Source organism: Staurois parvus, unplaced genomic scaffold, assembly GCF_062004578.1.
Source record: "Staurois parvus isolate SC_StPar_1 unplaced genomic scaffold, SC_StPar_1.0 ptg003267l, whole genome shotgun sequence".
Lineage (NCBI taxonomy): Eukaryota > Metazoa > Chordata > Amphibia > Anura > Ranidae > Staurois > Staurois parvus.
The window spans coordinates 7,119-68,801 of NW_028321063.1; the positions used below are offsets into that span (position 1 = coordinate 7,119).

The 61,683-nt window shown below is 50.9% G+C and overlaps 3 protein-coding genes across 3 annotated transcripts in view; 1 reads left to right on the forward strand and 2 right to left on the reverse strand.

The window, feature by feature from the left end:
• Window positions 1-9,556, forward strand: part of LOC149428392 (uncharacterized) — a gene marked incomplete at its 5' end in the record, with an annotated part of 14,553 nt that extends 4,997 nt beyond the window's left edge. The window contains 5 exons of the mRNA XM_089667468.1: window positions 226-360; window positions 442-576; window positions 825-1,087; window positions 1,186-1,310; window positions 6,796-9,556. Coding sequence (XP_089523594.1) covers window positions 226-360; window positions 442-576; window positions 825-832 — 278 coding nt within the window. The remainder of the gene's footprint in view (window positions 1-225; window positions 361-441; window positions 577-824; window positions 1,088-1,185; window positions 1,311-6,795) is intronic.
• Window positions 9,557-18,903: 9,347 nt separating this feature from the next.
• On the reverse strand, window positions 18,904-51,181 carry LOC149428393 (uncharacterized). Its single transcript, XM_089667469.1, has 3 exons — window positions 51,031-51,181; window positions 40,960-41,061; window positions 18,904-26,231 (listed from the first exon to the last, which is right to left on the reverse strand). The coding sequence occupies exons 1-3, from the start codon at window positions 51,104-51,106 to the stop codon at window positions 22,591-22,593; spliced, it is 3,819 nt and encodes a 1,272-aa protein (XP_089523595.1). The 5' UTR covers window positions 51,107-51,181; the 3' UTR covers window positions 18,904-22,590.
• Window positions 51,182-58,792: 7,611 nt separating this feature from the next.
• Window positions 58,793-60,743, reverse strand: LOC149428394 (uncharacterized; the record flags this gene model as incomplete). Its single annotated transcript, XM_089667470.1, has 1 exon — window positions 58,793-60,743. A coding segment is annotated over one exon (1,139 nt), but the record flags the coding sequence as incomplete, so codon positions are not given.
• Window positions 60,744-61,683: the final 940 nt, after the last annotated feature.

Genomic DNA, 61,683 nt, shown 5'->3' on the forward strand with positions numbered 1-61,683 from the left:
CACCGACCGACACCCACCACCCCACCGGGAACTAATGACATCACTGACACCGACCGACACCCACCACCCCTTCGGGAACTAATCACATGACTGACACCGACCGACACCCACCACCCCACCGGGAACTAATCACATGACTGACACCCACCACCCCACCGGGAACTTTCTTGGTTTTAGGGTTCTGTATTATCTCTCGGAGGCTCTAACATGTCCACCTTTGTCTAGTTTCTCTGCTCTCAGCCAGTCCACATAAAGCTCCTTCAGACAGGAAGCGCAGAGCGCCCATCACCGCAACCAGAACACAGCGAGTCGGCGCAGACAGGCCGCTGGACCCGGGGCCCTCCGGAGCCCGCAGAGGAGGTGAGGCGATATTGGTGCGGATGGTCTGCCGGGGTTGTGGCTGCCGACATCTCACATCCTGTATGATTGTGTCTCCTCCAGGAATCCCCACCATGAATGAACACATCAGTGGTCTGGAGAAGCTCCTGAAAGGAGTACCAACGTTTACCCCACCGAATACCCCCAGCGGGCAGAGGCGAGGCGGGAGCTGGTGGTTCAAAAGCACGTCCCCTCATGGTAATGTATGGGAGGGCAAGGCCGGCTCATCTCATTGGGCCCCATCTTGGGCATTGTGTAGTCCTGCTCTAGGGTGACAACGCTGCGCCTCCATAGGTACACTACACTGACCGTTGTCACCCTGGAACAGGAAATGACTGGGAATTGACAAGTTGGACAGTAACTGAGATTCAGGAACATCGTGTATGAGCAGAACTGGTAGCTCTCCGATCGAAGGTTTCCACTCAACCTGTCCTCTTGTCCTCCAGAGACGTGAATGGCCGCAGTGACCACCATTGCTGGACATGAAGGGCGAGGGAACGGGGCGTGATTGTGACCTCACACAAGCATTTTATTGGAAGAGACAGAACATAAAGGGGGATCTGCAGATCTCACAACACCGGGAGGAAATCACCGACAATCTCAGAGGGTTTACAAAACATTAACAATAGCCTGGAGGGACACCGGCCGGGGGCCACGACAACCAGACCAGCCGCAGATGGGGAGGGCAGTGCTGGTGTCCAAAGTGTTGGTGAGTACCTGCGAGAGGTCACAGGTCACGTAGGCCGAAGCTGAAACTTCTTGGATTGTGTTGCTATTTCCTGAACACTTGTTCCTTTATCTCCACAGGGGGCGCTGCTCCATGAACATGATTCCAATAGAAGGCCATCGGCGTGGCAGAGGAGGCTTCCAATACGCCATCTATACTCTGTGCCACTCAGAGCAGCTAAGACATGGCGGGTGGCCTTCTTATGGTATATACTCACTCAGTGAAGGGTGCGGTAAAAGGAACAGATATTAGTGGACCCCCTCCAAACGATGGAGCTCAGGTGTCTCCAGTGAGGGGTCCTGGTAATACTCCATCATACACAGACATTGGAGACAGTTGTGCTCTTCCAACCTTGTGGTAACAATTTGGTGAAGACCCTTTTCTGTTCCACCATGATGGTGCCCCTGTGCACAAAGCCAAATCCATAAAGACATGGATGACCAGTCTGGTATGGAGGAACTCGAGAGTCCTGTACAGAGCCCCAACCTCAACCCTACTGAACACCTTGGGATGAACTGGAACACCAATGGTGAGCCAGGTCTTCTCATCCAACATCAGTATGTGACCTCACAAATGGGCACAAATTCCCACAGACAACCTCCAAAATCTTGAGGAAAGCCTCCCCAGAAGAGTGGAGGATGTTATAGCCACAAAGTGGGACCAACGCCATATTATTGGCCATGGTTATAGAATAGGATGGCCAACAGCTCAACCTTGTGGTAACAGTTGGGTGAAGACCCTTATCTGTTCCATCATGACTTTGCCCTTGTGTACAAGACCAGCTCCATACAGATATGGATGACCAGTCTGGCATGGAGGAACTCGAGAGTCCTGTACAGAGCCCTGACCTGAACCCTACTGAACATATTTGGGATGAACTGGAACACCAATGGTGAGCCAGGTCTCCTCATCCAACATCAGTATCTGACCTCACAAATGGGCATGAATTCCCACAGACACCCTCCACAATCTTGTGGAAAGCTTCCCCAGACGAGTGGAGGATGTTATAGACGCAAAGTGGGACCAACGCCATATTATTGGCCATGATTGTAGAATAGGATGGCCAACAGCTCAACCTTGTGGTAACAGTTTGGTGAAGACCCTTTTCTTTTCCACCATGACTGTCCCCCATGTACAAAGCCAGCTCCATAAAGACATGGTTTGGCCAGTTTGGTGTGGAAGAACATGAGTGTACTGTACAAAGCCCCGACCCCAACCCTACTGAACACCTTTGGGATGAACTGGAACACCAACGGTGAGCCAGGTCTTCTCATCCAACATCAGTATCTGACCTCACAAATGGGCACAAATTCCCACAGACAACCTCCAAAATCTTGAGGAAAGCCTCCCCAGAAGAGTGGAGGATGTTATAGCCACAAAGTGGGACCAACGCCATATTACTGGCCATGGTTATAGAATAGGATGGCCAACAGCTCAACCTTGTGGTAACAGTTGGGTGAAGACCCTTTTCTGTTCCAGCATGACGGTGCCCCTGTGCACAAAGCCAGCTCCATAAAGACATGGATGACCAGTCTGGTATGGAGGAACTCTTGAGTCCTGTACAGTGCCCTGACCTCAACCCTACTGAATACCTTTGGGATGAACTGGAACGCTGATGGTGAGCCAGGTCTCCTCATCCAACATCAGTATCTGACCTTACAAATGGGCACAAATTCCCACAGACACCCTCCACAATCTTGAGGAAAGCCTCCCCAGAAAGAGCGATGGTTGTTATGGATACAAAGGGTTCATGGTTTTTGAGGTGTGATGGTCAGGTGCAGAAAGCCAGCTCCATAAAGACATGGATGACCAGTCTGGTGTGGAGGAACTTCAGTGTCCTGCACAGAGCCCCGGCCTCAAGCCTACTGAAGACATTTGGGATGAACTGGAACTCCGATGGTGAGCCAGGTCTTCTCATCCAACATCAGCACCCGACCTCACAAATTCCCAGAGACAACCTCCAAAATCTTGAGGAAATCCTTCCCAGAAAGAGTACCTGACCCCACAAATGGGCACAAATTCCAACAGACACTCTCTTGAGGAAAGCCTTCCTAGATGAGTGGTGGATATTCTTGCCACAAAGGGGGGCGACGCTATACTCATGGCCATGGGAGGGATGACTCCCTATTTATGGCCATGGGAGGGATGACTCCCTATTTATGGCCATGGGAGGGATGACTCCCTATTCATGGCCATGGGAGGGATGACTCCGTATTCATGGCCATGGGAGGGATGACTCCGTATTCATGGCCATGGGAAGGATGACTCCCTGTTCATGGCCAAGGGGAGGGATGACTCCCTATTCATGGCCATGGGAGGGATGACTCCATATTCATGGCCATGGGAGGGATGACTCCATATTCATGGCCATGGGAGGGATGACTCCATATTCATGGCCAAGGGGAGGGATGACTCCATATTCATGGCCAAGGGGAGGGATGACTCCATATTCATGGCCAAGGGGAGGGATGACTCCATATTCATGGCCAAGGGGAGGGATGACTCCATATTCATGGCCAAGGGGAGGGATGACTCCCTATTCATGGCCATGGGAGGGATGACTCCCTATTCATGGCCATGGGAGGGATGACTCCCTATTCATGGCCATGGGAGGGATGACTCCCTATTCATGGCCATGGGAGGGATGACTCCATATTCATGGCCAAGGGGAGGGATGACTCCATATTCATGGCCAAGGGGAGGGATGACTCCATATTCATGGCCAAGGGGAGGGATGACTCCATATTCATGGCCATGGGAGGGATGACTCCATATTCATGGCCATGGGAGGGATGACTCCATATTCATGGCCATGGGAGGGATGACTCCATATTCATGGCCATGGGAGGGATGACTCCATATTCATGGCCATGGGAAGGATGACTCAATATTCATGGCCAATGGGAGGGATGACTCCATATTCATGGCCAATGGGAGGGATGACTCCATATTCATGGCCATGGGAGGGATGACTCCATATTCATGGCCATGGGAAGGATGACTCCATAGTAATGGGCATGATTTTGGAATGGGATCTTCAACTAAGTCATATGGGTGTGATGGTCAGGTGTCCACCAGCTTCTAACCATATCACGTGCTAGCGCCTATATACGTTTGGTTCACTGTGATGGTGGTTCTCCACTTCCCGGGACCCCTGGATGATTCCCCGGGACCCCTGGATGAAGTCTTGTGCTGATTGGGACACTCGTTTTACTGACTGCTAGATGTGTCTCCTCTCTGAGCTTTCCCCTAGTGCTCTGCATCCCTTCTGTGCCATTCTGCTGACGTATCCTGCTAGACTTGATACCCCACCAATAAGTGTGCCCCGCTTTTCAGGGGGTATTCAGTATATCAGACTCCTGTGATATCCTCAATAAGTGCGCCCCGCTTTTCGGGGGTATTCAGTATATAAGACTCCTGTTACCCCCCAATAAGTGCGCCCCGCTTTTCGGTTGTATTCAGTATATCAGACTCCTGTGATACCCCCAATAAGTGCGCCCCGCTTTTCGGGAGTATTCTGTATAACAGACTCTTGTGATACCCCAATAAGTATACTGAATACCCCCAAAAAGCGGGGAGCACTTATTGGGGGTATCACAGGAGTCTGATATACTGAATACCCCAGAAAAGCGGGGCGCACTCATCGAAGTTTAGATTCCCGGGTACAATTGGGCGGCGTCCATATGTGTCTATTGAATTGGCATTAACCCTTTTTTGTTTTTTTGAGGATTGAAAATGTGCAAAAACAGTTTTTCTTTTTTTAATACTGTAATTGTTTCTGACATTATTGGTAATGAACAAATGCACACTGCCCCCTTCAGGCCGCAGAGGTATCTGAAGGCCCTTTTGATCGCTAGCTGAACAGCTGATATAGGGATCATATTATTTGGAACCACTCTGATTCCCAACCATTGGTGGTACCTGAGCTGTCAGTGACACCTGGGGTTGAGAGCAGTCAGTGACAGCCAGGATTGAGACCTCCTTCCCCCAAGATGTGCATACCTGAGCAGTCAGTGACAGCCAGGATTGAGACCTCCCTCCCCCAAGACGTGCATACCTGAGCAGTCAGTGACAGCCAGGATTGAGACCTCCCTCCCCCAGCCGTGCATACCTGAACTGTCATTGACAGCCAGGATTGAGAGCCCCCAGCCTTGTGTGATGAACGCAGCGTCAGACCCCTGACCTCACCAAACTCATGACCGCAGGACTGGCCAATCTAAAACCGCAATGTCACTTTGCGTAACAATGCTACGCCCAGCTGCACCCTGCACAACGATTTTCCAGCTAATTGGACCACAATCGATGCACCGGCAGCCTGAGCGATTGTTACTGGGTCAGGTTAATTACGCAATTAACCCTCCACACTGCCACCACCTCCTTTTTGTACAGAGAAAGAGGAAACTCGGCAATATCAGCAATAACACTATGATGGTTGAGGTAATCGCCTGTATAACACGGTCACCACAGGCCGGTTATACAGAGGGTTAAACAAACACAGTAGCATTTTTTTTAGAGGCAGAAATTCATAAATTGCAATACAGAGCTATAGAAACAGTTCAACACTTTCAGAAGGAAAGATTTATTACTAAAAGGTCAAACGGGTGCAATAAAAATATTTACAGAAAAAGATGTAACTAAGATATATATATAAATATACAGAGACCAACAGCACAGCAAAGAGATAACAGAAAGAAGTTAGAGGGTTAAAGTACTTGCCAAAGTCCTGGGTTAGCAGATCCAAGTTTCAGAGCGAAAGGGCACGGGTCTTCCAAGTTGGTTCTGATGTTAAACAAGAGAATTCTTCAACTTACTCTTTTAGGCCTGACATCTCATTTTGTAGTTCCCCAGCAGGGGGTGTCTCTGACGTCAAGGACCAATACCCAGTTTAGGGCGGGAAGGTCTGGGCGTAGGCCTAAACTAGAGCCAAAATCTCTTCTAGTTCATATTTTGGCCCATAACTTTCCCTCTGCACAAGTGACATTCCACCCGCGGGTAGATTATTATGCAGACACGTCTGAGGATTGATTAGACATGAAATATGAAATTCTACACTGAATGGTTCACAAGATCTACTTTTCTGCTTTCCTATGTCTTCCGGCCAAGGAGAGTGACCTATCAAACTGTTCGTCTCCTCTTGGCCAATCAGATGATATGCCTGGTTTTTACGTAAGTCTCTCATATTCCAAGATATGAGACATAGGGAAAAAATGGATTTTAAAAGTGTTATCGGGGCTGTGCTTAGCTGGAATCTCTTTGAACTACTGGGAAGGCTTGCGTTAGCTTTTACGAGGTGCTGTATTTCACAGCTTCCTCAGACAACCAGGCGCTCGGCTCAAAAATGTTTTATAGCTCTGGGCTCCCTGCTGTGCCCCGCCCGGCCTTTGACCCTCCTAACACACAGGCCGTATATCAATGTGTATGAACAGAGAGGGAAGGGGGGAGAATGAGGGACAACATGGAGATTTCTTAACAAAATGGAGGACTGCGTCAGTCTCTGGGTGTATGCTTGCGACACCTTGTATGCCTGAACTGTCAGTGACAGCTGGGATTGAGGGCCCCCTGCCGTGGGGGGTGAGGGGTTCAATACTAACGGGTGTCTGACACCCTTCATACCGATATTAATGCACAGATAGGATGATATCACCTCTGAACATTTGACTCTTCAAAATTCTCTTTTTTTTTGGTCACAGGGCCCGCCTTTCTCTCCGCCCCCATCACATGATCCTTGTGCGTCCAGCATGATTGGACTCTCCTGATGTCACCTCCCTCCCTGCTGTTCCTCGAACTGGTCTGAGCTGTGCGGTACGAAGACTCATCCTGCAGAAAGGCACGGGATTCGCCAGCCTCGCTCCTGTGCCTGGCGCCGGATCCTCCGCAGCTCACCCACCCCCCCCCCCCCCCCCTGCCATAAACCGGACACATGGCGGCCAGGCGGCTTCAGAACTGTTACAGAAATGTCTATTTTTCTACAAGTCACTTTATGTACATAGAACGGACGTGTGATTGTGACAATCTGTACAGGTGTATAGGACTTCACCGGACGGGATAACAGGGTCTACCGATACAGAGACTCCATCTGACCGTGTATAGGACGTTCTGTGTTCCCGGATTTTGTCTTTTATAGTCCCGGATAAAACGTTTCTTATATTTGACACCCAACAGATTTGGTCATATCTGGGTACTGAAGGGCCAGTAAGTGCAGATCATAGGGCAGCCTATGCGGAGGAGGTATATGTGACGTTTCTCCTGCCGGGTTCCTCTCTCGTACTCCATGGAGGAACATCACCATCGTCATTTGTCTTCTTCTAGCTGATTGGAGAAGGTGGACTGGGCGGCGGTACTCCGGAGATGTTTATTAATCTGTATTTCTCTTTCAGTTCCTTGAAGGACACAGCCAGTCTTCATGACCAAGGTGTCAGTGTCCTGGTGGCTTCACTGTCCCGTTCTCCTGTCCAGGAAGTCCTTTCTTCCATTGAATTGGTTCAACGCGGCCAATCCGGGGCAAGCCGAATCATTGAAATGCCCTCCCACTCCATTCCCTACAAGGAGCTTCATAGGAGGGAAAGTTTGGATTAGGGAGAACCTGTCCCATGGAGCCACCAGAGCATCCAACGCATTGTCCAAGGAATCCCTAGTCCTGGCCAGAAACCTGGGAGCTTCATAGGAAGAAAAATGTAGACTAGGGAGAACCTGTCCTATGGAGCCACCAGAGCATCCAACGTATTGTCCAAGGGATCCCTAGTCCTGGCCAGAAACCTGGGAGCTTCATAGGAGGGCAAGTGTAGATTAGGGAGTACCTGTCCTATGGAGCCACCAGAGCATCCAACGTATTGTCCAAGGGATCCCTAGTCCTGGCCAGAAACTTGGGAGCTTCATAGGAGGGCAAGTGTAGATTAGGGAGTACCTGTCCTATGGAGCCACCAGAGCATCCAACGCATTGTCCAAGGGATCCCTAGTCCTGGCCAGAAACCTGGGAGCTTCATAGGAGGGCAAGTGTAGATTAGGGAGTACATGTCTTATGGAGCCACCAGAGCATCCAACGCATTGTCCAAGGGATCCCTAGTCCTGGTCAAAAACATAGGAGCTTCATAGGAGGGAAAATGTAGACTAGGGAGAACCTGTCCTATGGAGCCACCAGAGCATCCAACGCATTGTCCAAGGGATTCCTAGTCCTGGCCAGAAACCTGGGAGCTTCATAGGAAGAAAAATGTAGACTAGGGAGAACCTGTCCTATGGAGCCACCAGAGCATCCAACGCATTGTCCAAGGGATCCCTAGTCCTGGCCAGAAACCTGGGAGCTTCATAGGAGGGCAAGTGTAGATTAGGGAGTACCTGTCCTATGGAGCCACCAGAGCATCCAACGTATTGTCCAAGGGATCCCTAGTCCTGGCCAAAAACCTGGGAGCTTCATAGGAAGAAAAATGTAGACTAGGGAGAACCTGTCCCTTGGAGCCACCAGAGCATCCAACGTATTGTCCAAGGGATCCCTACTCCTGGCCAGAAACCTGGAAGCTTCATAGGAGGGAAAGTGTAGACTAGGGAGAACCTGTCCTATGGAGCCACCAGAGCATCCAACGCATTGTCCAAGAGATCCCTAGTCCTGACCAGAAACCTGGGAGCTTCATAGGAGGGAAAGTGTAGATTAAAGGAGTAACTGTCCCATGGAGCCACCAGCGCATCCAACGCATTGTCCAAGAGATCCCTAGTCCTGGCCAGAAACCTGGGAGCTTCATAGGAGGGAAAATGTAGACTGGGGAGAGCCTGTCCTATGGAGCCACCAGAGCATCCAGCACATTGTCCAAGGGATCCCTAGTCCTGACCAGAAACCTGGGAACATTCCAGGTGGATGTGAGAAGATCCATGTTCAGTGTTCCCCAGGCAGACAAATTTGTTGGAATATCTCCTGATGTAGAGATCGTTCCCACCGATCCACACTGACGCCTCAAATAGTCTGCATGCCAGTTGTCTACTCTTGGAATGTGGGCTACTGATATGGCTGTGACATGAAGTTCCACCCAACTGAGAACCTGAGATGCCTCCAAGGCCTCAGCCGAGCTTCTGGTGTCACCTTGGTGATTGATGTAAGACCGCCGTGGCGTTGTCCAGCTGTACCCTGAAGGGACAACCCTCCAGAAACACGAGGCATCCGTAGTGACGATCCACCAATTCCACGGGACAAAGGACTTTGTAGGGGAGAGTGAAGCCATGGGGACATTGAGGCCTTCATCGTGAAGATTGGCCGTGTCCTTCAATGAACTCAGAGAAAGGGATTTTTACCATTTTTTTGGTTTACTGGTCTTTTGATCGAGGGACCGCCAATTCTACCCCTCAGGATCTGAGGGCCGGGGAGGCACTGATTGGCCCCGCAGGGGGTCGGTTCACCTTACAGGGTCATTCTAGAAGCTGATTGTATCTGGAGAAATCTTTCACAAATAAACGCTTTCTACCTCAGAGACGGCTCCGGGCGTGTGAGGGTGTCAGAGTGTGGGGGTCTCCAGTGTCAGGTGGTCATTTTACCACCTGGAGTTCATCACAGGCACTGACCACATTGTGGTTCCAGGCTTTGGGGTCGTCCTTCTCATCCGTTGCCGACCACTTGGCCAGTCACTGATCCTCAATCTGGCATGAGTGAAGCATGAGCAGCACAAGCAACGGTCACTGAAGGGGGCTCTCCGTGGCCCCAAAACGTTGAACATTGCATCTACCGGGGCCAAACAAACACAAAACTCATATATTGCACCTTACCGGTGCTTGGATGTGGTGGCTGCATTACTTTTCCTTTTTCAGCAAGTACAGAAAAAGCCTGTTGATCCTGCCACAAATGCAGCGTCCTTGTCAGCTCCTGTGAGATGAGGAACCGCAAAGAACCTTTCATTGTGTAAACTACTCACCCCATCGATCCACCGTGCAATGGAGACAAAGGCAGATGGAGGTCCAGGCTGAGTGACACCCATGACTCCTTCCATACAATGGAGAAATGAGTGCAGACAGGAAGTGTTACTGGCAGGATCAGCAGCTGAAAAAAAGGAAACGCATACAGCCACCACATCCGAGGACTGCTAAACTATACTGTAGAATGTGAAAGGGGGCCCCAAACATCCCAAAGGTCCACTTTACTGTCTTTCAGACTTTGAGGGGGCTGGACTGTGGCCAGTGGGAGTATATAATGCACCATAATGGGTGTCAGTGGAAGGAATAGTCCCCCATCATTGGTGTCAGTGGGAGGAATAGTGCCCCATCACTGGTGTCAGTGGGGGGAATAGTGCCCCATCACTGGTGTCAGTGGGAGGAATAGTGCCCCATCACTGGTGTCAGTGGGAGGAATAGTGCCCCATCATTGGTGTCAGTGGGAGGAATAGTGCCCCATCACTGGTGTCAGTGGGAGGAATAGTGCCCCATCACTGGTGTCAGTGGGAGGAATAGTGCCCCATCACTGGTGTCAGTGGGAGGAATAGTGCCCCATCACTGGTGTCAGTGGGAGGAATAGTGCCCCATCACTGGTGTCAGTGGGAGGAATAGTGCCCCATCACTGGTGTCAGTGGGAGGAATAGTGCCCCATCACTGGTGTCAGTGGGAGGAATAGTGCCCCATCATTGGTGTCAGTGGGAGGAATAGTGCCCCATCACTGGTGTCAGTGGGAGGAATAGTGCCCCATCACTGGTGTCAGTGGGAGGAATAGTGCCCCATCACTGGTGTCAGTGGGAGGAATAGTGCCCCATCACTGGTGTCAGTGGGAGGAATAGTGCCCCATCACTGGTGTCAGTGGGAGGAATAGTGCCCCATCATTGGTGTCAGTGGGAGGAATAGTGCCCCATCACTGGTGTCAGTGGGAGGAATAGTGCCCCATCATTGGTATCAGTGGGAGGAATAGTGCCCCATCACTGGTGTCAGTGGGAGGAATAGTGCCCCGTCATTGGTGTCAGTGGGAGGAATAGTGTGCCATCATTGGTGTCAGTGGGAGGGATAGCTCCCCGTCATTGGTGTCAGTGGGAGGAATAGCGCCCCGTCATTGGTTTCAGTGGGAGGAATAGCGCCCCATCATTGGTATCAGTGGGAGGAAGGGGGCTGGACTGTGGCCAGTGGGAGTAAATAATGCACCATAATGGGTGTCAGTGGGAGGAATAGAACCCCATCATTGGTGTCAGTGGGAGGAATAGTGCCCCGTCATTGGTGTCAGTGGGAGGAATAGTGCCCCGTCATTGGTGTCAGTGGGAGGAATAGTGCCCCGTCATTGGTGTCAGTGGGAGGAATAGTGCCCCGTCAATGGTGTCAGTGGGAGGAATAGCGTGCCATCATTGGTGTCAGTGGGAGGAATAGTGCCCCGTCATTGGTTTCAGTGGGAGGAATAGCGCCCCGTCATTGGTGTCAGTGGGAGGAATAGTGCCCCATCATTGGTATCAGTGGGAGGAATGGTGCCCCGTCATTGGTATCAGTGGGAGGAATGGTGCCCCATCATTGGTGTCAGTGGGAGGAATAGTGCCTCTTCATTGGTGTCAGTGGTAGGAATAGTGCCCCATCATTGGTGTCAGTGGGAGGAATAGAGCCCCATGCAGGGGCGGACTGACCATTTAGAAACTTGGGCACTGGGTCAGTAGGGGGCCCCATGAGATGCCCCTGGTACCTTTTTCATAGACTTTTTTTGAGTTTGGGCAAGGACACCGGCCCCATGATTCCGGGGGCCCCATGAGTTGTCAGTCCGCCCTGGCCCCATCAGTGGTATCAGTGGGAGGAATAGTGCCTCTTCATTGGTGTCAGTGGTAAGAATAGTGCCCCGTCAGTGGGAGGAATAGTGCCCCATCATTGGTGTCAGTGGGAGGAATAGTGCCCCATCATTGGTGTCAGTGGGAGGAATAGTGCCCCATCATTGGTGTCAGTAATGGGGCACTATTCATCTCACTGTTGGAGTGTCCTACCCTACTGAACACCTTTGGAATGTCGATTGTGAGCCAGGTCTTCTCATCCATCATCAGGACCTGACCTCACAAATGGACACAAATTCCCACAGACACCCTCCCAAATCTTGCAGAAAGTCTTCCCAGAGAGTGAAGGATGTTACAGAACCAAAGGGGTGGGGTAACTCCATCATAATGACCATGGTTTTGGAATGGATGTCCAACACCTCAACCTTGTGGTAGCAGTTTGGTGAAGATCCTTTTCTGTTCCACCATGACGGTGCCCTGTGCACAAAGCCAGCTACATCAAGACATGGTTTGACCAGTTTGGGGTGGAGGAACTTGAGGGTCCTGTACAGAGCCCCAACCTCAAACCTACAGCACACCTTTGGGATGGATTGGAACGCCGATAGTGAGCCAGATTTTCTCATCCATCAGTACCTGACCTCAGATTCAGACACCCTCCAAAATCTTGCAGTCTTCCCAGAAGTGTGGAGGTTGTTAGAAGCCGGGGGGTGGAGTAACTACATATTAACGTCAATGGTTTTGAAATGGGGGGGGTTCCATATTGATGACCATGGTTTTGGAATAGGATGGCCAACAGATCAACCTTGTGGTAGCAGTTTGGTGGAGACCCTTTTCTGGTCCACCATGATGGTGCCCCTGTTTACAAGGCCAGCTTCATAAAGACATGGATGACCAGTTTGGGTTGGGGGAACTTGAGTGTCCTGTACAAAGCCCTGACCTCAACCCTACTGAACACCTTTGGAATGAATTGGAATGTCGATTGTAAGCCAGGTCTTCTCATTCAATATCAGTACCTGACCTCACAAATGGACAAAAATTCCCAGACACCCTCCAAAATCTTACATAAAGTCTTCCCAGAGAGTGAAGGATGTTCTAGAACCAAAGGGGTGGGGGCAACTCCATCATAATGATCATGGTTTTGGAATGTGAGCAACTCCATGTGAATAGTTTTGGAATGGTGTGGGAAATCCATATTAACGGCCATGGTTTTGGAACAGGATGTCCAATACCTCAACCTTGTGGTAACAGTTTGGTGAAGACCCTTTTCTGTTCCATGACGATGCCCGTGTGCAAAGCCAGCTACATCAAGACATGGTTTGACTTGTTAAGTGTAGAGGAACTTGAGTGTCCTGACCTCAAACCTACTGAACACCTTTGGGATGTCGATTGTGAGCCAGGTCTTATCCAACATCAGTACCTGACCTCACAAATGGACACACATTCCCACAGACACCCTCCAAAATCTTGTAGTCTTCCCAGAAGTGTGGAGGATGTTAGAAGCCAGGGGGTGGAGTAACTCCATATTAACATCAATGGTTTTGAAATGCGGGGTTCCATATTTATGGCCATGGTTTTGGAACAGGGTGTCCAACCGCTCAACCTTGTGGTAAGTTTGGTGAAGACCCTTTTCTGTTCCACCATGACTGTGCCCCTGTGTACAAAGCCAGCTACATCAAGACATGGTTTGACCAGTTTGGGGTGGAGGAACTTAAGGGTCCTGTACAAAGCCCTGACCTCAACCCTACTGAACATCTTTGGAATTAATTGGAATGTCGATTATGAGCCAGGTCTTCTCATTCAACATCAGTACCTGACCTCACAAATGGACACAAATTCCCAGACACCCTCCAAAATCTTGCAGAAAGTCTTCCCCGAGAGTGAAGGATGTTATAGAACCAAAGGGGTGGGGCAACTCCATCATGATGATCATGGTTTTGGAATGTGAGCAACTCCATATTAACATCAATGGCTTTGGAATGGTGCAGGAAAATCCATATTAATGGCCATGGTTTTGGAACAGGGTCTCCAACATCTCAACCGTGTGGTGACAGTTTGGTGAAGACCCTTTTCTGTTCCACCATGACAATGCCCGTGTACAAAGCCAGCTACATCAGGACATGATTTGACCTGTTAAGTGTGCAGGAACTTGAGGGTCCTGTACAGAGCCCTGACCTCAACCCTTCTGAACACCTTTGGGATGGATTGGAACTCCGATAGTGAGCCAGATTTTCTCATCCATCAGTACCTGACCTCAGATTCAGACACCCTCCATAATCTTGCAGTCTTCCCAGAAGTGTGGAGAATGTTAGAAGCCGGGGGGTGGAGTAACTCCATATTAACGTTAATGGTTTTGAAATGGGGGGGTTCCATATTAATGACCATGGTTTTGGAATAGGATGGCCAACCGCTCAACCTTGTGGTAAGTTTGGTGAAGACCCTTTTCTGTTCCACCATGACGGTGCCCTGTGTACAAAGCCGGCTACATAAAGACATGGTTTGACCAGTTTGAGGCAGAGGAACTTGAGTGTCCTGCACAGAGCCCTGACCTCAACCCTACTGAACACCTTGGTGGTTTAGAACGTCAAATGCAATCTATGTCCTTTTTTTGGTGACCAACATGAATGGAAATCTTGATTGTGAACTAACCGTACAAACTCCCAGAGACACTCTGAAAGCCTTTCCAGACGGGTGAAGGATGGTATAGCCCCAAAGGGGGGACAAACGCTACATCAATGGCCACGGTGTTGGAATTGGATGTTCAACAAGAACATATACAGTCATGGCCGAAATTGTTGGCACCCTTGATATTTCTCCAGGAAATCATGTATTTCTCACGAAACGTATTGCATTAACACATGTTTTGCTATACACATGTTTATTCCCTTTGTGTGTATTGGGACAAAACAAAAAAAGGGAGGAAAGAAAGCAAATTCGACATAATGTCACACAAACCTCCAAAAATGGGCTGGACAAAAGTATTGGCACCCTTTCACAACTGCGGATAAATAAGAATGTTACAAGCATGTGATGCTCCTGTAAACTCACCTGGGGCAAGTAACAGGTGTGGGCAATATAGAAATCACACCTGAAAGCAGATAAAAAGGAGAGACGTTCACTTAACCTTTGCATTGTGTGTCTGTCTGTGCCACACTAAGCATGGACAACAGAAAGAGGAGACGAGAACTGTCTGAGGACCTGAGAACCAAAATTGTGGCAAAATATCAACAATCTCAAGGTTACAAGTCCATCTCCAGAGAACTAGATTTGCCTTTGTCCACAGTGCGCAACATTATCAAGAAGTTTGCAACCCATGGCACTGTAGCTAATCTCCCTGGTCGTGGACGGATGAGGAAAATTGATGAAAGATTGCAACGCAGAATAGTCCGGATGGTGGATAAGCAGCCCCAAACATGTTCCAAAGACATTCAAGCTGTCCTGCAGGCTCAGGGAGCATCAGTGTCAGCGCGAACTATCCGTCGACATTTAAATGAAATGAAACGCTATGGCAGGAGACCCAGGAGGACCCCACTGCTGACACAGAGACATAAAAAAGCAAGACTACAGTTTGCCAAAATGTACTTGAGTAAGCCAAAAGCCTTCTGGGAAAACGTCTTGTGGACAGATGAGACCAAGATAGAGCTTTTCGGTAAAGCACATCATTCTACTGTTTACCGAAAACGGAATGAGGCCTACAAAGAACAAAACACAGTACCTACGGTAAAATATGGTGGAGGTTCAATGATGTTTTGGGGTTGTTTTGCTGCCTCTGGCACTGGGTGCCTTGACTGTGTGCAAGGCATCATGAAATCTGAGGATTACCAAAGGATTTTGGGTCGCACTGTAGGGCCCAGTGTCAGAAAGCTGGGTTTGCGTCCAAGATCCTGGGTCTTCCAGCAGGACAATGACCCCAAACATACGTCAAAAAGCACTCAGAAATGGATGGCAAAGAAGCGCTGGAGAGTTCTGAAGTGGCCAGCAATGAGCCCAGATCTAAATCCCATTGAACACCTGTGGAGAGATCTTAAAATTGCTGTTGGGAAAAGGTGTCCTTCCAATAAGAGAGACCTGGAGCTGTTTGCAAAGGAAGAGTGGTCCAAAATTCCGGGTGAGAGGTGTCAGAAGCTTATTGATGGTTATAGGAAGCGACTGATTTCAGTTATGTTTTCCAAAGGGTGTGCAACCAAATATTAAGTTAAGGGTGCCAATACTTTTGTCCAGCCCATTTTTGGGGTTTTGTGTGACATTATGTCATATTTGCTTTTCTGCCTCTGTTTTATATTTGTTCCAATACATACAAAGGGAATAAACATGTGTATAGCAAAACATGTGTTAATGCAATACCTTTTTTGTGTGAAATACTTGATTTTCAGGAAAAATATCAAGGGTGCCAACAATTTCGGCCATGACTGTAGATGATGGTCAGGTTGCCGTAGACTTTTGGCCTTATAGTGTGCCAACAAAAGTTCTCAAGATCTCATTGTTGGAGGTTCGTTGCCTTCATTATGATGGAAACTGAATAATACGGCCGTTTGTTCGGCCAGAAAAAGAAACTGAAGTCTTCAACTATATCATTCCCTTACGGCCTGAAGATCACCACCCAACACAATCTGGTTGCATCATCCAAGCAGGGGCGGACTGACAACTCATGGGGCCCCCGGGCAATAGGGAATCATGGGGCCCCTGTGTCCTTGCCCAAACTCAAAAAAGCCTATGAAAAAGGTACCAGGGGCATCTCATGGGGCCCCCTACTGACCCCAGGGCCTTGGGCAGTGCCCGAGTTTCCAAATGGTCAGTCTGCCCCTGCATCCAAGCCTCCTCCCACCATATACGCGTACAAGAGATCGTAATAAAAAAACTTCATTTTCCAGACAAATCTTTATCGAACGTTTTAATCTGGGTGTATTCGCACCAATATATCCGATCAGTAGTGGACAAACAAGTTACAAATGCCAAAGTCGCCTCTTCGGTTTTCAAGCAATCTCGAATTTGTTACTAAAGAGTTTCTAACATTTTCCTTCACAGAATTCACATTTCCACCCCCGTGGATTCTATGACATACGTGTCTCCACCCCCCCTCCCCTCCAGATCACGCCATTCATTTCCCCACAGTTACTCTACGAGGTCAAATAATAAAGATGAACGTCGCCCCGACGTGGTCTTCAGCAGGAACAAGATTCTGCCCGTCCGAGAATCTGCTGCCTCCATGTCTCGGCTTATTGTCTCCACATTATGACTGAAGAAGGAATCGGTTTGGTGGACGACCTTCCCGGTTTAGTCTTTTGTTGACACCAGATTGGCGCCGGCCGGGACCGAGGGGGATGTTCTGAAATACGACTTTGACTTCTACTCTCTTTCTACCGATATCTCTACTCGTCTCTATTTACTTTGTTGTCACGGGTTCAATTCTGGACAATTATAAACCGAAGGATCAAAAAGCAGCAAAATCAGACGTTCGTCTTTATAAAGAGCCCTGAAACCTCGAATTCTACATGAAGGAACGCGGCAGAGGGAGGAGCGTGGCACAGGGAGGAGCGGTCACATCCAAGATGGCTTCTTCTATGAAGACGTCTCACCGCTCAGCCAAGTGTCCTCAGTTCTGGTGACTAGAAGGAACGTATCCCACTGTTTACACCGCACTATACCAGGAACGTACCCCTTTACACCCCACTATACCAGGAGCGTACCCTTTTACACCCCACTATACCAGTAACATACCCCTTTACACCCCACTATACCAGGAGCGTACCCTTTTACGCCCCGCCGTACCGGGAACGTACCCCTTTACGTCCCACCATACCGGGAACATTTCCCTTTACACCCCCGCTATACCGGGAATGTACCCCTTTACAGCCCCGCCATACCAGGAACATTTCCCTTTATGCCCCACCATATCGGGAGCATACCCCTTTACGCCCCACCATACGGAAATGTTTCCTTTTACACCCCGCCATCTCGGGAAACGTTTCCCTTTACACCTAACTAAACCAGGAACTTACCCAATTGTTTAATACCCCACTATGTTAGGATCACACCCTAATATTCCCCACTGTACCAGGAACACACCCCATTATTTACAACCTACTCTACCAGGAACATATCTCTTTACACCCCACTGTACGAGGCACTTCATTTTTTTTTTATACCCTATACCAGGAACGTACCCCATTTTTTAATACCCTATACCAGGAACATACCCCATTTTTTTTTAATACCCTATACCAGGAACATGCCCCACTATTTACAACCCTACCGAAGAGAGTGGTGGGATGTGCGGATTCATGAGACCGTCCTGTCCCGACTTCTACAATCCAATCCCATGGGAGCAGGAAATCTGGTCACATGGCCAAAGATGTGAAATGCCAACAAAATGGAAACATCATCAAATGAGGAAGACAGATGGAGTTGAAGCGTACGTATCTACCCCCCCCCCCCCCCCGTTTAGGGATGGGTGTTCCAGTCTGACGTAGCAGATCACGCCGTTTACCTCTCCATCCAAAATGGGCAAAGACATCAGCAAAGGATCATCTTCTGCCCCGTCCCGAGACAAGGTCCTCCAGCACCGAGACAAAGGTCCCCCATCACCCATGGCAAAGGAGCTAAACATCCCCCCCATTATGTTGGATTTTACGGGATGCTACCACTTGAATCAGAATGAGCTCACTGGCGCCCCCCATCCATACAGTAAGCAGCCGCCCCTCCTGCCCACCCCTTGGCCCGACACTTGGATGAGCAGCGATAGGTCTTTAAAAAAAAAATCCAACTGCATATGACTGCTAAGGGAAATATAAATCATGGTGGAGCTTCCAATAAATGTCGAAGATTCAGTCCCTGAGAGGTCCCAAAAGTGGGCAAAATTCCAGAAAGAAATAACGGGGCTTTCAAGAGATCACCGGGAAAGAAGACAGAAAAAGGGGGACAACCAAAGTCTTATTGTGTACAAACGGGGCGACTCCAGGTCAGCCGGGGGTAGAGCTGTGTGGATGTACGCTGTGACGGGAGTGACTTTTGGGGGTGGGGAGACCCCTGTCTCAGCTCCCCATGTTCCTCTTATGTGTAAGTCACCCTGTGCCTGTTAAGGGTACATGGTGAAATGTCACCCTGAAATGTCACCCTGTACCCCTAACAGGCACAGGGTGACTTACACATAATGGGAACATGGGGAGCCGAGACAGAGGTCCCCCCACCCCCAAAAGTCACTCCCGTCACATACGCCATTGGGTATACATTTCGTTTTTCCCCTTCTGGTGGATGAATTGGATGGACTTGCGTCTTATCAACCAGATGTAACAGCCGTCTCTCTAAAACAACAAAAATATAACAAATGGCTAAAACCCCGTACTGATACAGGCGTATACGAACGAGGAACGTCAGAAAATCGGTACGCTCTACGCGTTTCGCCTTGTATGAAGACATGACACTTGTGCCGAAACATGAATCAAATAGCTGCAGGATGGAACCGAGATGATATAAATCATATCCAACCAATAATGCTGAAATATCAAATCGATACACGGGATGGAACCGAGATAAATTAATATCCAACCAAAGAAGCGTACAATCAGGAAACCGTCCAAGAGAGAGAATTTTTTTTTTTGGGGGGGGGGGGGGAATCAAATCCCTCCATACATAGTGATGTGGATGGACCTCCAATCCTTCCCTATTATCTCGGTTCCATCCCGTGTATCTATTTAATATTTCAGCACAAGTGTTACTTCTTCATTCAGTCACGGTATTGAAGCGAAACGCGTCGACTATCAATTTCTAACGTCCTCTTTTGTATACGCCTGTATACCTGATTGATATTCTTGTGCTGAAATAGGAATCAAAAAGATACATGATGGAACCAAGATAATAAAGGGGTAGGGGGTCCATATGCTGTCCACCATACTGCCCCGAACTACATCACTGACCTAATATCCAAGTACCGCCCAACACGCACACTCCGCTCCTCACAAGACCTCCTTCTCTCTAGTTCCCTGGTCTCCTCCTCCCATGCCCGCCTCCAGGACTTCTCCAGGGTGTCACCCATCCTCTGGAACTCCCTGCCCTAACCCATCAGATTATCACCTACTCTCCTCTCCTTTAGGCACACCCTGAAAACCCATCTCTTCAGGGAAGCCTACCCCACCCCCTGCTAACTTGCCGACCTCCTCCACTCTTCCTACCACTCCATCCCCCACAGCTATCTCCTCCTGTGCCACCCATCCCCCCCTCCTAGATTGTAAGCTCCAAGGAGCAGGGCCCTCAATCCCCTCATGTTTTGCATTGTATTGTTCTGTCACATGTTCTGTCCCCCTCTGTAATGTACAGCGCTGAGCGAACTATCGGCGCTTTATAAATACTGTATAATAATTATAAATAATATGCGGAGCTCCCGCCCAATTTTTTTTTTTCGTATCTCTGCTCTCTTGGACGGTTTCTTGATTGTGTGCTTCTTTGGCGGTTATTGGTTGTATATTATTTATGTTATCTCGGTTCCATCCTATGTATCGATACGTGTGATAATTCAGCACAAGTGTAATTTCTTCATTCAAGGTATACAGGGTCCTGAGGAAGCCGAGTTCTCCACGAAACGCGTAGCCCGTATAGGTTTCTAACACCCTTCTTTGTATATTTATGGTGTTTTAGCCATTATATATTTGTAATTTTTGGGTCAGCTGATGTCTACTTGTAGACAATACAAAGATTTTGGTTTTGATATTTCAGCACAAGTGTAATTTCTTCCTTCAGGGAGTACAGGGTATTGAAGAGTCGAAACGCGTAGACTATTTCTAACATCCTTTTGGTATACGCCTGTATAACTGATTGATATTCTTGTGCTGAAATATAAATCAAAAAGATACATGATAGAACCAATAGGGAGGGGTAGGGGGTCCATATGCAGAGTTCCCGCCCAATTTTTTCCCCCCCATCTATCTGCTCTCTTGGACGGTTTCTTGATTGTGTGCTTCTTTGGCTGTTATTGGTTGTATATTTGTTATCTCGGTTCCATCCCGTGTATCAATTTGTTTGATATTTCAGCACAAGGCATACAGGGTCCTGAGGAAGCCGAGTTCTCCACGAAACGCGTAGCCCGTAGAGATTTCTAACACCCTTCTTGGTATATTTATGGTGTTTTAGCCATTTTTATATATTTGTCATTTTAGGGGCAGCTGATGTCCACTTGTAGACAATACAAAGACATTGGTTTTGATATTTCAGCACAAATGTAATTTCTTCATTCAAGGAGTACTGGGTATTGAAGAATCGAAACGCGTAGACTATTCAAACATCCTTTTTGGTATACGCCTGTATAACCATGATGGATATTATTGTGCTGAAATATAAATCAAAATGAGACATGATGGAACCAAGATAATAGGGAGGGGTTGGGGGTCCATATGCTGAGTTTTGAGCGCTCCACCCAATTTTTTCCCCATTTCTCTGCCCTCTTGTATGCTTTTTTGGTTGGATATTATTATATTATCTCGGTTCCATCCTGTGTATCGATTTGATATTTCAGCACAAGTGTAATTTCTTTCTTCAAGGAGTACAGGGTATTGAAGTAGCGAAACGCGTAGACTATCAATTTCGAACATCTTTTCTTGTATAGGTCTGCATAACTGATTGATATTCTTGTGCTGAAATATAAATCAAAAAGATACATGATGGAACCAAGATAATAGGGAGGGGTAGGGGGTCCATATGTTGAGCTCCCGCCCAATTTTCTTTTTTGTATCTCTGCTCTCTTGGACAGTTTCTTGATTGTGTGCTTCTTTGGCTGTTATTGGTTGTATATTATTTGTTATCTCGGTTCTATCCTGTGTATGAATTTGTGTGATCTTTCCACACAAGGCATACAGGGTCCTGAGGAAGCCGAGTTCTCCACGAAACGCGTAGCCCGTATTGATTTCTAACACCCTTCTTTGTATATTTATGGTGTTTTAGCCATTATTATATATTTGTAATTTTAGGGGCAGCTGATGTCCACTTGTAGACAATACAAAGACATTGGTTTTGATATTTCAGCACAAATGTAATTTCTTCATTCAAGGAGTACAGGGTATTGAATAATCGAAACGCGTAGACTATTTCTAACATCCTTTTTTGTATAGGTCTGTATAACTATGATTGATATTCTTGTGCTGAAATAGGAATCAAAGAGATACATGATGGAGCCAAGATAATAGGGAGGGGTTAGGGGGTCCATATGCCGAGTTCCCGCCCAATTTTGTTTCGTCTTTCCGTTCTCTTGGACGGTTTCTTGATTGTGTGCTTCTTTGGTTGGATCTTGTTATCTCGGTGCCATCCTGTGTATCTATTTGATATTTCAGCACAAGTGTAATTTGTTCATTCAAGGAGTACAGGGTATTGAAGAATCGAAACGCGTAGCCCGTATTGATTTCTAACACCCTTCTTTGTATCCCCCTGTATATATTTATGGTGTTTTAGCCGTTTTTATATATTTGTAATTTCAGGGGCAGCGGATGTCCACTTGTAGACAATACAAAGACTTTGGGTATAACCTATGGCTATGTATCCATTGTGGGGGATAGAATGAAAGTCCTCTCATCTCTTTCTGGAATTTTTTCTTCCCTACTGTGACCGGGATAAATGGAAACCATCATGAATGAAGTGGAACTACCCTACGCTTGCTCTTGCCGCAGTGCGGAACTATCTGGTGCCCTCAGGATGGTGTCAAAAGTGCTATGAAACGAGATTTTCTGCCCCGATTGTGCAATTCACAGCCTTGAAGACCATAAATATGAGTAGAAGTCCATTAGGTGGGCACAAGGCCGAAGGTTATCAAAGCTGATAATTCTCTAAATGGTACAAAGTGTCTGGAGGGGCATGGTCAGCGTAGGACACCCCAGAAGTATAGAGCAGTGGGCTGTCCTCCTTGACGGCCATATTGCACACACGTTGGTGCTTCAGAGAAGCAGAATGGGACCTAAAGGTCTTCCCGCATAACCGGCAGAAATACGGGCATTCTCCCGTGTGTGTCCTCAAGTGCTTCACCAAGTCTGACTTCTGTACAAACCCTCTCGCACACTCTTCACACTTGTACGGCCGCTCCCCGCTGTGCGTCCTCGAGTGTTTGACGACCGCCGAGCGGTCGATGAACCGTTTGTCGCAGAAGTCACATTTGTAGGGTTTTTCGCCCGTGTGGGTTCTGATGTGCTTCGCCAGGTCGGAGTTCTGGATGAACCCCTTCTGACAGATGGGGCAGCGGTAAGGCTTGTCGCCGGTGTGCGATCGCATGTGTTTGACCAGAGCTGACCGCTGACTGACCACCTTCCCGCATACGGTACAAGTATGCGGCTGCTGTGCTCTGTGAGTGGCTCTGTGGACCCGGAAAGCAGAGTTGTCGGTGAACGTTTGGTCGCAGTGCGGGCAAGCGTACACCTTCGTCTTTGCGACTGATGCCTTGCGTTCTGCCGAAGATGGGAGGATGCTCTTCAAACTGCTAAGAGGCCTGGCCACCGCAGAACCCACGTGGAGCTTTGGTACCAAACTTCTGGGGTCGTCCTCAGATTCTCCCCAATACGTGATTGGCTGGTGCAGATTTGAGGGAACAGGAAGAGAGCTTCCCTCCATTTCAGTCCCGGGAGCTGTAAGGTGCTTCTGCTGGTGTTTAGCCAAGCTGGACTTCTCAATGAAGCTTCTACCGCAGACACTGCAGCTATACGGGCGTTCGCCCGTGTGCGTGCGATAATGTTTTACGAGATCCGACTTCTGGATGAAGCCTTTTTCGCACACGTTACAGACGTAAGGGCGTTCCCCTGTATGAATACGTAAATGTTTAACGAGCACCGACCGGTGGCCAAAGGTCTTCCCACACTCGCTGCATGGAAACAACCTCTCTCTGCTAATGTCTGCTTTCTCCTTGGGCAACGGTAGACCGACCTTCTCATCGTGGCCAACTGTAATGATGGAAATCTCTTCTAAAAAATCGGAGGTCTGCTGTTTTTGGACATTGTGCCCCTTCAGGTGTCTATGAAGGTTTGAGCTGCAGCTAAAGCCCTTTCCGCACTCGCTGCACGAAAAGGGCTGAACTCTGTTGTGGATCCTCCGGTGTTTGGCCAACGAGGACGCCTCGGTAAAGCTCTTGTAACATTCAGGACAATGGAAAGGCTTTTCACCGGAGTGAATCCTTTGGTGCTTCACCAGGTCCGACCTCTGGATGAAACCCTTGTTACACTCCGTACATTGGTATGGCCGAACCCCCGTGTGGGTTCGAAGATGTTTCACCAAATCGGAAGTCTGAAAGAAGCTCTTGGGGCACCTGTCACACAAGTACTGTTTCTCGGCGTTGTGAGTTCGGAGATGTTTTCTAAGGCTGGTTTTGTGGGGGAAGGTTTTGGCGCATTCTGGGCACTGGTGCGGGAGACCCTTCTGCTCAGCGTTGTTCGGGTTAACAGGGTCTACGAGGACAATCTCATGGAAGGCGGTAGCAGCAGGTGGGGTCTCTGTAGAGTGGACCTCGAGGTGCTTGACCAAATCCAAACTTTGCTTGAAGGTTCTTTTACAATGCGGACAGTGGTACGGCCTCTGCACTGCATGAGTTCTGCGATGTTTTGCCAGCGACGAGCCTTCCGTGAACCTTTTATTACATTCCGGGCAGTGATAAGGTTTCTCTCCGCTGTGAATTCTTTGGTGTTTGACCAAGTCGGAGTTTTGGATGAAGCTTTTACTGCACTGGTCACAGGAATAAGGTTTTTGCACCAAGTGAGTCCTCATGTGCTTGTTTAAGGAAGACCGATGGATGAAGGCTTTGTCGCAGATGTTGCACTGGAACGCCCTTTCCCCCGTGTGGCATCTGATGTGTTTAATTATAGCTGACCTCTCTGTGAAGGTCTTATCACAGTGCTGGCACGAGTAAGGGCTCTGTCCATCGTGAGTTCTCCAGTGTTTCTGGAGGTCGCTTTTCTGTTCGAAACTCTTTTGGCACAAGACGCAACAATGGCGTCTCGCTGAATGGTGGCTCTGGCAATGTCTCAAATATGTGGCCTTCTGAATAAAGGTAATGTTGCAGTCTTGGCACCGAAAGAGCTGGTCATTGCAGTGCAACTTTTTATGCTTCAAAAACCTCGACAACTGCATGAAGGACTGACCACACTCGACACATTCGTAAGAGAGGGAAACCCCATCCGCTGAGCTCTGTTGTCTAAAGTGGACCCTCTGGTGTTTCAGAAGGTCCGACTTCTGTATGAAGCGCTGATTGCACTGAAGACACATAAATGGCCGCTCTCCGTTGTGGCTCCTCTGATGTAATATTAGAGTCGACCTTTGAGTGAAACCTTTCCCGCACTCCGTACACTTGTAGGGTTTATCTTTGCTATGGACCTTCTGGTGTTTGGATAAAGCCGACCTTTCGGTGAAGGTCTTCTGGCAAAGCGCGCACCGATAGGGACGTTCCCCCGTGTGCGTCCGAAGATGTTTCACCAGGTCTGACCTCTGAATGAAGCCTTTGTGGCACTCCTGGCACCGGAAAGGCCGCTCTCCAGAGTGGGTCCACATATGCTTCTTCAGGTCAGAGTTCTGGATAAAGGCCTTCTCACACTGCGGACACTGGAAGGATCTCTGCCTCGAGTGCACCTGTTGGTGCCGAACAAATGACGTCCGATGCCTGAAAGACTTTCCGCAACGAGCGCAACTGAAAGGAGAATCTTTTGGGTGAATTTCTTCTTGCTTGCACTTGGTAGGTTCTGCTCTGCTCCGCGCATTGTTGGAGACCTTTTTATGAACTTCCATATGTCTAAGGAGGACGGTTTTGGAGGTGAAGCTTTTCGGACACTCAGCGCAGCGGTAAGGGCGGTCGCCGCTGTGCGTCCTCTTGTGTTTCATCAAAGAGGAACTTTCCGCAAACCGTTTATCGCAAATGGAGCAGCTGTAAGGTTTTTCCCCTGTGTGGGTACGATGGTGTTTCACCAGGTCCGAGTTCTGAATGAAGGACTTGCCGCAGACGGTACATGGATAAGGCCTGTGCCCGGTGTGTGTCCTGAGATGCTTCGTTAAGGTGGACCTCTGAGTGTACGTTTTATGGCACAGTGGGCACTTGTAAGGCCTATTCATATTAGGAGCCCGCTGGTGGCTGAGCAGAGAGGACTGCCCCTGAGGAGGCTGGGTATTCTTGTGTTTCAGCAGGTCGGTGTTCTGTGTAGAGTTACATAGAGAGCTCCATTGGGGTCTCTTCATCTTGCAGCAACTTTGATGCCTCTCAACTGTTTGGTAGCAGCTGAAGTTTTTCCCGCAGTGACAACAGATATGAGGTTTTTCTTCGGGGGTCACATCATATGAGATGTTAAGAAGAGGGAATTCCGGCATCTCCTCTTCCACCTTTATTCCCGACGGCAGGAGGTCACCGGCCAGATCTTCACCATGAAGCATTTCCCCAAGACCCAGATGATCACATCCATCTCCGGCTTCTCTCTTAAGAGGTCCATCTGTCAGGAGAGATATGGAAAGGAGAATTGTTATCCACGAACATGAAGGCCACAAAATAAAGATCTAAAAACAAAAATTTTAGTTTTTTTCCCCATTTTGAAAACAGAAGCGAATAGTTACCCGTCAGATGTTTTTTTGCCATCTAAGTTCTAATGAGGGAATTTGACTTCGCTTCCCGTCCTATATGCACAACAGGAAGTGAGAGGAAACATCTCCATAGTGAAGGAGTTGTCCTCTAAGATAACTGCCACCAGAACAGGTGTCCTCTAAGATAACTGCCACCAGCAAAGGTGACCTCTAAGATAACTGCCACCAGAACAGGTGTCCTCTAAGATAACTGCCACCAGAACAGGTGTCCTCTAAGATAACTGCCACCAGCAAAGGTGTCCTCTAAGATAACTGCCACCAGCAAAGGTGTCCTCTAAGATAACTGCCACCAGAACAGGTGTCCTCTAAGATAACTGCCACCAGAACAGGTGTCCTCTAAGATAACTGCCACCAGAACAGGTGTCCTCTAAGATAACTGCCACCAGAACAGGTGTCCTCTAAGATAACTGCCACCAGCAAAGGTGTCCTCTAAGATAACTGCCACCAGCAAAGGTGTCCTCTAAGATAACTGCCACCAGCAAAGGTGTCCTCTAAGATAACTGCCACCAGAACAGGTGTCCTCTAAGATAACTGCCACCAGCAAAGGTGTCCTCTAAGATAACTGCCACCAGCAAAGGTGTCCTCTAAGATAACTGCCACCAGCAAAGGTGTCCTCTAAGATAACTGCCACCAGAACAGGTGTCCTCTAAGATAACTGCCACCAGAACAAGTGTCCTCTAAGATAACTGCCACCAGAACAGGTGTCCTCTAAGATAACTGCCACCAGAACAGGTGTCCTCTAAGATAACTGCCACCAGAACAGGTGTCCTCTAAGATAACTGCCACCAGAACAGGTGTCCCTAAGATAACTGCCACCAGCAAAGGTGTCCTCTAAGATAACTGCCACCAGCAAAGGTGTCCTCTAAGATAACTGCCACCAGAACAAGTGTCCTCTAAGATAACTGCCACCAGAACAGGTGTCCTCTAAGATAACTGCCACCAGAACAGGTGTCCTCTAAGATAACTGCCACCAGAACAGGTGTCCTCTAAGATAACTGCCACCAGAACAAGTGTCCTCTAAGATAACTGCCACCAGAACAGGTGTCCTCTAAGATAACTGCCACCAGAACAAGTGTCCTCTAAGATAACTGCCACCAGAACAAGTGTCCTCTAAGATAACTGCCACCAGAACAGGTGTCCTCTAAGATAACTGCCACCAGAACAGGTGTCCTCTAAGATAACTGCCACCAGAACAGGTGTCCCTAAGATAACTGCCACCAGAACAGGTGTCCTCTAAGATAACTGCCACCAGAACAGGTGTCCTCTAAGATAACTGCCACCAGAACAGGTGTCCTCTAAGATAACTGCCACCAGAACAGGTGTCCTCTAAGATAACTGCCACCAGAACAGGTGTCCTCTAAGATAACTGCCACCAGAACAGGTGTCCTCTAAGATAACTGCCACCAGAACAGGTGTCCTCTAAGATAACTGCCACCAGAACAAGTGTCCTCTAAGATAACTGCCACCAGAACAGGTGTCCTCTAAGATAACTGCCACCAGAACAGGTGTCCTCTAAGATAACTGCCACCAGAACAGGTGTCCTCTACGATAACTGCCACCAGAAAAGGTGTCCTCTAAGATAACTGCCACCAGAACAAGTGTCCTCTAAGATAACTGCCACCAGAACAAGTGTCCTCTAAGATAACTGCCACCAGAACAAGTGTTTTCTACGATAACTGCCACCAGAAAAGGTGTCCTCTAAGATAACTGCCACCAGAAAAGGTGTCCCCATAGGAAGAGTTCCACTTTTTATCCTGGTGACAAATCAAAATTTTGTATTTCCCACCACTTTCTGTTTCAGGTCACCAGGAAAAAGAGGGTGAAATCTCCCCCAGCCGAGACAGACGGCAAAATAAACCCGCCAGAGGTTCTAACCCTACCAACACTACAAATGAGGGATTTTTGTACTCATCCTGAAAACCGTTTATTTGGAGTCCATTGAAGGAGACAGGAATTCAGATACTGTTGGGTTACACTGCTACCTACAGGAGCATCGGACACTAGCAAACAAAAAAAAATTGTAGGCCGGCCCAGGATAATCTCTCCTCTGCTAAGCAGGCCTCGGTTTGCAGCAAGCAGCACCAAGAGTATGAATCCAACATAGAGGGGTGGGACATGTGTGGACCTCAATGGACTCCAATAAACAAATTTTAGGGTTAATACAAAAATCTCATTTTCTTCCTCATATCTTGAGGGACACAGAAGTCCAGATGTTGTCATGTTGTCTAAAAGCAGCTCAATGGAAGGGTAAGTCAGCAACAACCACTAACAGGTGAAGAAGAATGAAGAAGGAGGAGGAAAGGAGGAAGAGGAAGGAGGAAAGAAGGAGGAAGGAGGGAGGGAGGGAGGAAGGAGGAAAGAAGGAGGAAAGAAGGAGTGAGGGAGGGAGGAAGGAGGAAAGAAGGAGGGAGGGAGGGAGGAAGGAGGAAAGAAGGAGGGAGGGAGGGAGGAAGGAGGAAAGAAGGAGGAAGGGAGGAAGGAGAAAGGGAGGAAGGAGGAAGGGAGGAAGGAGGAAGGGAGGAAGGAGGAAGGGAGGAAGGGAGGAAGGAGGAAGGGAGGAAGGAGGAAGGGAGGAAGGAGGAAGGGAGGAAGGAGGAAGGGAGGAAGGGAGGGAGGAAGGAAGGAAGGAAGGAAGGAAGGAGGGAGAAGGAAGAAAGGAGAAGGAAGAAAGGAGAAGGAAGAAAGGAGAAGGAAGGAAGGAAGGAAGGAAGGAAGGAGAAGGAAGGAAGGAAGGAGAAGGAAGGAAGGAAGGAAGGAAGGAGAAGGAAGGAAGGAAGGGGAAGGAAGGAAGGAGAAGGAAGGAAGGAAGGAGAAGGAAGGAAGGAAGGAAGGAAGGGGAAGGAAGGAAGGAGAAGGAAGGAAGGAGAAGGAAGGAAGGAGAAGGAAGGAAGGAGAAGGAAGGAAGGAGAAGGAAGGAAGGAGAAGGAAGGAAGGAGAAGGAAGGAAGGAGAAGGAAGGAAGAAAGGAGAAGGAAGAAAGGAGAAGGAAGGAAGGAAGGAGAAGGAAGGAAGGAAGGAAGGAAGGAGAAGGAAGGAAGGAAGGGGAAGGAAGGAAGGAGAAGGAAGGAAGGAGAAGGAAGGAAGGAGAAGGAAGGAAGGAGAAGGAAGGAAGGAGAAGGAAGGAAGGAGAAGGAAGGAAGGAGAAGGAAGGAAGGAGAAGGAAGGAGAGAGGAAGGAAGGAAGGAAGGAAAGGAGGGAAGGAGGGAAGGAGGGAAGGGAAGGAGAAGGAAGAAACGAAGGAGAAGGAAGAAACGAAGGAGAAGGAAGAAACGAAGGAGAAGGAAGAAACGAAGGAGAAGGAAGAAACGAAGGAGAAGGAAGAAACGAAGGAGAAGGAAGAAACGAAGGAGAAGGAAGAAACGAAGGAGAAGGAAGAAACGAAGGAGAAGGAAGAAACGAAGGAGAAGGAAGAAACGAAGGAGAAGGAAGAAACGAAGGAAAAGGAAGAAACGAAGGAGAAGGAAGAAACGAAGGAGAAGGAAGAAACGAAGGAGAAGGAAAAAGGGAAAATAGGAGGAGGAAAAAAGCAGTGGCTTAATGGTTAGCACATCTGCCTTGTAGTAAGTGGGTTATGGGTTCGATTCCCGACCATGGTATCTCCTGCATGGAGTTTGCATGTTCTCCCTGTGCTTGCGTGGGTTTCCTCCGGGTACTCCGGTTTCCTCCCACCCTCCAAAGACATGCTGGGAGGTGAATGGATTCCTGTCCAAAATTGGCCCTAATATGTGTATGTATGAATGAACGTTAGGGACTTTAGACTGTATGCCCCTCGGGGGCGGGGACTGATGTGAATGTACAATATATATATATAATGTAAAGCGCTGTGTAAATTGACAGCGCTATATAAGTACCTGAAATAAATGAGGAAAGAAGGAAGGAAGGAAGAAGTTACCAAAGGAGGCCGAGCCCCCTTTCAGACAGGGTAACCTGCCAACATGGCCAGAGGGATGACATAGAAATAAATTAGAAGCTCATGACTGACATGGAGAAAGCCACCTCCAGAATGGCTCCACGTGGAAGAGAACACTAAAAACCGTGAGTAAGCAAGAAGCTCATCGACCAGAACACACCAAAAACAGGTGGAACAACTAATTGAACTAATTGCTATATAGAGAAAAAAGACCTACAACCTGATGTGGTCAACAAGGAACAGACCTAGCAAGTAAAAACAGGTTCTGCTGAGAAGACCGGCCAATCTATGGGGAAAGGCCCTTCCTTAAGCCTTTCCACCCTTGACCTACTAGGATCAAAGGAGGAGAACTCTGTCTCTAAAGAGAAAGTCTGGTCAACTTAGACCTACCAGGGAATCCCCGAAATCACAGCAACCTACAACAGTGTGGTGACTCCTAGAAGTGCCAGAGAACTTAGCAGTTTCAATCCCATGAAGTCATCATAGCTAAAGGAGTAGAGCACATGGAAGCACCCCCAGCAGGAGTAGGCAGTGGAATAGAGGTAGACCTCAGTCTCAGACTGGCAAGATGGGAACAACCAGATGAATCTAACTTCTTCCTCTAGTTCAGCGGTTCTCAACCTGGGGGTCGCGACCCCTTTGGGGGTCGAACGACCATTTCCCAGGGGTCGCCTAAGACCATCGGAAAACACATATTTCCGATGGTCTTAGGAACCCAGACACCGCTCCTGTCTCCGGCGATGTGTGGGCGGGATGATATGCTGCCCCTGTCACCGCCTCCTCGCCGCTGATTGGCCACCGGAACTGTAGCTCAGGAGAGGCACACAGGCGGCCAATCACCGGCGAGGAGGTGGAGCTTGGAGAGGAGGAGCCGAGCGGCAGCGCGCGGAGATCGAAGAAGATCGAGGGAGCTGCAGGAGCGAGTGAAGAGAGAGGCCAGAGAAGGAAGACAGCTGACAGGGAAGTGCAAATTTTGCTGCTGCAGCCAGGTATGCAGGATGTAGATGGGGGAGGGAGAGAGCGAGCCCAGGCTGGAGCAGGAGTCAGCAAGGTAAGTATCATTGGTGTCAGTGGGAGGGATAGTGCCCCATGATTGGTGTCACTAATACCAACGATGGGGCACTATTCCTCCCCTCACTGACACCAACGATGGGGCACTATTCCTCCCCTCACTGACACCAACGATGGGGCACTATTCCTCCCCCCACTGACACCAACGATGGGGCACTATTCCTCCCCCCACTGACACCAACGATGGGGCACTATTCCTCCCCTCACTGACACCAACGATGGGGCACTATTCCTCCCCCCACTGACACCAACGATGGGGCACTATTCCTCCCCCCACTGACACCAACGATGGGGCACTATTCCTCCCCCCACTGACACCAACGATGGGGCACTATTCCTCCCCCCACTGACACCAACGATGAGACACTATTCCTCCCCTCACTGACACCAACGATGAGGCACTATTCCTCCCCCCACTGACACCAACGATGGGGCACTATTCATCCCACTGATACCAATGATGGGGCACTATTCATCCCACTGACATCAGTGATGGGGCGCTATTCCTCCCACAGACACCAATGATGGGGCACTATTCCTCCCACTGACACCAATGATGGGGCACTATTCCTCCCACTGACACCAATGATGGGGCACTATTCCTCCACTGATACCAATGATGGGGCACTATTCCTCCCACTGACACCAATGATGGGGCACTATTCCTCCCACTGATACCAATGATGGGGCACTATTCCTCCCACTGATACCAATGATGGGGCACTATTCCTCCCACTGACATCAAAGATGGGGCACTATTCCTCCCACAGACACCAATGATGGGACACTATTCCTCCCACTGACACCAATGATGGGACACTATTCCTCCCACTGATACCAATGATGGGACACTATTCCTCCCACTGATACCAACGATGGGGCACTATTCCTCCCACTGACACCAACGATGGGGCACTATTCCTCCCACTGACACCAATGATGGGGCACTATTCCTCCCACTGACACCAATGATGGGGCACTATTCCTCCCACTGACACCAATGATGGGGCACTATTCCTCCCACTGACACCAATGATGGGGCACTATTCCTCCCACTGATACCAACGATGGGGCACTATTCCTCCCACTGACACCAATGATGGGGCACTATTCCCCCCACTGATATCAACGATGGGACACTATTCCTCCCACTGACACCAATGATGGGGCACTATTCCTCCCACTGCAAAATTACAGTTATGAAGTAGCAACGAAAATAATTTTATGGTTGGGGGTCACCACAACATGAGGAACTGTATTAAGGGGTCGCGGCATTAGAGAGGTTGAGAACCACTGCTCTAGGTGTCTCTGGGCAACCCCAGAGAGATCCTGCTAAAGCAGAACCTAACTTTCTCTAATCTCAATCCATAGGTCTACAATATTTCTGATCCCCCCAGATCCAGCAAAGAGACTCAATGTTCATGGGGCGAGGGAGAGGAATCAGGGAAGAACATTTGCCTTGTTGAAGGAAAACCCAGGGATAGGGTTTAAAGGATCTTCTTTTTGAGGCTGTAAATCAGCCAAGGAAGAAGAACCTAAACCCAGGTGGACTGATCCCCCAAATCATAAGGCATTCCCTGTTCCTGTCAGCAGACTAGTGTGTTCTGCCTACGGACAATCTGGGGAGGCACTGGGTCCTCCAACAGAGAACTTCACCTGCCACACAGAGTCTGAGACCCACCTAGGTGCATGAATCCCTCCCCCATAATCCGAGGCTACCTGATGAGAGGAACCAATTTCCAAAAGACTGTGCTTAAAGTGGTCAATGCGAGTGAATCTGAAACTCCTAGAAACATCCAGTGCAGAATCCAGAGTACTTTTCCAGCCACAGGAAGGACTCACATTCCTTCTTGGTGGTAAAGACACAGCCAACACCTAGAAGGCATCCAAAACATGAAACCTGCCTGAGTGGTGGGATCCAATGACGCAGAAGGAACCACCAGTTCTGGAAGCTGAAAAAGAATCCACAAAGATAATTCTCCAGTGAGAGACACCCGATGGACATGGGCAGAAGAATCATTACCAGCCACGCAATAAAGAGGCTGAATGACCACACCAGTGACCATCTGGTCCATACAAGCAGACTCAGACTGCTCAGAAACGTGGTATGCAACAGCAAAGAAGGCAGTCAAAGTAGACTGAGAACAGTTGGGAGAAAAGGAGACATCTCTGAGATGAGGGTCCTCCAAAGCTTCTGCAAAGGTGGAGAGAGGGGGAACTCTGTCTGATGACAAGAGGCCTGAAGGTAAACACGCTGTGGACCTTTACAGCAAGGATCAATGTTGGGTACCCTTGCCTACAGGTGACAGTTTCCAACTCTGAAACCTGATCTGGCTGGATCTTGCAGGCATTAAGCCCTTCTGGGAGGTGTTGTCCACTAAGACTCATAACACCTAGTCACATCGCCAGAAGCCATCTGATGATCCTACAGTGGGCTGCCAGGAAAAGGCACTTGGCTGAACACAAGGGTCAAAGTTCTTAGAAGCATTAGGTGTGCCTGGCTGACAAGGAGGACTCAGATTCGTATTCGGGTGAGGAAACGTCAAAGCTATGCCCTAGTGACCTAGTAAGTCAGAGGGTCCCTTTGGAGAAGGTGAACACTGAGGGGTACTAGGTACCACAGAGAGCCTTTCGTGCCCAAAGGCCAGGGGGTCTGGAAGAGAGTAGTAACCCAGATGAGAGAACTTCTACAAAGATGGAGCTGATACAAGAACAGGGTCCGGGGGTAAAATAAACCCAAGGTGACCAGAAAAGGTGCATCAATCTAGACAAGCTAGGAGAGAGCAGCCGAAGAGAGTGCCAGAAGAGGCAAAGGATTACCTGTGAATCCTCTCTACCTGAGTGCATGAAGAGCAAAATTACTCAAGAACCCACCAAGATTCAAAAATCAGTCCCCTTGTAGACCTAGGGGTCCATCATGCAGAAGGTTCTCCATGGGGTTCAGTAGGTTTTTGACTTGTAGCCTTGTGAGCCGAGAGCCAGGTCCTAGGAGTCCACAAGCACCTACTGCAGGAGTAGATGAAGGATAAGGGTGGGACTGAGCCAACCTCTCCTTGGACCTCTTACTTCAAAGCAGGTGCATGCTCTGGCCTCCCGTGAAATCCTTGATCATGGTATCAGCTGTAAGTCTGAAGACACGATGGGGGAGATTTACTAAAACTGGAGCACTCAGAATCTGGTGCAGCCGTGAATGGGAGCCAATCAGCTTCGAACGTCAGCTTGTTCAATTAGGTTTTGGCAATAAAACCTGGAAGCTGATTGGTTTCTATTGCCCCTCCCCTGCCCCTCTCCACCAGAACTGGGGGGGGGGTCACATGAGTTGAGTGAGGGAGAGAAACGATGGAATACAGTGAGTGTGCTTGCTTTGGAAGAACAAACCACCGACATTTCAGAATGGCACGCCTCCCTAAACCACCATTTACTATATTCCCTCCCAAAACCGAACAGTTCCAACTCGCTCTTAGGTGGGGCCCGGGGCCCCTTCTGGGTGCTGCCATTCCACATTAGAAAAGAGGTGTAGTGGAAAGGTCTTTGGAGCTCTGAAAGACCCAAATGCTGAAGACAACAGACTGCTCCTCCAAATGCAAAGTAGCGCTTACTGCATCAAGGAGAGCCGCCATCACCTCTCTGAGGGGACAGCAGGAGAAGGTGGTGCCTCCGGAGTCAGGGAGGGTCCCTGGTTTAAGGTCCCGGAAAGATCCAAGATTGGGAGCGCCCTTAGAGCCTCTGCGATTGGTATCCACCAGGAATTGGGGGATTTTGGCCGCCACGTCTTGTGTGAATGGAGTAAGGGACTCTGCCTCTCCTGATGGAGCCAAGAGACTCTCCGACGGGCAGACCCGACAGCCAGAGGGTGGCCGGACCCTCCGACGGGGAAGGCCCCGACAACCAGAGGGTCGCCGGACCTTCCGATGGGGAAGACCCAACAACCAGAGGGTCGCTGGACTCTCCGATGGAGAAACCCAACAACCAGAGGGTCGCTGGACCCTCTGATGGGGAAGACCCAACAACCAGAGGGTCGCCGGACCACCCGATGGGGAAGACCCGACAACCAGAGGGTCACTGGATTCCAGATGTGTGTTCCCGAAGGCTGGATTCACACTGGAGCGTAGCACTTTTCGCACGTTTTGACGCATAATTTTTGCGCGTTTTCATACAGCGTCAATTAGCCAATAGAGAAAAATTTTATATGTCGCATCATTTGTTGTTAGGTGGTTTTTTTTCTGTAAAGCTTCCATCAAGATTTTATTTCTTTTTCTATTTATTTCAGGTCCTTCTATAGCGCCATTAATTTACTCAGCACTTTACATATATATTGTACATTCGCATCAGTCCCCGCCCCCAAGGAGCGCACAATCTAAGGTCCCTAACTCCCATCATACATACACATATTAGGGACAATTTAGACAGGAGCCACCTACCAGCATGTCTTTGGAGCGTGGGAGGAAACCGGAGTACCTGGAGGAAACCCACACAGGCCCAAGAAGAACATGCAAACTCCAGGCAGGTGTTGCTGTGGTTGGGATTCGAACCAACGACCCGAGTACTGCCAGGCGGCACTGCTAACCATTTAGCCACTTTTTTTTTTTGTTAGGGTATTAATAATAATAATACTAATAAATGAAAAAATAAAAATGTAAAATAAACACAAATAAGAAAAATAAAATTCTTAAATAAATATGTAATAATAAATAACCCCCAACCTTAACTCCCGAACCCTGAAAATAAAAAAAAAATACAAATGTATTTATAAATAAATGACCCGAGTACTGCTAACCATTTAGCCACTTTTTTTTTGTTAGGGTATTAATAATAATAATACTAATAAATGAAAAAAAAATGTACAATAAATACATAAATAAGTAAAAAAAACAAATAAATATGTAATAATAAATAATTAACCCTTAACCTTAATATATATATATATATATATATATATATATATATATATATATATATATATTTTTTTTTTTTTAAATTATTAACAATGATAATAAAATAATAAACACCCAAACATTTTTATAATTATTATAATAGAATAATTATAAAATGTATTATAAATAAATGACCCAAGTACTGCCAGGTGGCAGCGCTAACCATTTAGCCACTTTTTTTTGTTAGGGTATTATTAATAATAATATTAATTATAATAATAATACTAATAAATGAAAAACAAAATGTAATAATAAATAATTAACCCCTAACCTTAACTCCCTAACCCTGAAAAAAATATTTTTTTTAATATATATATATATATATATATTTATTTATTTTTATTTTTTTTTTTAATTATTAACAATAATAAAATAATAAACACCCAAACATTTTATAACTATTATAATAGAATAAATGTAAAATAAACAAATAAAAATAACCATTAATAAAATTAATATATATTAATTAAACCTAACTTAAAAAAAAAAATATTATTACAGTATTATTAATAATAAAGTATTTTTTAAGGGTTAGGGAGTTCATTATTATATATTTATGATTATTTATAATTATTTGTGTATTTTATTTTACACTTATTAATAATTTTATTGGGGTTTTAATAATTTTATATTTGTTTTTAGAGTGTGAGAGTTCGGGGTTATTACATATTAATTTTATTTATTATAAATCATTTTTATTTGGGTGTTTATTTTTATTTGGGTGTTAAAAAATGTACAATACATAAATAAGTAAAAAAAACAAATAGACATGTAATAATAAATAATTAACCCTTAACCTTAATATATATATATATATATATATATATATATATATATATATATATATATATATATATTTTTTTTTTTTTTTTTTTTAATTATTAACAATGATAATAAAATAATAAACACCCAAACATTTTTATAATTATTATAATAGAATAATTATAAAATGTATTATAAATAAATGACCCAAGTACTGCCAGGTGGCAGCGCTAACCATTTAGCCACTTTTTTTTGTTAGGGTATTATTAATAATAATATTAATAATAATAATACTAATAAATGAAAAACAAAATGTAATAATAAATAATTAACCCCTAACCTTAACTCCCTAACCCTGAAAAATTTTTTTTTTTTAATATATTGATATATATATATATATATATATATATATATATATATATATATATATATATATTTATTTATTTATTTTTATTATTTTTTTTAATTATTAACAATAATAAAATAATAAACACCCAAACATTTTATAACTATTATAATAGAATAAATGTAAAATAAACAAATAAAAAGAACCATTAATAAAATTAATATATATTAATTAAACCTAACTTAAAAAAAAAAATATTATTACAGTATTATTATTAATAATAAAGTATTTTTTAAGGGTTAGGGAGTTCATTATTATATATTTATGATTATTTATAATTATTTGTGTATTTTATTTTACACTTATTAATAATTTTATTGGGGTTTTAATAATTTTATATTTGTTTTTAGAGTGTGAGAGTTCGGGGTTATTACATATTAATTTTATTTATTATAAATCATTTTTATTTGGGTGTTAAAAAATGTACAATAAATACATAAATAAGTAAAAAAAACAAATAGATATGTAATAATAAATAATTAACCCTTAACCTTAATATATATATATATATATATATATATATATATATATATATATATATATATATTTTTTTTTTTTTTTTAATTATTAACAATGATAATAAAATAATAAACACCCAAACATTTTTATAATTATTATAATAGAATAATTATAAAATGTATTATAAATAAATGACCCAAGTACTGCCAGGTGGCAGCGCTAACCATTTAGCCACTTTTTTTTGTTAGGGTATTATTAATAATAATATTAATAATAATAATACTAATAAATGAAAAACAAAATGTAATAATAAATAATTAACCCCTAACCTTAACTCCCTAACCCTGAAAAAAATTTTTTTTTAATATATTGATATATATATATATATATATTTATTTATTTTTATTATTTTTTTTAATTATTAACAATAATAAAATAATAAACACCCAAACATTTTATAACTATTATAATAGAATAAATGTAAAATAAACAAATAAAAATAACCATTAATAAAATTAATATATATTAATTAAACCTAACTTAAAAAAAATATTATTACAGTATTATTAATAATAAAGTATTTTTTAAGGGTTAGGGAGTTCATTATTATATATTTATGATTATTTATAATTATTTGTGTATTTTATTTTACACTTATTATTAATTTTATTGGGGTTTTAATAATTTTATATTTGTTTTTAGAGTGTGAGAGTTCGGGGTTATTACATATTAATTTTATTTATTATAAATCATTTTTATTTGGGTGTTTATTTTTATTTGGGTGTTAAAAAATGTACAATAAATACATAAATAAGTAAAAAAAACAAATAGATATGTAATAATAATTAATTAACCCTTAACCTTAATATATATATATATATATATATTTTTTTTTTTTTTAATTATTAACAATGATAATAAAATAATAAACACCCAAACATTTTTATAATTATTATAATAGAATAATTATAAAATGTATTATAAATAAATGACCCAAGTACTGCCAGGTGGCAGCGCTAACCATTTAGCCACTTTTTTTTGTTAGGGTATTATTAATAATAATATTGATAATAATAATACTAATAAATGAAAAACAAAATGTAATAATAAATAATTAACCCCTAACCTTAACTCCCTAACCCTGAAAAAAATATTTTTTTAATATATATATATATATATATATATATATATATATATATATATATATATATATATATATATATATATTTTTATTTTTTTTTTTTTTTTTTTTTTTTTTAATTATTAACAATAATAATAATAAAATAATAAACACCCAAACATTTTATAACTATTATAATAGAATAAATGTAAAATAAACAAATAAAAATAACCATTAATAAAATTAATATATATTAATTACACCTAACTTAAAAAAAAAAATATTATTACAGTATTATTATTAATAATAAAGTATTTTTTAAGGGTTAGGGAGTTCATTATTATATATTTATGATTTTTTATAATTATTTGTGTATTTTATTTTACACTTATTATTAATTTTATTGGGGTTTTAATAATTTTATATTTGTTTTTAGAGTGTGAGAGTTCGGGGTTATTACATATTAATTTTATTTATTATAAATCATTTTTATTTGGGTGTTTATTATTTTATCATCAATCGCGGGGAGGACGGCGGGCCAGCGCCAGGTGACAACCGAGGCCGCGAATGGCAGCGCGGGTAGGGAACGCGTACGCCCTCTACCCAGAACTGCAAAATCATGTGTGTGTATATATATAGAGGTGATTTTGCGCAGCCCTGTCGCAGTATTTCTGCTATGTCGCGGCGTGGAAGCGGTTAATTTTATTATATTTAATTTTAATTTTTTTTTTTTTTTTACTTATTTGCTATCAGAAGGGGTAGCGCTGGACAGGTGACAGGTACTCTTCAGACCCCAATGTCTCCCCCCTGCCCTTCGCACCGTCTAACCCGGCACAGGTCGGCTTGGCTGGAGGTGTCCCCTGGATGTAATGGGCAGGAAAGGGTGCACCTGGAACAGGAAGTGACATCACTTCCAGGTTGACTGCATGCCAGATCGTGGTATGGGTTTGCCTCCCCTAGCTGGTGGTTGCGTTCCCGGGCTCCGGTTAAGAGCGGGGAATCCCGGGAACCACGGGAGGAGGGGCCGCCGGCAGGACGGGGGGACTGTGCTGCCGGCTCTGTGAAAGCGATCAGCTTGTGATTAAAGGTTCACTCCTCGGACGATCGTATTACGTCCAAAGAGCAGAACTGGTTAGTAACATTCAGTACAAATATAGAAAGAACAAGAAGACCCCCCCACCCCACCCCCGTTGGGAAGAGACCCTTCTGCTTCTTCCATCCCTCAGAAATGGGGGAATACACCAGGAAAAGATCGTTTTAAAAACTGCCCCACGCAGAGTTAGAAAAAAAAAAAAATGCCGAATCATCGATCTCCCTCATACGTTTCTCTACTGCAATGGTGGGCAGAAGAACCGCGAGGAGCATTGCAGGTTGTCCACGCAGTGCCGGTCAGTGGGGTCTACTGTGACCGCGTCAGTCAGTGGGGTCTACGGAGACCGCGCCGGTGGTGTCTCAGCACCAACCCACTCTGCTCCTAGTGGAGAAGAGCGGAGTTCCTCCACCCACCAGAGTAGGATTGCTCCTAGTGGAGAAGAGCGGAGTTCCTCCACCCCCCAGAGTAGGATTGCTCCTATTGGAGAAGAGCGGAGTTCCTCCACCAGCCAGAGTAGGATTGCTCCTAGTGGAGAAGAGCGGAGTTCTTCCACCCACCAGAGTAGGATTGCTCCTAGTGGAGAAGAGCGGAGTTCCTCCACCCACCAGAGTAGGATTGCTCCTAGTGGAGAAGAGCGGAGTTCCTCCACCCCCCAGAGTAGGATTGCTCCTAGTGGAGAAGAGCGGAGTTCCTCCACCCACCAGAGTAGGATTGCTCCTAGTGGAGAAGAGCGGAGTTCCTCCACCCCCCAGAGTAGGATTGCTCCTAGTGGAGAAGAGCGGAGTTCCTCCACCCCCCAGAGTAGGACATTCGAGTGAAGACTCACCTAGACCAGCGTCTTCATCTCCGTCCTCCAGACCTTCCATGGACCACGGCTCTCCGCCACCTTCTAGTCGAGAGAGAATTTCCGGCTTCTGTATGTAGCACCCTGCGAGAGAAGGGCAGGAGAGGCTCAGGACGGGTCTGCCATTCGGCGAAAAAAACACGGGTTCACAGCAGCCGAACGTGGTGAGGAACATGTCCATCAAATGATCCCAAGATGGCCACCAAGTCCTCAGAGAAGAAACTACACAAATCTGAAATCCAGCAGAAGAAAACAAGAGGGCGCCTCTAAAGTGCAGAGACCTCGTTTCCCACTCAGCAGCGCCCTCTAGTATCCCTCCCAGGACTGGAGGTTAGATTTATGGAACCCATTCCTGCACCTTCACACCTCAGATCACCCCCCCCCCCCCGATTCCTGCACCTTCACACCTCAGATCCCCGATTCCTGCACCTTCACACCTCAGATCCCCCCCCGATTCCTGCACTTTCACACCTCAGATCCCACCCCCCCCGATTCCTGCACCTTCACGCCTCAGATCCCACCCCCCCGATTCCTGCACCTTCGCGCCTCAGATTCCCCCCCCCCCCAATTCCTGCACCTTCACACCTCAGATCCCACCCCCCCCATTCCTGCACTTTCACACCTCAGATCTCCCCCCCCCCCCCCCCCCGCCCCCCCCCGATTCCTGCACCTTCACACCTCAGATCCCACCCCCCCAATTCCTGCACCTTCACACCTCAGATCCCACCCACCCCCCCCCCCCCCCGATTCCTGCACCTACACACCTCAGACCCCCCCCAATTCCTGCACCTTCACACCTCAGATTCCCCCCCCCCCCCCCCCGATTCCTGCACCTTCACACCTCAGATCCCCCCCCGCCCCCCCCCCCCCCGATTCCTGCACCTTCACACCTCAGATCCCACCCCCCCCAATTCCTGCACCTTCACACCTCAGATCCCACCCCCCCCCCCCCCCGATTCCTGCACCTACACACCTCAGACCCCCCCCCCCCCCCCCAATTCCTGCACCTTCACACCTCAGATTCCCCCCCCCCCCCGATTCCTGGACCTTCACACCTCAGATCCCCCCCCGCCCCCCCCCCGATTCCTGCACCTTCACACCTCAGATCCCACCCCCCCGATTCCTGCACCTTCACACCTCAGATCCCACCCCCCCGATTCCTGCACCTTCACACCTCGGATCCCACCCCCCCCCCCGATTCCTGCACCTTCACACCTCAGATCCCACCCCCTCGATTCCTGCACCTTCACACCTCAGATTCCCCCCCCCCCCCGATTCCTGCACCTTCACACCTCAGATCCCCCCCCCCCCCGATTCCTGGACCTTCACACCTCAGATCCCCCCCCCCCCCCCCCCCAATTCCTGCACCTTCACGCCTCAGATCCCACCCCCCCGATTCCTGCACCTTCACGCCTCAGATCCCCCCCCCCCCCCCGATTCCTGCGCCTTCACACCTCAGATCCCCCACAGATTCCTGCACCTTCACACCTCAGATCCCACCCCCCCCCCCCCCCCCGATTCCTGCACCTACACACCTCAGACCCCCCCACCCCCCCGATTCCTGCACCTTCACGCCTCAGATCCCCCCCCCCAATTCCTGCACCTTCACACCTCAGATCCCCCCCCCATTCCTGCACCTTCACACCTCAGATCCCCCCCCGATTCCTGCACTTTCACACCTCAGATCCCACCCCCCCCGATTCCTGCACCTTCACGCCTCAGATCCCACCCCCCCGATTCCTGCACCTTCACGCCTCAGATCCCCCCCCCCCCAATTCCTGCACCTTCACACCTCAGATCCCACCCCCCCGATTCCTGCGCCTTCACACCTCAGATTCCCCCCCCCCCCCCCGATTCCTGCACCTTCACACCTCAGATCCCCCCCCCGATTCCTGCACTTTCACACCTCAGATCTCCCCCCCCCCCGCCCCCCCCGATTCCTGCACTTTCACACCTCAGACCTCCCCCCCCCCCCGATTCCTGCACCTTCACACCTCAGATCCCACCCCCCCAATTCCTGCACCTTCACACCTCAGATCCCACCCCCCCCCCCCCGATTCCTGCACCTACACACCTCAGACCCCCCCCAATTCCTGCACCTTCACACCTCAGATTCCCCCCCCCCCCCCGATTCCTGCACCTTCACACCTCAGATCCCCCCCCCGCCCCCCCCCCCCCCCCGATTCCTGCACCTTCACACCTCAGATTCCCCCCCCCATTCCTGCACCTTCACACCTCAGATCTCCCCCCCCCCCCCGCCCCCCCCGATTCCTGCACCTTCACACCTCAGATCCCACCCCCCCAATTCCTGCACCTTCACACCTCAGATCCCACCCCCCCCCCCCCCCCCCGATTCCTGCACCTACACACCTCAGACCCCCCCCCCCAATTCCTGCACCTTCACACCTCAGATTCCCCCCCCCCCCGATTCCTGCACCTTCACACCTCAGATCCCACCCCGCCCCCCCCCGATTCCTGCACCTTCACACCTCAGATCCCACCCCCCCCGATTCCTGCACCTTCACACCTCAGATCCCCCCCCCCCCCCCGATTCCTGCACCTTCACGCCTCAGATCCCACCCCCCCCGATTCCTGCACCTTCACACCTCAGATCCCCCCCCCCCCCCCCGATTCCTGCACCTTCACGCCTCAGATCCCCCCCCCCCCCCCCCAATTCCTGCACCTTCACACCTCAGATCCCACCCCCCCGATTCCTGCACCTTCACACCTCAGATCCCACCCCCCCGATTCCTGCGCCTTCACACCTCAGATCCCCCCCCCCCCCCCCCCGATTCCTGCACCTTCACACCTCAGATCCCCCCCCCCCCCCCCACAGATTCCTGCACTTTCACACCTCAGATCTCCCCCCCCCCCCCCGCCCCCCCCCGATTCCTGCACCTTCACACCTCAGATCCCACCCCCCCAATTCCTGCACCTTCACACCTCAGATCCCACCCCCCCCCCCCGATTCCTGCACCTACACACCTCAGACCCCCCCAATTCCTGCACCTTCACACCTCAGATTCCCCCCCCCCGATTCCTGCACCTTCACACCTCAGATCCCCCCCCGCCCCCCCCCCCCCCCGATTCCTGCACCTTCACACCTCAGATCCCACCCCCCTGATTCCTGCACCTTCACACCTCAGATCCCACCCCCCCGATTCCTGCACCTTCCCACCTCAGATCCCACCCCCCCGATTCCTGCACCTTCACACCTCAGATCCCACCCCCCTGATTCCTGCACCTACACACCTCAGACCCCCCCCCCCCCCCAATTCCTGCACCTTCACACCTCAGATTCCCCCCCCCCCCGATTCCTGCACCTTCACACCTCAGATCCCCCCCCCCCCCCCCCCGATTCCTGCACCTTCACACCTCAGATCCCCCCCCCCCCCCCCCAATTCCTGCACCTTCACACCTCAGATCCCACCCCCCCCCCCCCCCGATTCCTGCACCTTCACACCTCAGATTTCCCCCCCCCCCCCCCAATTCCTGCACCTTCACACCTCAGATCCCACCCCCCCGATTCCTGCACCTACACACCTCAGACCCCCCCCCCCCAATTCCTGCACCTTCACACCTCAGATTCCCCCCCCCCCCCCCGATTCCTGCACCTTCACACCTCAGATCCCCCCCCCCCCCCCGATTCCTGCACCTTCACACCTCAGATTCCCCCCCCCCCCCATTCCTGCACCTTCACACCTCAGATCCCACCCCCCCGATTCCTGCACCTTCACACCTCGGATCCCACCCCCCCCCCCCGATTCCTGCACCTTCACACCTCGGATCCCACCCCCCCCCCCCGATTCCTGCACCTTCACACCTCAGATCCCACCCCCCCCGATTCCTGCACCTACACACCTCAGACCCCCCCCCCCCCCCCCCAATTCCTGCACCTTCACACCTCAGATCCCCCCCCCCCCCGATTCCTGCACCTTCACACCTCAGATCCCACCCCCCGATTCCTGCACCTTCACACCTCAGATCCCCCCCCCCCGATTCCTGCACCTTCACACCTCGGATCCCAACCCCCCCCCCCCGATTCCTGCACCTTCACACCTCAGATCCCACCCCCCCGATTCCTGCACCTACACACCTCAGACCCCGCCCCCCCCAATTCCTGCACCTTCACACCTCAGATCCCCCCCCCCCCGATTCCTGCACCTTCACACCTCAGATCCCACCCCCCGATTCCTGCACCTTCACACCTCAGATCCCCCCCCCCCCCCGATTCCTGCACTTTCACACCTCAGATCTCCCCCCCCCCGCCGATTCCGGCACCTTCACACCTCAGATCCCACCCCCCCCGATTCCTGCACCTTCACACCTCAGATTCCCCCCCCCCCCCCGATTCCTGCACCTTCACACCTCAGATCCCACCCCCCCGATTCCTGCACCTACACACCTCAGACCCCCCCCAATTCCTGCACCTTCACACCTCAGATCCCACCCCCCCGATTCCTGCACCTACACACCTCAGACCCCCCCCCCCCAATTCCTGCACCTTCACACCTCGGATTCCCACCCCCCCCCCCCCCGATTCCTGCACCTTCACACCTCAGATCCCACCTTCCCCCCCGATTCCTGCACCTTCACACCTCGGATCCCACCCCCCCCCCCGATTCCTGCACCTTCACACCTCGGATCCCACCCCCCCCCCGATTCCTGCACCTTCACACCTCAGATCCCACCCCCCCCGATTCCTGCACCTACACACCTCAGACCCCCCCCCCCCCCCCCAATTCCTGCACCTTCACACCTCAGATCCCCCCCCCCCCCCGATTCCTGCACCTTCACACCTCAGATCCCACCCCCCGATTCCTGCACCTTCACACCTCAGATCCCCCCCCCCCCCCCCCGATTCCTGCACCTTCACACCTCGGATCCCAACCCCCCCCCCCCCGATTCCTGCACCTTCACACCTCAGATCCCACCCCCCCGATTCCTGCACCTACACACCTCAGACCCCGCCCCCCCCAATTCCTGCACCTTCACACCTCAGATCCCCCCCCCCCCCGATTCCTGCACCTTCACACCTCAGATCCCACCCCCCGATTCCTGCACCTTCACACCTCAGATCCCCCCCCCCCCCCCCGATTCCTGCACTTTCACACCTCAGATCTCCCCCCCCCCGCCGATTCCGGCACCTTCACACCTCAGATCCCACCCCCCCCGATTCCTGCACCTTCACACCTCAGATTCCCCCCCCCCCCCCGATTCCTGCACCTTCACACCTCAGATCCCACCCCCCCGATTCCTGCACCTACACACCTCAGACCCCCCCCAATTCCTGCACCTTCACACCTCAGATCCCACCCCCCCGATTCCTGCACCTACACACCTCAGACCCCCCCCCCCAATTCCTGCACCTTCACACCTCGGATTCCCACCCCCCCCCCCCCGATTCCTGCACCTTCACACCTCAGATCCCACCTTCCCCCCCGATTCCTGCACCTACACACCTCAGACCCCCCCCCCCCCCAATTCCTGCACCTTCACACCTCAGATTCCCCCCCCCCCCCCGATTCCTGCACCTTCACACCTCAGATCCCCCCCCCCCCCCCCCGATTCCTGCACCTTCACACCTCAGATCCCCCCCCCCCCCCCGATTCCTGCACCTTCACACCTCAGATCCCCCCCCCCCCCCCGATTCCTGCACCTTCACACCTCAGATCCCACCCCCCCCGATTCCTGCACCTTCACACCTCGGATTCCCACCCCACCCCCCCCCCCCCCCCCGATTCCTGCACCTTCACACCTCAGATCCCACCCCCCTGATTCCTGCACCTTCACACATCAGATCCCACCCCCCCGATTCCTGCACCTTCACACCTCGGATTCCCACCCCACCCCCCCCCCCCCCGATTCCTGCACCTTCACACCTCAGATCCCCCCCCGCCCCCCCCCCGATTCCTGCACCTTCACACCTCAGATCCCACCCCCCTGATTCCTGCACCTTCACACATCAGATCCCACCCCCCCGATTCCTGCACCTTCACACCTCGGATCCCTCCCCCCCCGATTCCTGCACCTTCACACCTCAGATCCCACCCCCCCGATTCCTGCACCTACACACCTCAGACCCCCCCCCCCCCCAATTCCTGCACCTTCACACCTCAGATTCCCCCCCCCCCCCCCCCGATTCCTGCACCTTCACACCTCAGACCCCCCCCCCCCCCAATTCCTGCACCTTCACACCTCAGATTCCCCCCCCCCAGATTCCTGCACCTTCACGCCTCAGATCCCACCCCCCCCGATTCCTGCACCTACACGCCTCAGATCCCACCCCCCCGATTCCTGCACCTTCACGCCTCAGATCCCCCCCCCCCCCCCCAATTCCTGCACCTTCACACCTCAGATCCCACCCCCCCGATTCCTGCACCTTCACACCTCAGATCCCACCCCCCCGATTCCTGCACCTTCACACCTCAGATCCCACCCCCCTGATTCCTGCACCTACACACCTCAGATCCCACCCCCCCCGATTCCTGCACCTTCACACCTCAGATCCCACCCCCCCGATTCCTGCACCTTCACACCTCAGATCCCACCCCCCCAATTCCTGCACCTTCACACCTCAGATCCCACCCCCCCCCCCCGATTCCTGCACCTTCACACCTCAGATCCCCCCCCCCCCCCCGATTCCTGCACCTTCACACCTCAGATCCCCCCCCCCCCCACAGATTCCTGCACCTTCACACCTCAGATCCCCCCCCCCCCCCCGATTCCTGCACTTTCACACCTCAGATCTCCCCCCCCCCCCCCGATTTCTGCACTTTCACACCTCAGATCTCCCCCCCCCCGCCCCCCCCCCGATTCCTGCACCTTCACACCTCAGATCCCACCCCCCCAATTCCTGCACCTTCACACCTCAGATCCCACCCCCCCCCCCCGATTCCTGCACCTACACACCTCAGACCCCCCCCCCAATTCCTGCACCTTCACACCTCAGATTCCCCCCCCGATTCCTGCACCTTCACACCTCAGATCCCCCCCCCGCCCCCCCCCCCCCGATTCCTGCACCTTCACACCTCAGATTCCCCCCCCCATTCCTGCACCTTCACACCTCAGATCCCACCCCCCTGATTCCTGCACCTTCACACCTCAGATCCCACCCCCCCGATTCCTGCACCTTCACACCTCGGATCCCACCCCCCCCCCCCCCCGATTCCTGCACCTTCACACCTCAGATTCCCCCCCCCATTCCTGCACCTTCACACCTCAGATCCCACCCCCCTGATTCCTGCACCTTCCCACCTCAGATCCCACCCCCCTGATTCCTGCACCTACACACCTCAGATCCCACCCCCCCGATTCCTGCACCTTCACACCTCAGATCCCACCCCCCCGATTCCTGCACCTTCACACCTCAGATCCCACCCCCCCAATTCCTGCACCTTCACACCTCAGATCCCACCCCCCCCCCCCCCCCCGATTCCTGCACCTTCACACCTCAGATTCCTCCCCCAATTCCTGCACCTTCACACCTCAGATCCCACCCCCCCCGATTCCTGCACCTACACACCTCAGACCCCCCCCCCCCCCCCCAATTCCTGCACCTTCACACCTCAGATTCCCCCCCCCCCCCGATTCCTGCACCTTCACACCTCAGATCCCCCCCCCCCCCCCGATTCCTGCACCTTCACACCTCAGATTCCCCCCCCCCCCCCCCGATTCCTGCACCTTCACACCTCAGATCCCACCCCCCCGATTCCTGCACCTTCACACCTCAGATCCCACCCCCCCGATTCCTGCGCCTTCACACCTCAGATCCCCCCCCGATTCCTGCACTTTCACACCTCAGACCCCCCCCCCCCCCAATTCCTGCACCTTCACACCTCAGATCCCACCCCCCCCCCATTCCTGCACCTACACACCTCAGACCCCCCCCCCCCCCCCCCCAATTCCTGCACCTTCACACCTCAGATTCCCCCCCCCGATTCCTGCACCTTCACACCTCAGATCCCACCCCCCCGATTCCTGCGCCTTCACACCTCAGATCCCACCCCCCCGATTCCTGCGCCTTCACACCTCAGATCCCCCCCCCCCCGATTCCTGCACCTTCACACCTCAGATTCCCCCCCCCCCCGATTCCTGCACCTTCACACCTCAGATCCCACCCCCCCCATTCCTGCACCTTCACACCTCAGATCCCACCCCCCGATTCCTGCACCTTCACACCTCAGATCCCACCCCCCCGATTCCTGCACCTTCACACCTCAGATCCCACCCCCCCGATTCCTGCACCTTCACACCTCAGATCTCCCCCCCCCCCCCCGCCCCCCCCGATTCCTGCACCTTCACACCTCAGATCCCACCCCCCCGATTCCTGCACCTTCACACCTCAGATCCCACCCCCCCCGATTCCTGCACCTTCACACCTCAGATCCCACCCCCCCGATTCCTGCACCTTCACACCTCAGATCTCCCCCCCCCCCCCCCGCCCCCCCCGATTCCTGCACCTTCACACCTCAGATCCCACCCCCCCGATTCCTGCACCTACACACCTCAGATCCCCCCCCCCCCATTCCTGCACCTTCACACCTCAGATCCCACCCCCCGATTCCTGCACCTTCACACCTCAGATCCCACCCCCCCCGATTCCTGCACCTTCACACCTCAGATCTCCCCCCCCCCCCGCCCCCACCGATTCCTGCACCTTCACACCTCAGATTCCCCCCCCCCCCCCCGATTCCTGCACCTTCACACCTCAGATTCCCCCCCCCCCCCCCCCCCGATTCCTGCATCTTCACACCTCAGACCCCCCCCAATTCCTGCACCTTCACACCTCAGATCCCCCCCCCTCCCGATTCCTGCACCTTCACACCTCAGATCCCCCCCCCTCCCGATTCCTGCACCTTCACACCTCAGATCCCCCCCCCCCCCCATTCCTGCACCTTCACACCTCAGATCCCACCCCCCGATTCCTGCACCTTCACACCTCAGATCCCACCCCCCGATTCCTGCACCTTCACACCTCAAGATCTCCCCCCCCCCCGCCCCGATTCCTGCACCTTCACACCTCAGATCCCACCCCCCTGATTCCTGCACCTACACACCTCAGACCCCCCCCCCCCCCCCCAATTCCTGCACCTTCACACCTCAGATCCCCCCCCCCCCATACCTGCACCTTCATACCTCAGATCCCACCCCCCGATTCCTGCACCTTCACACCTCGGATCCCACCCCCCCGAATCCTGCACCTACACACCTCAGACCCCCCCCCCCCCAATTCCTGCACCTTCACACCTCAGATTCCCCCCCCCCCCCCCATTCCTGCACCTTCACACCTCAGATCCCACCCCCCCCCCCCCGATTCCTGCACCTTCACACCTCAGATCCCACCCCCCCGATTCCTGCACCTTCACACCTCAGATCCCACCCCCCCCGATTCCTGCACCTTCACACCTCAGATCCCACCCCCCCCCCCCCCGATTCCTGCACCTTCACACCTCAGATTCCCCCCCCCCCCCGATTCCTGCACCTTCACACCTCAGATCCCACCCACCCCCCCCCCCGATTCCTGCACCTTCACACCTCAGATCCCCCCCCCCCATTCCTGCACCTTCACACCTCAGATCCCCCCCCCCCCGATTCCTGCACCTTCACACTTCAGATCCCCCCCATTCCTGAACCATCACACCCCCGATTCTGGCACCTTCACACCTCAGATCCCCCCCCCCCCCCGATTCCTGCACCTTCACACCTCAGATTCCCCCCCCCCCGATTCCTGCACCTTCACACCTCAGATCCCACCCCCCCGATTCCTGCACCTTCACACCCCAGATCCCCCCCCCCCCCGATTCCTGCACCTTCACACCTCAGATCCCACCCCCCCGATTCCTGCACCTTCACATAGCAGCTGCCAATTGGAAAAATACGTCTCGGGACTCCTCCCCGCCAACTGCCACTTCCTGGCCTGTTGTTCTCATTGGACAAGGGAAGGACAGCCGGCAGTTCTAAAGTCAACCAGCTTCATAGGAAGTACACTGGGGGAGGGGGGTCTTCCTAGAGGCAGACCACTCCCACAGCGCTGTGGGCGGAGCTCCTTACCTGTGGACAGTATACATTGGTAGTTGTCCCTCATGACGCTGCAATACAGATCCCGCTGGGAGGAGCTAAGAGTCATCCATTCACTGCGCGAGAAATACACCGCCACCTCATCAAATGTCGGGGTACCCTGCAGGGGGGAGAAAGAGGACCCGTCACCACAGAGCCGCAAAGGGGACCCCTCCCCCCACCAGGGACGCAAAGGGGACCCCTCCCCCCACCAGGGACGCAAAGGGGACCCCTCCCCCCACCAGGGACGCAAAGGGGACCCCTCACAGAGCCGCAAAGGGGACCCCTCCCCCCACCAGGGACGCAAAGGGAACCCCTCCCCCCACCAGGGCCGCAAAGGGGACCCCTCACAGAGCCGCAAAGGGGACCCCTCACCCACCAGGGCCGCAAAGGGGACCCCTCCCCCCACCAGGGACGCAAAGGGGACCCCTCACAGAGCCGCAAAGGGGACCCCTCCCCCCACCAGGGACGCAAAGGGAACCCCTCCCCCCACCAGGGCCGCAAAGGGGACCCCTCACAGAGCCGCAAAGGGGACCCCTCACCCACCAGGGCCGCAAAGGGGACCCCTCCCCCCACCAGGGATGCAAAGGGGACCCCTCACAGAGCCGCAAAGGGGACCCCTCCCCCCACCAGGGACGCAAAGGGAACCCCTCCCCCCACCAGGGCCGCAAAGGGGACCCCTCACAGAGCCGCAAAGGGGACCCCTCACCCACCAGGGCCGCAAAGGGGACCCCTCCCCCACCAGGGCCGCAAAAGGGACCCCTCCCCCACAAGGGATGCAAAGGGGACCCCTCACAGATTATTGTAGGATGTCTCACCTCCGACACCCCGATAGTCTCCCCTCCCCCCGGGTCTCTCACCCCCCCGTTCCTCTCCCCTCCGCCGGCCATTCTGCAGTCTGAGAAACCCCGCCCCCTCCCGGCATGCACCTCACCGCCATCCAATCAACGTCTTCCGACATGGGCGGAGCGCTGACGAGATCCGCCCCCTACGCTGGAATAGTCACGTGTCACAAGAGTCCGACAGAAGCTGCGGAGGAGGCGGCCGGGGAGAGACACCGGAAACCCCGCCCATACCGGGCCCGACCGAGGAGACGGGTCACCATGGAGACGGGGGGCGGGACCCACTACTGACTGACCACTCCCACCATGTCATCTCCATCCTCACCCTGACCCATCCTCCATGTCATCTCCATCCTCACCCCAACCCATCCTCCGTGTCATCTCCCATCCTCACCCCAACCCATCCTCCGTGTCATCTCCATCCTCACCCCGACACATCCTCCGTGTCATCTCCATCCTCACCCTGACACATCCTCCGTGTCATCTCCATCCTCACCCCGACACATCCTCCAGCCACCAATGGCAGCTTTTGGCAGATAGGTCTGTGCTCCTCAGGGGCGGGGTTTCAACATCTCTATCACCCAATAGCAGCATGACGTGTGAGTTCAAACTCTGGGGCGGGGCTACTGCGCCTGTGACGGAGGAGTGATCTGATTGGTGGAGAATCTTCCATGAACGTCGGGATCTGTACACGGGAAGGACGCACAGCGCGGGGGACAACCAATGAGCCGCCATGTTGGAAACCTCCCCCCCCCCCCCCCGACACACTGGAATGGGGTGCACAGACCTCCCCCCCCGACACACTGGAATGGGGTGCACAGACCTCCCCCCCCGACACACTGGAATGGGGTGCACAGACCTCCCCGACACACTGGAATGGGGTGCACAGACCTCCCCGACACACTGGAATGGGGTGCACAGACCTCCCCGACACACTGGAATGGGGTGCACAGACCTCCCCGACACACTGGAATGGGGTGCACAGACCTCCCCCCCCCCCCCCCCGACACACTGGAATGGGGTGCACAGACCTCCCCCCCCCGACACACTGGAATGGGGTGCACAGACCTCCCCCCCCCCCGACACACTGGAATGGGGTGCACAGACCTCCCCCCCCGACACACTGGAATGGGGTGCACAGACCACCCCCCCCGACACACTGGAATGGGGTGCACAGACCTCCCCCCCCCCCCCCGACACACTGGAATGGGGTGCACAGACCTCCCCGACACACTGGAATGGGGTGCACAGACCTCCCCCCCCGACACACTGGAATGGGGTGCACAGACCTCCCCCCCCCCGACACACTGGAATGGGGTGCACAGACCTCCCCCCCCCGACACACTGGAATGGGGTGCACAGACCTCCCCCCCCCCGACACACTGGAATGGGGTGCACAGACCTCCCCCCCCAATGGGCACAGCTCCGACCTCGGTGTTGAGGCCTCAGACCCTCCAGCTGGGCCACACCCCGGTCCTGGAGGCTACAACGAGCCACAAGTTGGCCACCCAAGAACAATGCTCAGGATTGGCTGCGGTGGGGAACCCGAACAGTCCACACTGACCGCGCCCCAGATATAGGACCAGGCATTACCCAGAAGCCCTTTCTCTACAGATTCCTCCCCATTGGGGTCTGATGGGTTCTCAGAGTCTTCCTTTCATGACTGGAGCCGTGTAATCACCTCAGACTGTCTACTTCCCAAAATGGGGTCATTTGGGGGGATTTGTACCGTCCCGACATTTGGGGGGGGATTCGTACATCCTGACATTTGGGGGGGATTCGTACCGTCCTGACATTTGGGGGGATTCGTACATCCTGACATTTGGGGGGGATTCGTACCGTCCCGACATTTGGGGGGATTCGTACCCTCCTGACATTTGGGGGGATTTGTACCATCCTGACATTTGGGGGATATCTGTACCATCCTGACATTTGGGGGGATTTGTACCATCCTGACATTTGGGGGATATCTGTACCGTCCTGACATTTGGGGGGGATATCTGTACTGTCCTGACATTTGGGGGGGTTCGCACCTTCCTGACCGGAGGTCGGCTGTCAGTACATCTCTGTCCATGGACATGGAACAGAATACATTTTGGCCTAAATTTTGATGGAATTTGATTTTATTGGATGTTTCATAAAAAAAGTAGAATTTTTTTTTTTAACTTTTCTTTTTTTCTCACTTAGATAATAATTAAACCCGGAGGAGATCACAGACCACCGAAAGAAAGCTCTATTTTCACAGAACGAAAATGATAAAAATGTTGCATGACCGAGCAATTGCCAGTAAAGTAGAGCAGTGCTGAATATGGAAAAAAAAAAAAGTGTGTGGGGGGGGGGTAAAACCTTTCAGAGGTCACATGGTTAACAACCACTGGAAGGAAATGGCATTAAGAAGTATCCCCCCCCCCCCCCCCCCGGCAATGCTGCTCCCCTGCCGGCCATTCACATCTCCAGGTAGACAGGATCCAAATATCAATTGCCGGATACGGTCATTGGCCGAACGGGGAGGATGTCACTCCTACGCATGCGCGGGAGTTCACTCAGATCCGGCATTGCCAGATTCATACAGTGAGCTGCACGCATGCGCGGAAGTTCACTCAGAATCGGCATTGACAGATTTGTACGCTGAGTTGCACGCATGCGCAGCAGTTCAATCAGATCCGCAATTGCCAGATTCATACAGTAAGCTGCACACATGCGCAGGAGTCCGGTCAGAACCGGCATTGCCAGATTCATACACCGAATTGCATGCATGTGCGGGAGTTCACTCAGATCCGGCATTGCCAGATTCATACACTAAGCTGCACGCATGCGCAGGAGTTCTATAAGATCCAGCATTGCCAGATTCGTACACTGAGCTGCACGCATGCGCGGGAGTTCACTCAGATCCGGCATTGCCAGATTCATACAGTGAGCTGCACGCATGCGCAGGAGTTCAATAAGATCCGGCATTGCCAGATTCGTACACTGAGCTGCACGCATGCGCGGGAATTCACTCAGATCCAACATTGCCAGATTTGTAGTGAGCTGCACGCATGCGCGGGGGTTCACTCAGATTCGGCATTGCCAGATTCATACGCTGAGCAGCATGCATGCAGAGGACTTCACTCAGATTCGGCATTGCCAGATTTGTACGCTGAGCAGCATGCATGCAGAGGACTTCACTCAGATTCGGCATTGCCAGATTTGTACGCTGAGTTGCACGCATGCGCGGGAGTTACATCAGATCTGGCATTGCCAGATTCATACACTGAGCTGCACGCATGCGCGGGAGTTACATCAGATCTGGCATTGCCAGATTCATACACTGAGTTGCACGCATGCGCGGGAGTTCAATCAGATCCGGCATTGCCAGATTCGTACACTGAGCTGCACGCATGCGCGGGAGTCCGGTCAGATCCGGCATTGCCAGATTCGTACAGTGAGCTGCACGCATGCGCGGGAGTTCAATCAGAACCGACATTGCCAGATTCGTACACTGAGCTGCACGCATGTGCAGCAGTTCACTCAGATCTAGTATTGCCAGATTCGTATATATGGAGCTGCACACATGCATGGGAGTTCACTCAGATTCGGCATTGCCAGATTCGTACACGGAGTTGCACGCATGCGCAGGAGTTCACTCAGATACGGCACTGCCAGATTCGTACGCTGACCTGCACACATGCGTGGGAGTCCGGTCTGATCCAGCATTGCCAGATTTGTACACTGAGTTGCACGCATGCGAGGGAGTTCAATCAGATTCAGCAATGCCAGATTCGTACACTGAGCTGCACACATGCGCGGGAGTTCACTCAGATACGGCACTGCCAGATTCGTACGCTGACCTGCATGCATGCGCAGCAGTTCACTGAGATCCGGCATTGCCAGATTCGTACGCTGAGTTGTACGCATGCGCAGGAGTTCACTCGGATCCAGCATTGCCAGATTCGTACAGTGAGCTGCACATATGCGCGGGAGTCCGGTCAGATCCAGCATTGCCAGATTTGTACACTGAGTTGCACGCATGCGAGGGAGTTCAATCAGATTCAGCAATGCCAGATTCGTACACTGAGCTGCACACATGCGTGGGAGTCCGGTCAGATCCAGCATTGCCAGATTTGTACGCTGAGTTGTACGCATGCGCAGGAGTTCACTCGGATCCAGCATTGCCAGATTCGTACAGTGAGCTGCACATATGCGCGGGAGTCCGGTCAGATCCAGCATTGCCAGATTTGTACGCTGAGTTGCACGCATGCGCGGGAGATACATCAGATCTGGCATTGCCAGATTCGTACACTGAGCTGCACGCATGCGCGGGAGATCAATCAGATCCGGCATTGCCAGATTCTTACAGTGAGCTGCACGCATGCATGGGAGTTTACTTAGATCCAGCATTGCTAGATTTATACAGTGAGCTGCACGCATGCGCGGGAGTTCAATCAGAACCGACATTGCCAGATTCGTACACTGAGCTGCACGCATGTGCAGCAGTTCACTCAGATCTAGTATTGCCAGATTCGTATATATGGAGCTGCACACATGCATGGGAGTTCACTCAGATACGGCATTGCCAGATTCGTACGCTGACCTGCACACATGCGTGGGAGTCCGGTCTGATCCAGCATTGCCAGATTTGTACACTGAGTTGCACGCATGCGAGGGAGTTCAATCAGATTCAGCAATGCCAGATTCGTACACTGAGCTGCACACATGCGCGGGAGTTCACTCAGATACGGCACTGCCAGATTCGTACGCTGACCTGCATGCATGCGCAGCAGTTCACTGAGATCCGGCATTGCCAGATTCGTACACTGAGCTGCACACATGCGTGGGAGTCCGGTCAGATCCAGCATTGCCAGATTTGTACGCTGAGTTGCACGCATGCGCGGGAGTTACATCAGATCTGGCATTGCCAGATTTGTACACTGAGCTGCACGCATGCGTGGGAATTCACTCAGAACCGGCATTGCCAGATTCGTACAGTGAGCTGCACGCATGCGCGGGAGTTCAATCAGAACCGACATTGCCAGATTCGTACACTGAGCTGCACGCATGTGCAGCAGTTCACTCAGATCTAGTATTGCCAGATTCGTATATATGGAGCTGCACGCATGCATGGGAGTTCACTCAGATACGGCACTGCCAGATTCGTACGCTGATCTGCATGCATGCGCAGCAGTTCACTGAGATCCGGCATTGCCAGATTCGTACACTGAGCTTCCCGCATGCGCAGGAGTTCAAAAAGATCCGGCATTTCCAGATTCGTACACTGAGCTGCACGCATGCGCGGAAGTTCACTCAGATTCGGCAATGCCAGATTCGTACGCTGAGCTACACACATGCGCGGGAATACGGTCAGATCCAGCATTGCCAGATTTGTACGCTGAGTTGCACGCATGCGTGGGAGTTCAATCAGATCTGGCATTGCCAGATTCGTAAACTGAGCTGCACGCATGCGCGGGAGTTCAATCAGATCCGGCATTGATAGATTTGTACGCTGAGTTGCACGCATGCGCAGCAGTTCAATAAGATCTGGTATTGCCAGATTCGTACACTGAGCTGCACACATGGGCGGGAGTTCAATCAGAACTGACATTGCCAGATTCATACACTGAGCTGCACGCATGCGTGGGAGTTAACTCAGATCCGGCATTGCCAGATTCTTACAGTGAGCTACACGCATGCGTAGGAGTTCAATAAGATCCGGCATTTCCAGATTCGTACACTGAGCTGCACGCATGCGCGGAAGTTCACTGCGTGGGAATTCACTCAGATTCGGCATTGCCAGATTCGTACATTGAGCTGCACACATGTGCAGGAGTCCGGTTAGATCCAGCATTGCCAGATTTGTACACTGAGTTGCACGCATGCGCGGGAGTTCAATCAGATCCGGCATTGACAGATTTGTACACTGAGCTGCATGCATGCACGGGAGTCCGGTCAGATCCGGCATTTCCAGATTTGTACACTGAGTTGCACACATGCGCAGCAGTTCACTCAGATCCAGCATTGCCAGATTCGTATATATGGAGCTGCACGCATGCACGGGAGTTCACTCAGATTCGGCATTGCCAGATTCGAAAACTGAGCTGCACGCATGCGCGGGAATTCACTCAGATCCGGCATGGTCAGATTCGTACACTGAGCTGCACGCATGCGCAGGAGTTCAATAAGATCCAGCATTGCCAGATTTGTACACTGAGTTGCACGCATGCGCGAGAGTTCACTCAGATTCGGCATTTTCAGATTCGTACAGTGAGCTGCACGCATGCGCAGGAGTTCACTCAGATCCGCAATTGCCAGATTCGTACACTGAGTTGCACGCATGCGCGGGAGTTTACTCAGATCCGGCATTGCCAGATTCGTACACTGAGCTGCACGCATGCGGAGGACTTCTCAGATCCAGCATTGCCAGATTTGTACAGTGAGCTGCACGCATGCGCGGGAGTTCACAGAGATCCGACATATTCGTACAGTGAGCTGCACGCATGCGCGGGAGTTCACAGAGATCCGACATATTCGTACAGTGAGCTGCACGCATGTGTTCACTCAGATTTGGCATTGCCAGATTCGTACTGAGTTGCACGCATACGCGGGAGTTCAATTACATCCGTCATTGCCAAATTCATACACTGAGCTGCACGCATGCGCAGAAGTTCACTCAGATCCGGCATTGCCAGATTCGTACAGTGAGCTGCAGGCATGCACGGGGGTACACTCAGATCCAGCATTACCAGATTCATACACTGATCTGCACGCATGCGCGGCTCGCTGCACAGGGGCGAGTAACTTTCATACAGGAGACAACGCAGGTCTCTTCGGCCTCAGAATTCCTGCCTGTTCACCAGCACCGAGCTCCTCCTGGAAAGTGAAATCACCGAATATTCACCAAGACATGCGTTTGCATCACAAGAAGCAGGAACATCGAATCATAAAACATCTCATTTATTGCATGAAAAGCGTAAAAGGTCGAGTCACCGGAAACAGCCGAGCCCCTCCCCCGGCCTGTCCCCTTCCATTCTCATGCCTTGTGGTCCCAAGAGCGCAGCCGGCATTTACAAAACATTTGATGTTCGGGGCCCCGGCGGGACGTACTTTGGAACGGGAATTCGATCTGCGAGATCCGAAATCCATCATGGAACTAAAAACGTTTCATAAAATTAATGAGGCGAGGAAAAAAAAAAACAAAAAAAAAAACATTTAGTCGCTCTTCAGCATTCGTTCTCCGTACAAAAAAAAAAAACAAAAAACAGTGACGTCTACAGAACGCGCGCTTCGTTCACGCTACGGGGGATAAGAATTCATCGCCCTCCCGCGGCGTCTCTGGCCAATCGGATTCCAGGAAAGACCAAAAAAAAAAAAAAATCGTTCACCGGTTTAAGGCTCGTAACTAAAAGGAGATCAGAAAAATAGAACTATATTTTATATTTCCCCGTCGCCCCTCCCCCACCCCCTCAAATCTCTCTTTACAAAAACGCGCCCTTTAAATTTTCCCAGAGTAGCGCACAGCCTGAGGTCATGTGACTAAAGGGGGGGGGGCCGCCTCCCTCGCGGTCGGAAATTCTCGGATGTCTGTGCGGTCTGTGAACCTAGCAGGACAGTTCGTTCGGACGACGCGCCCTCCATTTTTTTTTTTTTTTTTCTCCAGTGTGGTCGCCGGCAGGTAGGCGGGATTATAATGTCTGCAGCCAATGAGCTAGCACAGTCTAAAAAAAAAAAAAGGGGCGGGGAAGGGCCGAGCTCAGCTTTTGGAGGAAGTTCCTGGAGCGGCTCGGATGGGGCGCGCGGGCTCGGGGGTCGGTCTGACGAGCCGCGGGCGCCCCCTGCGTCTTCCTGTGGTGGTCGGGGGGGTTCGCTGATCGGCGGCGGCCGCCGCCGCCGCCTTGGGAGTTTCGGGAGCAGCTTTGGGGCTTTCGGGTTCCTCCACCTTGGTGGGCGGTATCGAGCCGTTGGCGGCGGATTGGTTGAGACGGGCGGCGGCTCGCTCCTGCCTGAGCTGACGCAGTTCGTCGCGAATGTCCGTCAGCACGCCCAGCAGTTGCTGCTGCAGCTCTCGGTCCTGCGCGTGTTGCTGCTGCTGGCGGGCCCTCTCCTCCTCCCAGATGCCCAGCTCCTGGTCGTACATGCGGTCCCAGCGCTCCTCCAGCTCCAACAGCCGCTGCATCTTGGCCTTCACCTCGTCCTTGCTGTCGCCGGTCTCGCAGGAGCAGTCCCCATTGGTGGGAAGGTCGGTGCCGGAAGGCGGGTCTCCGTCCTGGGAAGTGGTGGAAGGCAGAGAGTCCTCCACCGCGTTGTCACTGGGCTGCGGGGACGCCGATTGCCCCTCCCACTCGTCCGGGCTGTCCGGCAGGGGGGAGTTCTTTCCCGCGTCTTGGCTGTCCCCCTCTTCCTCCTCCTCGTCCTCATCCTCCTCCTCCACTTTTAGCTTCACCATCTCGGTGGTGCCGTGGGCCGCCGCCGCCGCCGAGTCGTCTCCGTTCCACTTGGCGGTCGCATTGGAGACGGAACCCTCGGGGGAGGAGACTACGGAGCTCTGAGACTCGCAGCGGGCCGGGATCGCGACGGCCTGCGTCGTTAATACTTCCTGCTTCACGGTGAGGATCTGCGGCGCGGCCGCCACGATCGTCTGCTGGAGCGGAAGGAGGTTCGGTGTGGTCACCAAGGCGCCCAAATCCTTCACCGCCGACCAAGTCTCTGAGAAAGGTTTAATGGCGAGCGACGGAGCGACTGTCGGAAGGAGCGTCTGAGGGACCGCGGGAGTGACGTCCATGTCTTGCTCTTCGTTGTCCCCGTCTTCCGATAGGACGAAGGACAGCTGGGCCGGGGAGGTGCTGATCAGCGGTGACAACAGAGAGATCTCGGCGTTCGGTCGGGGGCTCCCTGGGGGGGAACAGAAGACATATTGTAGTTACTAAAGAAGCTGCAACCAATCCGCTATCAGCATGTCAATCAAATTATCCCGTTCCCGCCGACGTCACACAAATACGCGGCCTCGCAGGACGGGGCTCTAATCCGGGGGGGGCCGCATATTGGTTTACCTGTCTTTGTGCCGGGAACATGCCGCACAGAGCGCCCCCAGGACAAGGACCGCGGTGTTACCGAAAGCCCCGAGTCCCGCTCTAATGATCTGGACCTGGGACTCCCAATTCCGGGTCACGTGATCGCTGCGATAGCCTCTGACTGGCTATCACAGTGATCAGGCCCCCCCCCCCCCCTTATTTGTTTTTCTTTCTCTCTATGAATGGAGGAGATACATTGTATCATTATATACATTACATTGTATCTATCTAACTCCTGGAATAGAGGGGAAAGAAAGAAAAAGAAAGAAAAGAAAAAGAAAGAAAGAAAGAAAAAAAAAATACAGAGGTCAGGGTTAGATCAAGAAAGGAGAGGAAGAGAGGTTTGATCTAGTTCAGTGTCAGGGTAAGTGGGTCAAAGGTCAAGCTTTGTTTTTTTTTGTTTTTTTTTTAATATGGCTAGGGATGCACGGAAAGAGAGGGGGGAGGAGAGGGGGGAGGAGAGACAGAGAGGGGGGAGGAGGAGAGCCAGAGAGGGGGGAGGAGGAGAGCCAGAGAGGGGGGAGGAGGAGAGCCAGAGAGGGGGGAGGGGGAGAGACAGAGAGGGGGGAGAGACAGAGAGGGGGGAGAGACAGAGAGGGGGGAGAGACAGAGAGGGGGGAGAGACAGAGAGGGGGGAGGAGAGAGACAGAGAGGGGGGAGGAGAGAGACAGAGAGGGGGGAGGAGAGATATAGAGAGGGGGGGAAAAGAGACAGAGAGGGGGGGAGCAGAGACAGAGAGGGGGGGGGGAGGAGAGACAGAG

Coding starts and splice junctions, on each gene's coding strand:
- LOC149428393 (XM_089667469.1), bottom strand. CDS start 51,106: ATGACTCTTAGCTCCTCCCAGCGGGATCTGTATTGCAGCGTCATGAGG. Junction 41,062..51,030: donor CCAATGTATACTGTCCACAG/GTAAGGAGCTCC, acceptor CTTCTCTCGCAG/GGTGCTACATACAGAAGCCG. Junction 26,232..40,959: donor AGATGAAGACGCTGGTCTAG/GTGAGTCTTCAC, acceptor CTCTCCTGACAG/ATGGACCTCTTAAGAGAGAA.